At 41.6% G+C, this 71,779-nt stretch overlaps 4 protein-coding genes across 6 annotated transcripts; 2 read left to right on the top strand and 2 right to left on the bottom strand.

Annotated features, from left to right (window-relative positions):
* Positions 1 to 1,665: 1,665 nt before the first annotated feature.
* Positions 1,666 to 4,700, bottom strand: LOC111228103 (fibroblast growth factor 4A-like). Its single transcript, XM_022753916.1, has 4 exons — positions 4,532 to 4,700; positions 3,083 to 3,211; positions 2,863 to 2,966; positions 1,666 to 1,848 (listed from the first exon to the last, which is right to left on the bottom strand). Exons 1-4 carry the CDS (start codon positions 4,698 to 4,700, stop codon positions 1,666 to 1,668), a joined length of 585 nt encoding a protein of 194 aa, XP_022609637.1.
* A 10,757-nt stretch (positions 4,701 to 15,457) lies between these two features.
* Positions 15,458 to 36,104, bottom strand: ccdc93 (coiled-coil domain containing 93). 3 transcript variants are annotated; one of them, XM_022753909.1, is made up of 24 exons: positions 36,005 to 36,104; positions 35,530 to 35,643; positions 34,686 to 34,780; positions 33,649 to 33,760; positions 33,159 to 33,257; positions 32,180 to 32,236; positions 31,556 to 31,656; positions 26,507 to 26,543; positions 26,153 to 26,251; positions 25,881 to 25,931; positions 24,404 to 24,490; positions 23,512 to 23,628; positions 22,952 to 23,014; positions 22,658 to 22,731; positions 21,425 to 21,506; positions 21,110 to 21,184; positions 19,878 to 19,949; positions 18,543 to 18,651; positions 18,084 to 18,166; positions 17,830 to 17,867; positions 17,615 to 17,699; positions 17,232 to 17,345; positions 16,188 to 16,261; positions 15,458 to 16,065 (listed from the first exon to the last, which is right to left on the bottom strand). In XM_022753909.1, the coding sequence occupies exons 1-23, from the start codon at positions 36,089 to 36,091 to the stop codon at positions 16,205 to 16,207; spliced, it is 1,908 nt and encodes a 635-aa protein (XP_022609630.1). In that variant the 5' UTR covers positions 36,092 to 36,104; the 3' UTR covers positions 15,458 to 16,065; positions 16,188 to 16,204. The 3 variants fall into 3 exon arrangements, with proteins under 3 accessions (XP_022609630.1, XP_022609629.1, XP_022609631.1); XM_022753908.1 differs by having other exon boundaries at positions 15,458 to 16,261; XM_022753910.1 differs by having other exon boundaries at positions 15,458 to 16,261; positions 23,512 to 23,625.
* Positions 36,105 to 37,704: 1,600 nt separating this feature from the next.
* On the top strand, positions 37,705 to 40,781 carry LOC111228080 (U3 small nucleolar RNA-associated protein 14 homolog A-like). Its single transcript, XM_022753874.1, has one exon. The coding sequence runs from the start codon at positions 37,740 to 37,742 to the stop codon at positions 40,098 to 40,100; it is 2,361 nt and encodes a 786-aa protein (XP_022609595.1). The 5' UTR covers positions 37,705 to 37,739; the 3' UTR covers positions 40,101 to 40,781.
* Positions 40,782 to 47,554: 6,773 nt separating this feature from the next.
* insig2 (insulin induced gene 2) lies at positions 47,555 to 56,597 on the top strand. The gene is made up of 7 exons (XM_022753897.1): positions 47,555 to 47,677; positions 48,429 to 48,558; positions 48,899 to 49,071; positions 53,414 to 53,538; positions 53,761 to 53,927; positions 54,792 to 54,891; positions 55,030 to 56,597. The coding sequence occupies exons 2-7, from the start codon at positions 48,458 to 48,460 to the stop codon at positions 55,069 to 55,071; spliced, it is 708 nt and encodes a 235-aa protein (XP_022609618.1). The 5' UTR covers positions 47,555 to 47,677; positions 48,429 to 48,457; the 3' UTR covers positions 55,072 to 56,597.
* The last annotated feature ends 15,182 nt before the right edge of the window (positions 56,598 to 71,779 follow it).

Below are 71,779 nucleotides of genomic sequence, written 5' to 3'. Positions count from 1 at the left end.
GTGGGTTGCCACCTGTAGACACACTCTTGTTGAGTTTTTCAAACATTATTCAGTGCAGTGAGCAGCACAGATGAAATTCCATTCACCTCCATCGTGTTGAGGCTGAGATAGAAATCTCAGATCTCAAAAGCTGCACAAAGAAAAGTAAACCTACTCGTATGGTCTTTAATTGGGTGAAATGATCCTTTAAGTTGGACCTACTTTATGCCCAGGTCAGCATTAATACTGAAAACTGTTTTTTTTTCAGTTTTTCATTCATTTCTAGAAGCCAGAGAAACCTGAGTTAAATATCAGTGGAGGGAGCCAGAGAGCTACTGAGTCAACTAAACAATTACTGTTATGAATGAAGAAACAGCTGGAAACAGATGTTATGCATTCTACACTTAAGTGCCTAGTGGCTCGTTAGTTAGTTAAACTTATCTGTTGAGCTTCAACATGACACAAAAGTTTCTTTATTTCACTCACACAAAGCTCAACATAACACTAATACTAATACTAATTCTAATACTAATAATGATGATGATTATGTCCCACGTCTGAATTTGTCAAATATAAATATGTTTATATCTAATCTAACTTTAAACAAACAACTTCAACACAACATGAGATATTTTATTTAGTAGTAGAAAGTACTCTAAAAAAATAGATAAAACTACACAAACAAAATGAATAATAACAACAAGGTTGCAGATTTAAAAACAACTTTTCTGAAGTTTTTCTGGTTCATCTACTCATAATCATTATTTCTGAAACACAGACAGTTCTGTTAAATAACTCACACCTCAGTGAAAGTCAGTTCATAAACATTAACTGATGACTCACATGTGATTAAACAGCTTCTCTCTGCTAACAAGAGAGCACTGTTCATTAACAGCTGTGTCTCTGACCAGCTGATCAACCTTCACCACACTTCACATTTAACTGGAGGAAATCATACATTTAGTTTGATCAGTAAAGAACAGACTTTGTCAGTGTCTCTGTGACTCATCATCCGTCTAAGTTAAAGAACAACTTCACCTTCATATCATCCTCCTGTGTCAAAACTGACTCAGTCTGGTTGACTGTTTAAAAAGAGTGAAGTACTGTATAACATCATCACCCAATTCTCTGTTATACATTCATCGTCAACTTCATTTTTCAAATTTGGTGGCTCACTTGGCAGAGTGCATACTGCTAAGGCTAAGTCCTTACTGCAGCGGCCTGGTTGGAGTCCAACCCAAGGCCCTTTGCTGCATGTCATCCCCTCTCTCACTGCAAAGGCAAAAATACCTGGAAAAATAGCTTAAAAAAGCAGATATTCTGAATTATTGTGGATCATCACAGACTGGTATCCGTCCAGTATTAATCAGGATGTTTCCAGGTCAAAACTGACTGATGCAATTTTATTCTTAAATTACAGAGAGCTTTACTTCAAAGTTTAGTTTCAGCTTTAACTTTTCACAAAGACTTCAGTTAAGTGTCAGAGTGCTCTCTCTAACAGTCTGGTGGGTCTGTTCTCTGATGCAGTGAGGTCCATTTCATTTCCTCATCATGCAAATGTGTGGCAGTGACAATGAACCTGGACCTGCTGTGTGGAGGCCACGTCCTGTCAGTTCTGTCACAGACTGGAACCATATTCCTAACATGGCTCCAGTACTGAATGAGCTGGCTGGTACTGGACCCTGATCACGGTGTTCTCCGAGGCAGGAAGTGAGTGCAGGACTGGTGGCGGCCCACACTGCTGCCCTTCCTGAGGTCTCCCTTGTGGGACAGAGCCAGGTAGATGCCTGGATGAGACAGAGAGGAATAGGTGGTGTAGTGGTTCTCCTCCAGGTTCTCCTTCAACAGGCAGTTGTCAGAGAACTGCTCCTGAAAACACAGGAATACATTATATCATCACATCATCTTGTTCCATTATGAAGCCCAGCGTTCAGACATGCATTCATCCTTAAAGGTAAAGATACTGGTTTGTTTGTGTTTGTAAGCACACCACTTAAAGCTGGCCCCTCCCCCCCAGCTCAACAAAAGAGAGAGGGAGAGCAGCAGTGGCTGAGCGATATAGAGAGTGAATGAAGAGAGGGAGTGGTGTTACAGAACAAAGCAGTGAATCAGAGAAATAAAACTTTACTTCGTGATTGATCATATGAAATCCTTAAAATAAAATGATTTCTAAGTGAATTACTGCACCATGACAACAGGCAGAGGTCAAAGTCTATACACTGGTTTTTATGGAAATCCTGCACAGTATACCTTTAACATGATGCAGTGCACCGAACATCCGGTCAGTCAGTGTCATTTGCTTCTGCTGCCTCTTAACGCTTAGAAAGAAAAGATTGTGAAAGTAATTTCTAATGTGTAACTTTAGTTTCCACACACGTCTGTACATGTGTATATTGCTGCAATATCATAACTGATCTCAGAACAGTACAAGCTGAGTGAAGGACAGGTTGACCAGCACACTTTGGTTAAAGCTAATCACTTTGAAAGATCCAGGATTATCCTAAATGTGCAAACGTCCTTAAAAGGCTGCTCTGACCTCTGCTTGACAGAAATGACAGGAACTATATATACAGATAATAGCCTAAAGTGACCACTAGATGGCAGTAAATTACATGATTGATGCAAACAGACATCAGACCCTTTATGGGACAGAATGTTGCTCTGAGATCAGATTTAAGGAGAGATATAACTTCACTTCAGTGTTGCTCTAATTGATGTCTATTTAAGCTTTAACTGGTCGAGCACTGCTGTTCTTGCTGGTCCTGACACTGACATAATGCTCTTTGATCCAGGTCTGAGAGCATGTACTTTCTCTCACAGTACACAGACATGACACATGTACACCCTGCTGTGTTACTGTGTGAGCTGTAGTGGGCTACATACCACTCCATGTGCCAGTCCTTGTCCACTCATACAGAGGTACAGGCCGCTCTTCACTCCTTTGATTCCCACCACTCCATGCTTTATAGCAAACATCTTCAGCCAAGCTTGTGGAGATGGAGAAACAGCGTAAAGCAATACATCAAGGCTTGGATGGATACTTCACAGATATCTACAAACTCCTCACATAATGAAACCTCAGACTGCAGACCAGTGAACTCACAGTACTCAGTGGGTTTGTGGACACCTCCGACTGAGCCATTGGGCAGAATCTGGAGATGATAGCCAATCCCAACACGGCAGTAAAGCAGCTGCTGCTTGGGCCCTTCTCTAATTGGATGAGGACTGGAACCTGCATTGTAAAGAAATGATTTGATAATAAGAAAGAAATATCTGAAAACTGATTGACTGTCCATGTTTCCTGTCATGTAATAGAGTAGCTGGAAACATGTTAAAGAAACTATTTCTGATGGAATCAACTGGTCCTGTGCTAAAGAGTTGTTCAAATCCATCTTAATACAGTGCCATGTTATTGTAATCATTCATCTTAATACAGTGCCATGCGGTGTTGGGGAATCTACTTAGAAAAAGTCGTTCAAACTGCTCTTTAAAAAAGATGATCAAATTGATGATGTACATTTGAAACGAAATTATAACAAAATAAAATAGAAATTAGTCACAAGCCAGTTGATTGCAAAAAGTACCTACTTGTTCACAGGTCAGAAGATAAACTAAAAAATAAAAACCACCATCAATTTCAGCTTTGTCAGTATGACCATGGTGATTCTTCCGCAGGCTGAGATTCAGGAGGTTTATCCATGATGGTGTTGTAGCTGTGTGAACACTGAGCTACACCTGTTCTTGGGTTTTGCACTTGAACTACACACAGATGAAGTGTGTGGTGCTGACTGCCTGATGAATGCATTGCATTGGCTGCCTTCACAGCGGTCAGGATGAAAGAAAAAAGGGGGCGGGACTGGTCAAAAGGGGTTTAATTACAGTAGAGAGTAATTTAACTACTTGAATCAGTGAGAACATATGAATTTAGCTGAGCTACCTGTTTAATTACATGAAGGTAACTACTCCACAACACTAGTGCCATGTTACTGTAATCATTCACCTCACTCATACCGGCTATGAAGAGTCCTGTGAACCTGTTCTTTAACAAGTCAGTGTTGGTTGATTTGACAACAGCAATCACATGTGATGGGTGTATTATCTCCAACACTGAGGACAGGGAACATGAGCAGCTACTCTCTAAACAAACTGTGACCCTAAGCCTAAAGAGGACAGTCATGTTGTCCAACACTGTAATACTGACTGACTGATTCATGTGTGAATATTAAAACCTCGACACCCTGTGGCTGAAGGAACCCTGAAGGAAAGGCTACAGGGAGCACACATAGAGATGAGTTTCTCAGACATGGAGTTAATTTCTATCTCCCATAGCCTGACCTACTAACATTTCATCATTATCGTCATGTTTTCATATCACATCAAACTGTCCTGTGATGTAACAGCAGATGATAGAGGTTTTGGTGACTTGAAATAAAGAAGAGAAAAAAAACACGTGGGAGAGAAGAGAAATGATCAGCCATCAGCCTCATTGTTAAAACAGATAACTTTAATAATGAGGCTGCTCAGTGTAAAGTTTAAACAGGTGCTCTCTGACCTTTTCCTTTCAGCAGGGAGTCCCTCATGTGCAGCTTCCAGAGGCCTCGGAGGCGAGTGCTGTCATTCTCAGGTGAAGCCACTGGTTCTTGTCTCTTTGCTCCCACCGGTCGATGACACACACAGAAAAGCAGGAGCAGCAAGAAACCAGGCAGCAGCAGCGAAACCATAGTGAGGCACATCAAGCAGCTGCCAGCAGACCACACAACAACCTGCTACAGACAGTCATATCCACTGACAGAGGGATACAGTCTCAGGTAGAGTGAGAGTCCAGGTCCAGGTTTTGCCTCCTCTTCCTCTTCCTCTGCTGAACTCTACTGCCTCCCCTGCTCATCTCCTCCACACCCACTTCCTTCTTTTATCTCCTGTGTCTACACTGGAGCTCTGACTGACAGGGACACAGTGAGATACTCTGCTGTACACAGTCTCTATCAGTCACATATCAGTGATCCTACCAACAACAGCCTAACATGTGATGTTCTCTGAAGCTGCTGCAGAAAACAGCTGCTTTTATTGTCACTGACACAACTTCTCAAGTGCTGACCTGCTGGAATTGATCCAGTTCATATTTACTTCATCCGCTGGAGGATGAAAGTACAGTCAGACAAACTTACAACATTAACAGTTTAGTGTTCGGGTGCAGCCTGCGTACAAGGATGTGTTGTTGTGTTGCCCAATCAGATCTCTGACGGGAGAGAGACATGCAAACTGTCTGTGCAGTATCACAATCACTGAGATTGGAGAGCAAGCTGAGCTGATAGAGCAGGAAAGTCTGAGGCAGGACAACACACACACGCACACACACACACACACACACACACACACACACACACACACACACACACACACACACACACACACACACAGTTCTGGCAGGTAACCTTAAGTTAGTCATGTTTAGTATTTTCTAGGCTGTAAATACACTACAGAGCCAAAGGTAGAGTATGTGGGCACTTGAACATTAAACCCATGTCACATCAAAACCATCTGCACTGATCAGCTGCTCTATCAGCCTCCACTCTTCTGGAGTCAGGAAACCTGTGGGACCCTGGAGGTCACATGATGATACTATGAAGAGAGATGAAGCAGACTAATGATGTTCAACAAACGAGAGGCTGAGGCTGAGAGTTGAAAACAATTGACATCTGAATCTTTATCTGCTATTGTAGAGATTCTGACTTATCTTTTTATCTCCTCTCATGGATGAGGAGAGAGACCTGATCATCAAACTGATGGAGGTCTGGAACCAGGACTCTTCTGGAGAAACTGAATGACTAAGTTAGAAGGACCTGTTTCAGAAGTCCTCTGCAGAGATGGAGAAGCTGCTGGAAGGACGATCATCTCAGCATCTCTGCATCAATCAGGTTTTTATGGTAGAGAGATGAGACAGAGACACAGAGAGACAGAAAGACAGTCTGCTGGAGTCTGACTGACAGACTTTAAAGACTCTGAGAGGAACCAGACTCTCTGGACTCCAAACACCAGGTCCTGCTCAGCACCTGGATAACACCAGCCCTACAGTGAAGCATGGGGGTGGGGGGGTGTGGCAGCATCATACTGTGGGGAGCTTCTGGTCAGACCTGATGAAGGATGAATGAGACACAGAGAGAAAACCTGATCCAGAGTCCAGGAGACCTGAAACTGGAGCCGCGGTTCCCCTTTCAGCTCAATGAGGGGTCCGAAGACTTTCTGAAGCCACTGAATGTGAAAAAGTTGTGTAGAATGTTAAGTGTCTCCAGAAGGAGCTGTGTGAGTCTGATAAACATCCTCAGGTGATGTCACCTGAATCAGTGATGGACAGGTCTGAAAACACAAGTTAGAAAATGAAAACCATCTAGAGGTGTACAACTGGGAAGATGTGAGCTGACTACAACTCTGTAAGCCCGCTCCTCACCTCTGCTTCAGGCTCCAGGCTACATTAGCTGCTGCTAGTGTTACGCCCATGAAGTTCTGTACTCCAGGGGTGACACACTTTAAAGAAATTAGTGCCTGTGAGGACAAACAACAAATGCATAAAAATCACATTTACAATGTATCTAGCCTATAAGAACATCTCCCTCTTCCTGCAGCACCGCAGCCTGAGCGCTTTCTAGGTGCCTAGCAACGGTACACTGCGCTGTACTGTGAATCAGCTGCGGCTCGCGCTGTAGCTGTTATATACCGTTATATAATGTTTACTAACTGCCTAATTACAAAATAACAAATTAACAAAACTATTGGGACCTAATGACAGAATATACAAAATATAAACCACAAAACACTGTAACATTAACTTTGACACACATACATCTACCAGCGGAGGAGGGCAAACGTCACCTCTCACTCGCTTCCGTTGGAAACACTAAGCTAACATCGACAATTACAAAATTAACATATAAGCAAAATTATCAAAAGCACATAGCAATACACAAAACCGAAAACACACAATATTTACAACATGTACGACCCTTTTTCACCTAATTTACCCACCTGTGAGGACAAACAACAAAGGCACTGTGGGTGAGCTGGTCTTCAGTTGCTTTACTAAAACATTAACTGCCAACTAAATCAATACAATCATCACAATAAACACTATAATCACAATATCAAAATTACTCTATTTAAAAATACAATGAATCTATTCACCAAATATTTACAATGTTAATTCTATCTCGTTCGTTCGTCGTCTCCCGCTTATCCGGATCCGGGTCGCGGGGGCAGCAGCCTCAGCAAAGAGGTCCAGACAGCTCTCTCCCCAGCCACTTCCACCAGCTCCTCTGGGAGAATCCCGAGGTGTTCCAAGGCCAGCTGAGAGATATAATCCCTCCAGCATGTCCTTGGTCGGCCCCGAGGCCTCCTCCCTGTGGGACATGCCCAAAACACCTCCCCGGGGAGGCGTCCAGGAGGCATCCTCACCAGATGCCCGAACCACCTCAACTGGCTCCTCTCGACATGGATGAGCAGCGGCTCTACTCCGAGTCCCTCCCGGATGACCGAGCTCCCACCCTATCTCTAAGGCTGAGCCCGGCCACCCTGCGGAGGAAACTCATTTCGGCCGCTTGTATTCGCGATCTCGTTTCTTTCGGTCATTACCCAAAGCTCATGACCATAGGTGAGGATTGGAACGTAGATCGACCGGAAAATCGAGAGTTTCGCCTTCCGGCTTAGCTCCCTCTTCCCCACAACGGACCAATTCAGCGCCCGCATCACTGCTGACGCCGCCCCAATCCGCCTGTCGATCTCCGGCTCATCCTACCCTTACTCGTGACAAAGATCCCGAGATACTTAAACTCCTCCACCTAAGGCAGAGCCTCCCCCCCCGACCCGGAGTGGGCAATCCACCTGTTTCCGCTGAGAACCATGGCCTCAGACTTGGAGGTGCTGATCTTCATCCCAGCCGCTTCACACTCCGCCCAACCACCAAGCGAGAGCTGAAGGTCGGCGCTCGATGAAGCTAAGAGGACCACATCATCCGCAAAAAGCAGAGACGAGATCCTCCCGCACCAAACCCAAACCTGTCCACCACCCGGCTGCGCCTAGAAATTCTGTCCATAAAAGTTATGACAGAACTGGTGACAAAGGCAGCCCTGGCAGAGTCCAACCCTCACCGGGAACAGGTCCGACTTACTGCCGGCTACCGAACCAGACTCACACTCCTTTGGTACAGGACTTAATGGCCACTAACAAGGGCCATCCACCCCATACTCCCGAGTGCCCCCACAGGGAGCCCCTGGAGTGAGTGAACTCGAGTTAAAAATAAAATAAAAGGTTATTTTTACTGCTTCCCGCACTCTAGCCAACTGACGCTGTCACTCTAACTTTGAGGAAAAAGTGATTACCACTCCTCCTTTGAGTGCTCATAGTTTGAAAAGTTTACATGTTATGTAAAAGCAGTTGCTGTGTTTTGGAGAGAGCAGAAGTTTTCCTCCGTTTTATAGTTTGAATCACATTTCTACGTGCAGGTATGAGAGAGCTGGGTGACTCAGAAAAAAGGTGAAATTTTGTGGGTTTTTAAAGAAAATTCCAATGCATTCCTAATGCATTATTTATTCCCAGTATTTTGGGAATAACTTTGGGAAAAATTGGAATTTTAACACCAAAAGTCATAGCACCTCTTTCGGGATCAAGACGCACGTTTTGATGTATATATTACCGGGGTTTTCTCAAAGCTGCGGGACGAGTTACGCGCCAAAATTTGGCGAGGCACTCCTCTCAGCTATTCTAGCTGTAGAGGAGTGCCTCGGAGCTGAGCACCCGTGGCACTAATTATCCTATGTGCCACACTAGCAGAACACATCAGAACCTCCAACCCAGCTTTCAACAGTTGGGTTGCATTGTAGTTAATGTTGGTTTGGATAAGCAAGCAAGCTGCATCAATTGTGACTTTTTTTTTTTTCTTTAAAACATGTCCATCAACGGTCTGTTGGAGAAAAAAGTCCAGGTCCAGGCAAGAGTCTAAATCTAGACCTCTTCACCAACACTTAACTTTCAACAAAGCTGCTCTTTTACTGGAGTCAAAAAAAGAATAAAAAAGAAGTATCTGGCAAACCAAACCTTGGAAAAACCTCTCTGCACAAGAAGTTGGCCACTGATTTATAGCCTGGTCATGTTGTTGGTGTTGCTTCAATCCATCTACTAAATCTATCAACCACAACCAAAATGTATCTCATTCTTCCTATTTGCTGTACCATGTCCACATAACCTATCATTAGGTGCCTAAATGGACCATCTGGTGGCGGAATATGCACACTTGGAGTCGAAATAGCTTTCCTTGTGTTATAATGTGCATACACTTCACATTCATGCAATGTTCTATCAACCGTGGCTGCCAAAAATGGCAACCACCAAACTGCTTGTAGGCGTTTGATAACCTCCCCTCCTTGCTCAATGGTCAGAGCCATGCATATTTCTTATAGCAAAACGCAACAATGAAACAGGCAACACAAAATGACCATGAGAACTTATCCACAAACCGTTTTGAGGACCACCTTGTGTGATTTTTGATAGCCCCCCCCTTCAACCACACTGACTTCTCAAACGATCAGATCTCTCCTGTGCCTGTATTAGAGAAGATAGGGTTGTTAGAGGTTCACAATCTTCAGCTACCAACAATGGGCCCATAGTTGTGCCAACTGCTGCACATTTTGCAGCTTCATCTGCTAAATTATTGCCTTTGGCAAATAAAGAGTCTGTCCTTTGATGTGCTGGAAACTTAATGACAGCGACAGCTGTAGGGAGGTGCATTGCGTCTGTGGCAGCATAGTCTATGCGTTGCACACAATGCACCTTGAACGCACCTTGATGGCCTGATAGCCTATCAGTGAGCAGGGGCCCGTATTTAATACGGCCTTCTGCCCTGCTCTTTCGCTTTCCACATTGCTTCCGGTAAGAGGCCGGCTCCTTTTTTTTTTACCACAGCGTGTGTGCCGCTGTGTGTGTGTTGCTCTGTCGCTCCTGTGTGCTCCCGTTTGGCTGTGGAAATGCTGATGTCCGGATCTGTCCCTCTCGTCCTCCCTGCTGTATGAGTGTGTGTGTGCGCGCATCCACTTCTGCTGAAGGTGAAACCACAGATCGGACTGCTGCTGCTTTGTCTCGGCTCCATTTCCAGCTTGCTTCCCGCTTTTGCCTGCTTTGCCGCCGCTGCTCTGTCGCTGTACCTGCTGCTTGGGCGGCCTTTCAACTGTTTGCAGCGCTCGACGGATTCTTTTTAAAACTATTGGCTCTCTTTTTAAAATAAGCCTTGTGGCTGCCGTCTATCTGAAGCCGTCAGGTTCCCACCGCACCTTTGCATGGCATCGCTCCGCTCGCTTGGACTGCAGCTTGAGTTCTCTTTTACCGCTTTAATTGTATGAGTGAGAGTTGGGTTGTATAAATTAAATTTGGGTTAAGTACTTAGGTTATTACTTTTTTTTGTTTCTTTTCTTTGGGTTCCTTTTGATTAGTCTCAACTAGATTTCCTTTGTTCTTTTCTTGTGTTAAATGATATTTTGAATTATGTATTTCTTTGAATTAGGTATTTTGCTTTGATTTCTATTGGGCCGTTATCATTTGGATATTTAGTTTTTTTTAGTTTGTTTTGTACATCTGTTTCCTAGGTTTAACCTGCCCATTAATTGTTTATTTCTTTTGTTTTGAGTTGCAACTCCCCTAATTATATTTTATCCCTGTTTCAGTTGTCGGAGGCCGGTGGCGGTGTTGGTGACTGGTGGTGGTGACTGGTGACTTATTTATTTTAACTGATTACAATAAAAGATATATTGTTATACCTTGAACCACGTCTCCCGCCAAGTGAATAGAGCGAACCTGTGTGTGTCCGTAGTTAAATCCAAAATTCCCTGGGTGAAATTCCCAGGGTGGCGTTGTTGGGCAACAGTGAAAATTTCTCGACCTTATTTGGCCTCTGTTAGTGATAGCATCCACCCTACCCTCGCCACACGTCTAACAGAGCAGAGACAGCTTCCCTGTGTGTTACTGGGGGGCCATCAGCTCTAAGAAAACCTCTCTGCTTCCAAATGTTTCCATGTATGTGACACACACCATATGCATAAGCTTAGTCTGTGTATACATTAAGATGCTTTCCTCAAGCTAACTTAAATGCGGATGTTAAAGCTTTGATTTCTGCAAGTTGTGCATCACATGGTTGTGTAACCTTGGATGCTTGAATTTCTGTAAAGATGTTATCTGATTGTACGATGGCGAAACCAGCATGGTTTCCTGTAGCATCCTTGAAACAGGAGCCATCTACAATCAATGTGAGATCTGCTGTGATTGGTTGATTATACAGATCATCACATGCTTGTCTGTTGTTTGGACACAGTCATGCTGCATGCCATCCACAGGCAACACGATCCTGATTGCAGGATTCACTGTGTTGCATCTTTGGATGGTGAGTTCAGGTGCTGGAAGAACTTCAAAACCTGTTTTTATAGCTTGAGGTAGAACGAACCATGGACTTGTGAGCAAGGCATGTAATTGGTGAGATGTGTATAAGACAGCCTTGTGTCCATGGCTGAGGCCTTTTGAAAAGCAAAGGCTGTTGCTGCCAATCCCTGATAACAGGGTAGCAGGCCTGATTCAGTGTTATCCAGTGCTGTAGTAGGCTAATGGCTGTTTACCTGTCTAACTGTGGGGGAGAAATTAACCCCTTATCTCCACACAGAGTTCTGCCCAGATATTCAACTTCTTTTTGAAAAAATTTAAGTTTATCTTTGCTGACTTTATGTCCTCCTTTTGCTAGAGCTGTTAGCACTGCAATTGAGTCTTTTTCACACTGTTGTTTGGTGGGAATACTAATTAACAAACCATCCATGTACTGGATCATAGTACTTGGAACGTCTAAGTGTTGCAGATCTTGAGCAAGCACTCTGTTAAAAATTGATGGGCTTTCTACATAGCCCTGTGCTAGGTGCATGTATTGCTGTCCTTGATAAGTGAATGCAAAAAGGTGTTGTGAATCTAGATGCAGTGGCACACTGAAAAAGGCTGAACATAGGTCAATAACCGTATACCAGCGTGCATCAGATGGAACATTTGAGAGCAGCGTATGGGGGTCTGGAACCACAGGTCTCTCAGCATCAACAATGGAATTGATAGCTCTAAGGTCATGCACTAATCAATAATCATTACAGTGTGGCTTCCTAATTGGAAAAATAGGAGTATTGCAGGGGCTATTTGTTTTTACCAAAACCCCTGCCTCCATTGGGCCCTGAATTGTGGACTTGATTCCTTCTATAGCATGTTGCTTCAGTGGATATTGTTTTCTATATGGCAACCTGACTCCTTGTTTGAGCTTGATGTGTATGATTCGCTTTTTCTTTCTTTGCTTTAGTTAATTCATTCAGCTGTAGCTGTGTCAGCTTGTTGGCCAGGTATGTGTTAGCGTCTTCCTCCTTCTGTTTTTCCTTTCTATAGGTTTCCACATGGTGCACAACATGCTCAGAGACCAGTCCATTTTCATGAGGCCCACAACATTCTCCAAATGCTTTTGCACTTCTTGTGGCATGGCTTTCTTTGCCATTACTTTGAACAAAGCTTCTGTGATGTTAGTGATGTTCCAGGCACTTCCTGTTTCATCTCTCCATTCTTGTTGAAAAGCATGTAGGAACTTTGACGGACATTCACCGTCTTTCAGTGTTTCTCCATCCAATTTAAAAGGGGTCCATCTTTTCCGGATACTACCTTCTCAACTGGGCCCACACTATGGTGCGGTGTCTACCAAAGCCCACACTGTCTGCTTTATTTCTATCCACCACCAATGGCAGGTCTGCTGCATTAAAGATGTCTTCTGTGTTTTCCTGCTTTATGCATAAGCAGAGCCTTAATGCCACCTAGTGCTAGCGTTACTCCCTCTGTGCTTTCTTCCAGTGCAGTTCCAACAATATCCATGAATGACCATGGCACATACTGGGTCTGTCCCTGTGCCTTAGTTATTATGGGGCACTTGAGTTTAGCTTTATCTTGTTCTTGTTTGTCCTCTTGCTCCCCTTCTTCCCTTCTGTATTCTGGACATTGTTTTGCGGGGATTTTCTCCTCCCATTCGTCTTCCACTTCTCAAGTGCATGGGTGATGGTTCTGACATTTCTCTTATATGGTGTATTTGGCGGTCTATTAAATTTGACAGTTTTCCTTGAACACTGTCTAATTGTTGACTTGTTTCAGCGAGGGATTCTTCTGATATCATGACACGTGGTTTCCATCTGTGTCTCTTGTGCTGTCCTTAGAATATCATTTACAGTTTGGCTCCTTTCCAATCTGCTTCCAGGTCTATATTGTCCACGTTCTTGGCGTTTCCCTGTTTCCTGTTGTGCTCTTGTTTGGGTCACTGTCATTACTAGTTGACCTTTGACCTCTTTCAGTTGTTGCATTTTGCTTTCCCTGAATGCATACGTCCTTCTCTGACACCTCAGCTTGTTCCACCACTTGCTGCTATTTTCATCTATCTATCATCTCTGTCTCCCTCTGACCTTTCTTCTTCATCTTGGGATGTATCTCCTTCAGACTCATCATCCTCAGTTTCTGTCATTATTTCTTCTTGTTTGTCTTTAACTCTTCTGCCCTGCTTGTTCATTCCATGTCACTGTGAACTTCCCCTGCAGCTCACCTTTTATTTTCTGTTTCTCATTTTCCTGTTGTGAGAATATGGTGGTGGTCTGCCAGGCCATGGTGGGGCAGTAGGCTGCTGTTCTTGTTTTTTTATTTTTTCCTTCTCACTCTCTCCTCCTGTTTCTCTTCATCTTTTAACAACCTCACCACATTTAACCCGGTACACCACTATTTCAACACACATTCTCTTTAATCTGCGAATAAACCACACTATTGTTTTCTGTGCGTCTGTATAAGGCTGATATTCACCCTACTTCATGGCTTATCTCACTCAGAGGCTTATAGTGATAACCACATCAACCCCTCCAAAAGGTTAGAAGCCAGCAGTCAATACACCCATTTAGCAGCATTTGATCAAACTCATTCACTCTTTCTGCTCCATGATGAGACATAGTACACATATTACACTTTAGACACACATTGAACATACTTGCATTCAACTATGTTCACCAGTGACTTTAATCTATTCAGTTTTAGTAGCATTAGACTTGGTGACTGTATTTAAATTTTAACATTTTTCATGCTTTATGTCTCATTCATTTTACAATAATTTTGACTAGGTTCTTTGGGGAAGAGACATTCTGATTTACCTTGCCTGGGCGGAGACCTGTACTCAGACACAATCAGAATTTGCAGAAATTAAAAAGGCTCTGCCTACCTCTGAGTTTTTTGTGGCCACTGGCGGTCTGAGATGCAGGCTGATCCTCCCAGGCAGGGGTCCTCGGGCTTCTGTCTCTCCGGGCTGGCTCGCCAATTTATGTTGGAGAAAAAAGTCCAGGTCCAGGCCAGAGTGTAATTCTAGACCTCGTCACCAACACTTAACAAAACTAAACTTCTACTTAGTCAAAAAAAAGACTCAAAAAGAAGTCACTGGAGATGGTCAGAGTCCAATGCAATAGAAGGTATTCTTTCACAAGAACTAAAGTGAAATCATAGTGCAGAGTCCAGTGCAATCATATATAGTTAAGTCATTCCTCCTTAGGTGGGTTCTCCACATATTGTATAAAGCAAACCTATTAACGCCAGGGGAACAATGGTGTCCAGCCCCGCGTGCAATTTCCCCAAACCAGGCATACCAGGGCATAGTGCTGGTGCCAGGTGTCCATAAGTCTCCTCTCTATCCCCAACCTGGGCCTTGCTACGGCTGCTTCTCCAACACCATTGCTCCCAGGGCCTTTCAGACCATTTAAAAAAAATGATTCCCTCCAGGTTCCATTCTACAACAAACTTACCTTCAATGCATAGTATATTTTTGTGAAAATTTACTACAAGTCTGACAGTAGCAGTGTCACAATTCAGGAGTCTCATCCTTCAGTCACAACGGCAAGACCAGACCTACCCATTTCAAAGGCTCCTTCAAATGTGTCCTTCTTTTCCCGGACCAAGAAGGCTCCAACAGATGGATCCTTCATGGTCTAGCCTGTCCCAAGATTTACTGCACACCAGTAATGAAAATAATATGGCACTGACACTGACAGAGAGCCTGAGGGATACACTGTTAAATGTAGGTACTGTTTCAGCTAAGCTCACAGCTCACAGTACAACTGTTAAAACCTCAGGTGTTTGTGAAAAAAAGTTATGTGTTGTCAAGGTTATGACAGTAGTTATTTGTCTGTGTGGAACACACCTTCCAGGACTTTCCAGGACTGATGGGACTTATGGTACTATGTTGGAGCAGATGTATATGATAGCTTGTTCATGCAGCAGGAGATCTGGATGCTGTGGTGACACAGGATGTTTCCTTCAGTCATCATGTGACTTCTGACAACAACTTGTGATAGGGCGCTGTCTTCAATCAGCACACAGAGTGTGACAGGACACATCCTCACTGATAACACCAGACATGTGAACTGTTCACAGGCTCATTTATTCACCGTGTGTTGGACGTACATGGTAATTGGATGGAGACAAATATAAGACATGAAGTGAGCTCAACCTTCAGAGGCACATAAGAAAATAACTTTACATACAAAGAGACATTTAGAGCTGCACCTTCATACATCAGCCAGGAATTCAGTTAAGAAGACCATCATGTAACATGAGTAAACACACCACATGTTAAGGCACTGGTACTGGGTATGAGACCTTCCTCTCTGCAGCCTATTTTATCATCAACATAAAAGACAATGTGTGTTTCCTACAGCGAGAGCAGGTGACTACAGCTTTAAGGTGGAAATGTTAGTTATGATTGAATCTGATGTTCAACAGTCCCAAGTTGTTAGATTATTAAACAACTTGTCATGATTTAGAGGATTGTTACGAGGCTCCTACACACTCTTCATTTTCTAATTCAACACTGTTTTGAGAAGGATTAAAGGACTCGATGTGACTGATCATAAAGGCGTTTGTGTTTTTCAGTTAGCTGGATTTGGCACAAGGTCATGTTCATGTTCATGTTATAATGTAAATAAAATGTCCAGGACTCTTCTCACAGGGTTTTAGATGAAATCTTGACTGCTGGTTTAAAACCAGATCAGTCATAAGGAAGAACAATGAAATAGAGTGAGTAAAATTGAAAATATAGTGATCAGTTAATTCATATAGACGACATGTTGTTTCCAGAGTAAACTGTTTACCAGCAGCAGTGTCAGGGCTAAGAGGCTCCTTTAGCTCTCAGCTTGGACAGCAGCATTTCATTCTTCCGACACTCCTGGAGAAAAGAAAAACATTACGTCATCATCATCATCATCAGTCACCAAGGCCAACAGATTCATGTTATGATACACCTTTACTCTCATCAGTTAACCAATAATTTATAGTAGATTTCTGACGACACTGTAATTTGATTTTTTTATGTCTTAATATCTGCCACTCGTGTTTCCATACATCGGCCTGTCTGATATCCAACCACTTTGATCACACACATGTATCAGTGTTGGCGTGTACGGCAGCTGATTAGTGACAAGAAGCTGCAGGACAGAAATGACACAGATGTGTTTTTGTCTCCATTTCAGTGTGTCCTGCAGAGAGCACTAACAGCTGTAACTGTCCCACTCAGGACATAATCCTGGTCCCAGATTTGCAGGGATCCCAGTGTTTGTTCATGTTACAAGTTTCTGATAAAGCAATATCTAACCATGTGTGGTGATCTGTGTTTTGGTCTTTAAACTACAATCAGAACAAATGGCATCAGTAACCGAAATGTGTGTATTCTTAAAAATACTTTAGTTTTTTAAAACCTTTTTCAACCTTTGCAAACTTTTGGAACTTTCTGGTCATTTTTGCAGACTTCTTTTATGCTGATCCTACAAATTAGGAATAATTGTCTAGATTATTAAGTACACCTACAGTAGCTAAAACCACTGGAGTCTGATTCAGCAGTCTGAAATTAAATTCTCATGTTGAAAGTTATAATAGTAGTATAATAGTTTTTTTGTTCATTGGCTTTTATGGTCATTTTAGAGGCTGTAGTTTGTGTTATTGTGTTACAATGAGGTGTTTTTAATATTTTGTAACAATTAGGGAACCTGGTACAATCAGTTAATCAGTCTATACTCAATGGTTGTATACTTCTTCTATTCTAACTGTGTTCTCTAAAAGTCTGACTTTAAACTGCTTCCTATCAACACCTCTCAGCTGTCAGGTAACTTCATCCATAACTAATGAAGGTGTTAGGTCACCTCTTTAAAGTCCTTGACGGTTTTGAAGTAGAGCCTCCTCTTGTCGAGCAGCTCCAGGTATTCATCGTTCAGCTGATCTCTCCTCATCTTGTTCTCCTGCTTCTTCTTCTCCATCTGGAAAAGTAAAGAGTTATCAAAGGTGTTGTAGCAGCTTCTGTTGTATAGCTGGAATGACTGTTGAATGGACTCAGCCTCTGGATAATTCTGCTTGATGAGGCTGTGAAACTTGACTCATCGTTTGATCTCTCTCAGTTTGACTTGTGCTCAGCAGTGTCACCATGTGCCCAGATCTCAGCAGGTAACACAGTGAGGACAGTTTGATCATAACCACAAAAGAAATGGTCAAACGTATGAAAATAAACTGCAACAGAGTAGAGTTTTACCTTGATGCGGCTCTGTTTGATTCCTTCCACTATTTGCTCCATCTGCCTGAGGAACTGCTCCTTGGCTGCTACAGATGACATGGCCCTGGACAACAGCACAGGAAATCACTGACAGACCAGGTGAAAACACACCTGTAGTCTCTACTGTACTATCACATCATACACCTCAGTGGGTCACATCACAAACATAAACAGGTCAGCATATGTACACTTACTGCTGGAAGTTGTCATGAATGGAGTTCAGCAGATTCACCTACAGAGTTAAAAGCACATGTTCTGATCATTAACATTAACAATGTACTGATGTAACTGTTTGTAACCTTAACTGTCTGCTGTGATTTTCACCTTCAATTTGTTTATTAACTGTATCAATATTTAAACTGTTTTGCTAAAACTAGAGAAGTTTAAATTGAAAGCCACATTTTAACTTTGCATAATTCCTACCTGTCTGTCTGCTGTGGTCACTCACCTCCTTCTCCAGATAAACTTTCTTGTCGTCCAAAGTGTTGTACAGAGTGAAGAACTGCTTGGTCTCTTTGTGTGTGGCAGAAACTGAATGAGAAGACACAGAATGAACAGAGATTGTCTTTGTACCTGGTTTGTTGGCGTTATTTGTTGTCAGTCATTTCTGATTGGACAATGCCACAGTGAGAGTGCTTACATGTTCACTAGTATCCTGGTTATGTTTTCTGAATGTACAAAGCTTATCTTGGTTTCAGAAATATGGATATCTACCTGGATTACTCCTACAGAATCATCTTAGAGAATCTCAGATGGTGAGATATCCATGTTCCATGTGAAGACCACATGCTGAATATAATCAAAAACAGGATAAGGCTCAAAGACAGGACCCAAGTGCTCATGTAAACACACTCAGTGTTCTTCAAGCACAAACTCTGATTGGAACAGATACAGAGCAGGAACCCACCTTGGCTGTAGAGTTCAATGAATCTCTTCTGGTACTGGGTCAACTCGGCCCGGCTCGGGACCTCATCGATCTTCCTGTGCAGGATGGCGATCTCACGGTTCCGGCGAGCCTGAACAGAGAGAGGAGGAGTCCTGAGTGATCCAGCTGGAGGAGCAGAGTGTCACTGAGATTCCTCACCCAACATCTGGATCATAAAGAGGAGCTCTGAGGGTATTCATGACTCTTATCTTTCATTACATGACTAATGGAATAACACATGTGCTGCTAGTTTTCCTGGAGTCCAGTATCTGAACTGACCCAGGTAACTGGTTTCTGGAAATACTGGAAACTTTCTCTTAAATCAATTATGTCCATTGTAATGGAGGTTTCTCCCAGAGGTCGACGACTGAACCAGTGTAAGTAGTAAATGCAGTAGGTTTAAGTCTAATCAGCGGTGGAGGAGGTCATCAGCCTAACTGTTTGAATTCTGAATAATTTAGGATTTAGCTTCTTTTCTAATGTAAAATGATTTTCTTCTGGTTTTGGACTGTTGGTCAGAATAAATACAAGACATCTGAAGACGTCACCTTTGGCTCTCAGAATGTGTGATGGGCAGTAGTGAAAGTCCTTCTTTAAAAATATTACTTAAACCTGTATTATTTTATTATTATTATGTATATCTGTGGGCTGGACAATAAGATGTAAACAGACCTTTGACATGTTGAGTTTATGGTGTTGATATTACTGTTAAAATCCAGCTACAGCAGAGAAGCCCTGACTGACAGCCCGAGAGGATCTAATCTTTCTCAGGTACTGTGATATTTTTTAAATTGGCCTGGTTTTACTGGAGGGAGAACCCTATGAGAACCCCAGTGGGGGTTGTGGCAGACAAAGCGCTGGTTTTGGTCTGAGAGGCCGGTGGTCTAGTGTGGCATCCAGTGGCAGTGACGGTGGTGTACAGAACCTTTAAGTATCAAAAGTAAAGTTACTCATTATGCTGAATGCTCACAGTGCTGTGCTATACATTTTATTTCAGACTGTTATTACTGAGGAATTATCATGTGAGGAGCATTAGAAGTTGAAATAATTGAACTATTTTACAAACAGCTCTGTAGATTCATCTTCAATAATGCATCATATTTTATGTGTTGTGTATAAAATCTTAACCCCAGTAACAACTGCTGTCAGATGCAAGAAGTGAAATAAATTTAAATATTTCCCTTTGAAATGTGGTGGGGTAGAGGTTTAAATATATATCAATTTATATAATATATGGTAGTGTGTTATCTGCTGCTGTGATCTCACTGCCTCTCAGAGATCATTTCCATATAATCTTGTGTTGTAAGAAGTCATTACCATGAGCAGACGGATCTTCTGTAGTTTCTCTCTGTCTGTGTCGTACTGTTTCTCGATCAGCTGGTTCCTCTCCTGAGAAAAGAGACAGAGGAGGAGGAAGAGGTGGAGGAGGATGAGTGCATTTAAAACAAAGTGATGTGACTGTTGGGTCATTCTCAGGGAGGGAAGACGACTCACAATCTTAAGTGTATTTTATACTGTATTAGATGGATGCTAAGACATAAAATGTGTTAGACAGTGAATATAGACTATAATTCCAAATAGATTAAGTGCTGAATCTTCAGACCCCTTTACTTTTTCTAATGTTCTTATGTTTCAGCCTCATGACGAAATCATTTAAATTAATTTTTACCCTCAATGATTTACACTCAATTCCGAATAATGACAAAATGAAAACAGAAGACTGTCAAGCGGAGGCAGACCATACGCATGTGTTTTGGAAATGTCAAAAGATGGAGGGATATTGGGAGGGAGTCTGGAATGTGCTGAGGGAGATACTGGGATATGAGATACCAAAGACTTGTTTGGTATTATATCTGGGGAACATTCCACAAGAGGAGGTACAAGGAGGAGATAAATACCTGGTGAAAGTATTATTGGGGGATAGCAGGAAGGCAATTACAAGGGCCTGGTATAAGGTAGACCCACCTACTAGGGAACAGTGGCTGAGTATTGTGGAGGAGATTTATGATATGGAGAGGTTCACACATACCTTGAGAATGTGGGAGGAACAGTTTAGAGGGAAATGGGAGAAATGGAATTATTACAGAAGGGGCGAGGGTGATACCACTAGTAATTATAGTAATGGCCACTGAACAGGACAGAATTGTTGCATTGTGACTGAATGGAAGGACCTATAAGCTACTAATGGAAGTGTTTTTCTTTTGTTGTTTGTTTTTTTGTGTATTATTGTAATTAAATGAGAAAATCCAAATAAAAATTAAAGTTTAAAAAAGAAAACAGAAGACTGGCTGAAGAGGCTGTAATCAATGCCAAAGCTGTTTCAACTAAGTGAAACTGTCTGAATTCTTATGTCAATTTGATATGTCAGTTTATCCTTTTAAATACATTTGCAAAACATTTCTAAAATTCTGTTTTCACCATGTGATTATGTTGCGTTGAGTGTAGACTGATTAGGGGGAATTAATTTAATGATTTCAGAATAAGGCTGCAACATAACAACATGAGAAACAGTGAAGAGTCTGAAGACTTCCTGAATGAACTGTATGTACCGTCTCCTCCTCTGTATCCTGTCCTGATGCCATCTTCAGCTCCTCAATGCTCTGCTGCAGGCGGCTCATCTCCTCCTGGACACAACATCACACAGTAAAGAGAACATTAACAACAACTCACTGTCACACAGGATTTACAATCTCACTCTCTACTCATACACTGTACCCACACACTGTACCCACACACTGTACCCACACACACACACACACACACACACACACACACACACACACACACACACACACACACACACACACACACTTTGGAGAAGGATTAACAGGATCTATAATCACTGTGTGTGTTGATGTACTCACTCTGCAGTGTGTGCGGAACTCCTGCTCCTGCTGCTTCAGGTTGTCATTCATTGTCACCAGAGCTCTCAGCTTCTCCAACAAGCTGTTCAACAGAACAAAACTCTCACATCAGTCAAAGGTCACATGTTTCCAGTGCCCAGGAGCAACAATGAGGGCAGAACTCTCTGTTTTCTCAAATTTGGATGATTTGACTTCATTCAGTAAAATGGCAGCAGGCAAACGTATTATTCATTCATCTTGCCAGACTGTGAGCTATAGAGTGCTACAGGGATGATGTATTTTCGTAGACCAACTCGAAAGTTAGCATGACCCTGGTTCACAAAAAGTCAATGGGATATTTCCACTGATTTTGTTATAACAGATATTTTTGCCCATCAATGTATACTCAATAATCCATTTTCTCAATCTAAGAATTAAACCTAAAACACAGTAAAGAGTTTAAACACTGATGGGGTCTGAAGACTTTCTGAAGCCACTCTGGGTGATGTTATTCTCTTCAGTGTCATTAAGAAGAAAACATCCTTCATATTAAGTGAGAACCATCTGTGGTGTTCACACTGTACCTGTGATATGTTTAGAAATGAATAATTATATTTATGGCAGAATGAAACCAATACATCACAAACCTCTGCATGTGTGTTGATTATTGTCAGACACTAAACCAGCTTCTTCATGTGTTAATGTCAGCAGCTGGGCAGGTGTTAAAGGTTTACTACACTGTACTGGGACAGAGCCTATGGTTCCTGTCAGGTGCCACTAGAGGCCAGTAAAGGTCTCACTGCTAAACTGACAAACACAAAGAGGCAGCAGAGCTACAGATTTCTCTCAGGTTTTTGATTGTAACTGAAGAAGTTATTAGTATTAAACGCCTTTATTTATCCGGCTTATTTATGCGGTCTTTATTGCAGCTGTCACACAGACCTGGGGGCTTAAATGTGAGTTCTTCTCTACTCAATAAAATTAAATAGTATAATGACTTTAATAGATTCATACATATTTCTTCCTGATACCAGGTTGTTCTCCTCTCATACAAATGCCCGAAGCATAATTGCTGTTTTTTTAATCACTGGTTTGTTTGTTGATCTTATGACCTACAGTATATCCAACAGATGTATATGAAGTCACTTATATCTACAGCTACATCATTGTTTTTTAATTCCTGTGATTTTTTTTTTGTAGATCTAAAGTCAGGATGCAGGTTTCATGGGGTGAAGGAGAAATCAGTAGACTCACCCAGTGTCAGCCTGCTTCTCCATCTCCCCTAAAGACTTCAGCTGGTTCTCCAGTTTCTCTGAGAGCTCTGTAGCCTGAAGAGAAACACAAACCCCTGTTTTAGACTTTTTCACAGAAACTTAGTTCCCTCTTAGGAAACATTCCCAGTGATTTATTCATTATATAATCTCTTATTGTCACTGTTTTCACATAATTCCTGATCATCATTTCATCAATGTTGTTTTGTCACAGCTATGAGTCAGACTGAAGACTTCTGTCAGGAAAAAGGTTGTAAATATCTTAGCCCTGTCTTACCTCCATCAGTTTAGCTTTGGCCTCCTCACAGCCGGTCTTCACCTCTGCATGTTTGGCTTGTAGCTGCCAAAACACATATAAAAACGTATTACTGACAGTTATGACATCACCGCTGTAGATCATACGAAACTTCATTTTTTTGATTAAATAAAGACAAGGAGATTATATCATGATGGTCCACATTATATCCTGATGGGGGTGGAGCAGTAATTGTATACCACTGGATTACTTTAATTAGATCAATAACTGACCAACTCTATAGAGTTCAGACCAGTAGAAGGCTCAGTGTGGTAGGGCTGCATGAAATGCTTATTTTTATTGTTGAAATCAGTTAATCAGTTTGTCCCCTTTAATGTGTCCATATCGAGTCCTTTCAGGTAAATGAATGCTCACTGTGTGCAGTGTGTCTGCTCTGTGGGAATCAATGTGTGTGAGTGTATCTGATGACAGTTGGTTTCTGCCATCAACATGTTTCTTGTGTGTCTTTTCACAGTAACTGTGGTTGTAACACTGTGTTGACACAGTGGAGAGACAATATGGTGTGAGTGACTGCAGCAGACCTCCTCCAGCTGTTTAGTCTTCTGCTGGATCTGTTTGCTGAGCGAGGCGACGGCCCTGCGGTGCTGCTGCAGCGGGCCGTAGCGCTCTGATCGCTCCTCTGAGGTCAGCTCTGACTGCTGTAGACACATGGGATATATGTTACAACACAGATATAATAGATATAAAGATATGACAGTTATAGAAAAGAAGGTTTTTATCCAGTATAGGCTTCTAGAACAGGCTTGGTTTTGTTTTGAAACACCTCTGCAAATGTCAGAAGCAGGAACCAATATACTTTGAATTTATAACCCTCCCTTATGTTTCACCCCAATAACCTGTTGAAACATAAATGGATTCTCTACTGGTGCTCTAGCTGCTTCCCTCTGATCTTGGACAGTAGGAAACTGTTTCTACTGCTACTTTAAACAAAATTAAGTCACACGTTTTCACTTGTAATTCCATTTTTCCCTTTTTCAGTAATTGTTATGAAAGTATGGGAAAGTGGAACCAGTTGCATCAGTAATCACAGAGAAGGTGTGTTGTTGACTGGAAGAAGAACACAGTTAGTACATGTGGATCACCATTTACACTGTGGATGGGCCAGATTGTGCAAAAATAAACACACTTGAGTATGACTGTACTAGGGATGATGTATGACAATGACATCACTGATAGCTGATGTTGCTAATCTTAAGAGGATATTTGGCTTGTTTAAACATTACCATATTAACTTATTGATGCAATTTCACAAGGTGATGATAGGACAATCTGACTATGGATAAGATCGCTCAACCCTATGCTATACATACATTTGAAGACTGAATTGCGATGCTACACAGAGGCGACGTGTCAATTAGCCAGGTACCGGTGCAGAAGCCCCTCAGTCGCTTGTAGGTTTTCTGTATCACTCACCTTCTCAGCGTACTCAGAGGCGATCTGTTTGATCTCCTTAGACTGCAGCCCCACAATCTGACCCACTGCACTTGCCGTCAGCTTCCCCTGCAGGAGGACACATCAGTGATGCAAAAACCTTCAATTACCAGGGCCAAACTTTAAGGTCACAGGTTAAATTCAATAGAGGGTGTAATAACTAACAAATGATTTTTAAAAATGATTTATAAATAAACACTAGTACCATAGTATAGAGATACATGTTTATATTGTTGCATTGACCAAGACTTAGGTAACACAAGAGAGGAACTGAGGAGATGAACAGGCTCCAGACGTGGAGTGAAAGTAAAGTAAAAAAGTAAAATACTACTTTCATTTACATATAGACTATGTTTGTTTTTTAAGCCACACTGAGTGGTTAGTCAATGTTTCCTTAGAGTATTTGTATTTATAAATATTAATACATTCAAATTAATTGTGTCATAATATTTCTGCATATATATATATACATACGTATCTAGTCTCAGACCTTTGGATCCTACTGTACCTTCTTCACAAAATAAAGTGGTGCTGTCTTTTTTCAAGCTCCAGAATTAAAGTGACTAGTTTTTCCTCAAAAACTGGAGCAGCCTGGGAGGCAGCAGACGGCACAGATATGGAATTAACTGTTTGTGTCTGTAGCAGAACTGGTCTGAGAAGACCTGCATGGACTTGGCTCTGTGGGACATCGGACATGTGCCTGAACTGAAGTGTTCTACCATCGAGGACATTGCTGCCCTTTCTGAGAGGGAACAATGCTAACGCAATGTTAGCTAAGCACACACCAAACACACAGGCAGCCTGGTGACTTTTCTGTGATTGTTTTTATGCACATTACTCAATGCACACTACGATTAAGACGTTAGACTTCACTAGAGCCTACAGTATGATCATGTCCAGTTCATTCATTTTCAATCCAACTGCAATATCCAGACAAATACAGAATTATCCTACGTTTCTTCAGTTACTGTAACTTATTGATTTCTCATTAAAAAAAAGTAAAATTCAGTCATTTTCATAGTATTGATAAAAAGGAACAAAGAATCTGCACCTTAAAGAAATACATCAAAATACACCTCAGCTCTACTATGTGACCCTACATACTCACTATACTCTGCAATATTCATGTTAGCATTACTTCTGATTATTGTTTCATAAGATACTGTTTTGCTGTATTTCTTTCATGATGCACAGTTTATGATCCACTGTGTTTTGAGGGAGTGGACCTCAGGAGGAGCATCCGCTGTGGCAGAAGATCATAAATAAACCAATCTCTAAAAACTGAGTTAAAAGTTCATAGCTCTGACAACTGACTGAACAAAACAATCCTGAGACTAGAGAAAACACTGAAGACAGAGGGGCTGTGGGATATTAATATTAGTCTAAGATTAGTCTGTAAAGTTAATGTGTTGATACAACTCTAATGAGTTGGCAACAGACAGAGAACAGGTTTGTTTACCTCTTCATTCACCATAGCAGCCATGCTAGTCATCAGGGTTTTGATCCGCATCTAGAGAAAGAAACAGCTGCGTTAGTTTCTATACTGTATCATGCTCATGTTTATGTTTTGCATGATTTGAGATCAGACACAGAATTACCTGCAATAAATAATTTGATTTTTCAATAAATCTTTACTCTTTCACTGTTTATATTTTTCTTGCATTTCCGTACTTGGATGCATTTCTGTATATATTTGCCGTCCATGTATAACTCAGTACAAACAGTGCTCACCTCCTCTGCTGCCTGCAGATCCTCTTCCTCTGACACCTCTGCCATCCCAGGAGGAGCCAGCTGAGAGCCATTGGCCTGCAAAGCCTTCCCATCATCCACCTGGACAACAGAATACAGGATGTGGAAGCTAAAGAAACTGAACAGTACAGAAAGACTTAAATCTAACTTCTTCTCTGCAGATCTTTGTGCTGACAATGCCAGTGTGTTGGTCTAAATGAGGTACAGAAATTCAGCAGTGTATCTCACTGTACTGTGCTGTACAGGCCGGCTTGCATAATAACTGATGACAGGAAATTAACTTCTCTCTGCAGAGTCACTCTGAGTAACAGAAAACTGTTCTTTATTAACACCTACCTTGTCTTGTTTGGACTGTTTGCTGAATCCATATCGCCTGCAGAAAAAACAAAACAAAAAACTGCTGTGACATCATAAAGATGAGAAAGTAAAGTAGGCCTAAGCTTCATCCGTCTTCAAATACACCATGCCACATTACACCATCAGCACATCAAATGGCAGAGATCTCAGGGGAGGAATGTCTGATTAAATAAAAAAATACAAAGTGCATCAGAGCAGCACCACATCCATCATGCTGAAAGCACAGTGGAACCTCTTACAGTGATCACAACTGTCTGGGTCAAACTGATTCATATAAGCAGATGATTATGACAGTTTTTTTTCCTCTCCTTTAGTTCTCATGCAGATTAGAGTCTAATTGACATTTGTATATTTATTACATGAATATGAAGTAATGAAATAAACTGCTTTTCTATTTACTGATTTAAAGATAAATAACACAAACAGCTATGTGGTCCTCTGCTGCTCTGAGACCAGTCTGAACAGTCAGAGTGAAACATCACACTCCACTCAGGTAACATACCTGCTGCTGTGAGAGAGGGGACGATAATTACACTGTAAAATTCTGAAAACACAAACAGAGCCACCCACCCCCACCGCCCTTCCCCACACACACACACACACACACACACACACACACACAATCAGGTGTTTGGTCACAGTAACCATGATCACTATAAGAGGTTTCCACTGAATGTGAGAACTAACATTCTCTGAGCAACTGTTCAACCACAAAACAAAGTGCTGTGAGAAGAAACTTGCAGAAGAAGAAGGCTTCACATGTACAGTACTTACAGAAGGAAATCTGACACTCTAGTACAGAGGTGGAGATGGATGGATGGACGGATGAGAAAACAATGTCAGACAGATAAGAAACCATACATGATGTGTGGTTCAGGACTACGACAGCACATGACTGGGCTTCAGATAAAAGGACAAGGCAGGGACAAAGAGAATGATCATGAACACTTCGGAAAAAGAAATGTTTCTCATCAACTGTTGCTACAAATTAAAAATATAAAGCAACATGTTAACATTATTACCAGCTACGAAAGCGGATCACATACAGTGCAAAAGTATTCACCCCCTTGGCATTTTTCCTGTTTTCTTGCCTTATAACCTGGAATTAAAATTGATTTTTGGGGGGTTTGTGCCATTTGATTTACACAACATGCCCACCAAGTTGAAGACGCAGAATTTTTTTATTGTGAAACAAACAAAAAAATAAGACAAAAAAATCTGAAAACTTGAGTGTGCATGACTATTCAAACTCCCAAAGTCAATACTTTGTAGAGCCACCTTTTGCAGCAATTACAGCTGCAAGTCTCTGGCTTGGGGTGTGTCTATATAAGCTTAGCACATCTAGCCACTGGGATTTTTGCCCTTTCTTTGTGGTGGCATATTCTCTCCATTTAAAAAAAAAAAAGGATTTAATGGTGCTCCATGGGATGTTCAAAGTTTGGGATATTTTTTTTTTTATAACCCAGACCTGATCAGTCCTTCTCCACAACTTTGTCCCTGACCTGTTTAGAGAGCTCCTTGGTCTTCATGGTGCCGCTTGCTTACAGTAGTGGTGTTGCAGACTCTGGGGCCTGGAGGAACTTGCGTATATATAGTGAGATCATGTGACTGATCATGTGACAGTTGATTGCATACAGGTGGACTTTATTTAACTAATTAAGTGCTAAGGTAGTTACTAGGGTAATTGTTAGGGGTTTCATAGCAAATGGGGTGAATACATATGCAAACACCACTTTTCAGTTTGTTTGTTTTTTTTCATTTCACTTCACCAATTTGGACTATTTTCTGTAGGTCCATTACATAAAATCTAAATCTTTTTAAATTGCAGGTTTTAAGGCAAAAACACCAAGGAGGTGAATACTTTTGCAAGGCATTGTATTGTCATGCTGTGACTCACTGTGATTCTTATGTTGTATTTATTGTCTGATGCTTGTGTGGTTACTGCTGACTGTACAACAACTTTCCCCTATCCTTGATCTTTGATCACTAACCCCTGATGTTGACAGGGGTGACAGCTGGTGTAATCCCATTGCAAGATGGTCTCTAGTTATATGTGAAATTGGTTTGAATGTCCTGCCGCAATCACTTCAAGCTGTTTGTAATGCTCAGTTTTTATTTTACTGATCATTATTATTATTTCATGAGCTGTGTTAAATACAGAAACTGGACAGTGGAGTGTCTGGGTGTGGCTGTAAATTTATAATGTGTAACTTTTCCTCATTAAAATATCTAAAATCAACTAGACCTATGTTCAATATGTTGAGTTGTTTTCAGGTTAACTACTAAACGGGAGGTGACCTTTAACTCTTTTGAGGCTCTTATACTGAAATCTTCTTCATCAGATAAGATTAGCCCTCTCCAGGATGACAGACTGTGACCATTTCATCTTGTGGTGCTTTATAGACCACCCGGCCCTTATCCACAGTTTTTAGAAGAATTTGGTGAAATTATCTCAGGTCTTGTCACTGACACTGACAACATTCTAATTATTGGTAACTTTAATATTCACTTGAATAAGGCCTGGGATCCTCTAAGTAAAGCCTTTCAAGCAATTATTGACACTTGTGGTTTCACCCAGTTTGTGGCTAAACCAACTCACTGCAATGGCAACACTCTAGACTTGATCCTATCCCGTGGAATTGAGGTATCTAGTCTGACTGTCTCTCTCGTCACTTCTGCAATCTCTGATCACTTTTTATCAAGTTTGCAGAACACTAACCTGTCCTCACATTAGTAGCTCAAATGTATTTACCACACGACACATTGGTCCAGCAACTGTAGTTGCTCTTGCTGAGAAACTACCGGAGGCCCTTGCTACTTATCTGACAGAACCGGTGCGTCTCCTATACTAACACTATATCGACATACTCTCCTGGGAAATATGGAGTACCCCAGGGCTCTGTTCTTGGCCCTCTGCTTTTCTCTCTCTATATTTCACCTCTTGGTAAAATTATTTGCAGTCATGGAATTCATTTCCATTGTTATGCTGATGATACTCAGCTGTATGTGCCTATAAAGGCTGATGATTCCTCTCAGATTACAAATTTAGAGGTCTATTTGTCTGCTGTGAAAAGCTGGATGTCTCATAATTTTTTGCTCCTAAATTCAGAAAAAACTGAGATGCTGGTTGTTTGCCCGACCCGACATAGACACCAGTCAAAAATCTGGGTGTCACTTTCGATTTTTCCCTCTCTTTCTTCACACATTAAAGATATCACCAAGACTTTCTTTTCTCGCTAAGACTGATACTGAAATCTTAATTCATGCTTTTGTTTCATCTACACTTGATTATTGTAACGTTTTGCTTTCTGGCCTGCCACATGCTCATATTAAGTCTTTAAATGGTTCAGAATGCCGCAGCTAGAATTGTTACTAAATCCAGAAATATGACCACATTAGACCAATTTTAGCCTCCCTTCATTGGCTTCCTGCCCATATCAGATCAGACTTTAAGGTGCTTTGGATTGCATATAAGGTTCTAAATGGACTTGCTCCTTCATACCTGTCTGATCTGCTTAAACCTTGTACTCCATTTCAGGCTCTCTGTTACCAGAATTTAGGGCTCCTGTCAGTTCCCAGAGTTAAAAAGACGTCTGCTGGCTGCAGAACCTTTTCCTATCGGGCCCTGACTCCGTTCAGACTTTCAAATCGAAACTTAAAACGTATTTTTATGTCTTACCTTTCAGCTCGCTTCTTATTCTTTTACAAACTCAGGCTCTGTACCTGTTGCCATTCTACCACTGGCAGGTGGGCCTCAGTCTCAATAAATCAGTAAACTCAGTACAGTATAGTCCAGGTTGTCCTGCTGACGAGATCACTGTTAACTTTCTGAAAATCACTGCATCATTCTAACCGGTTGTTTTTTCCCTCAAGCACATGAAGCGCCCAGGCTGTGTGCCTCTCTCTCTTCCTTCTCCTTCTCTATCTCCTTCCTGTTACTCTCCTGAGCAGCTGTCCAAAATCAAACCCTTACAGTTAAGAAGCTGGAACCAAGATGATTTGAAAAATAAACTCATTCAAAAATCATTAGTAGTATGTTTATCACTGTCCCTGGTACTCTAGATAATCCTCAGTGAAGACTCCTAAGTCATCTTCAATGGAACTACTTCATAAAGAAGAAACACTTTTAATACATGTTGTTTGTGTATTATCCAGAGGACTGGAGATAGTGACTCTGCAGAGACATGCTACTGTTTTTTGAAAATGTTTTGTTGTTGTTGTCTGCATTAGCTTACAGTACATCTTTGCCAATAGCTTTGTAACAACAATAATTATTGCAGTGCATGTAAAACAGGTTTGAACATGTCTGAACTGATGGACTGCTGTAGCTGTTCAAGTTGGCATCACGCTAAAGCTTAATGTAATGAGGATGAGACTGAGAATTTGTGGTGTATGGTCAAAGACTACTCACAAAGTTTAAACTCTTGATAAAGATGGAGGAGATGCAAATAAATGTCAGTAATAAGTCAAATAAAGTGCAAGGAGTGCTTCTTGGGTGTGGAAAAAAGTGTCCCTCTGGGGACCTAAATGGGGGGGGGTCTAAATCATTCTGGATTCTTGGCAAAATCTGAGGCACTCAAGAGGGTGGTGATTTACTAAGCCTTTATTTTCTCATGGCTTCATTACAACAATAAAAACATGTCGACGCGTTTCAGCCATTAGGCCTTCATCAGGTCAAGGATAAAATGGCAACCTTTGGGCTCTTCCATTTATAAGGAAGCATTAGTCACATGATCAGAATGGACAGAGAAGTTGTGACATGATAGGTCCAGGCGGTCATATGGCAGACTATCTTCAATCTGCAGGTTGTGGTCACATGGTCAGCATGAACAGGAATAGTCCACCTAATTTCTCATATTATTTGCCAGAAACACAAGTCTATCAACATGATCCAGATGAAATTCGGCCCTCTTTTTATTAACAATATTACCTGCCGATGGTCTGATGCGCTTATAGAGACTGTAGCCTACACTTCCAACAGGTCATTACAGCTCGAAACCACACACAAACCCACACACGAAATCTTACCTGCCATATTCCAGCAGGGTGGCGTGAACCCTGGACTCCTCGTCCAGCAGCTGTCCTGCATCCCTCTGTCTCCGGTATTTCCTCTGTGGTTTGTACACTTTCTGGAAAACACCACAGTGTCTCCAAACATAAATAATTCAAGCCATAATTTAATCATTTAATATAATATAATTAAAGAAACACATCAGAAACTACTTGTCATTATTGCTGTTGAACATATAAACTGTGATCTTAATATTTATGTATGTTTGTGCTTTCTTACTTTGTTATTTGGGGAGTTACATAATTCATTTAATGTATGTACAGTTGTGTCAGGAAATATTCAGGCCCCTTCACATCTTGCACAAATATTAATATGATGTCGATTTAACTTCAACTGGATAAAACTGAACAGGAATGTCTCTGCATTCCTCAGGAGGAGCTGGAGGTCTGTACCACCCTTCTCCGCCTGCTGCCACTGAGGCCTTAGGTGTTCCCAGACCAGGCCCAAGTGTATCCCAGGGTCTCCTACCAGTTGGACGTGCACAGAATACCTCTAATGGAAGGCAACCAGAACGCATCCTGATCAGATATCAGCAAAGGGGTCTGAATACTTCACGCCACAGTAATGCCTGATTAACTCACCAGTACGTCCAGAACTGCCTTCACAGCCTGGTCTTTCCTCTGGAGAAACTCTTCGTCCTAGAACAAAAGGTTTCATCTTATGTAGAGGACAGGTCATGCAGTATAGACTAATGACACTTTGGTTTATATGTTAAACTACAGCTGAAGATTACTACCACACACCTGCAACATACTGCTACATGAATGTGTTGATATAGTACATTTCTGATTTCTGACTCTTTTAGTTCAGATGCTTTTCTGCTGATGTGGAGGCATTTCCACAAAAACTTAAAGGCACTGATGAAAAAATACACATGGTAAGTTCAAATATGAAGCAGTCACTATTTTCTCTTTCTTACTGTCTCATAATGTTGTCATTTTGAATTGTTTTAGTAGTATCGCATCATGTTTCTCAGACACTCAAACATCTGAATTAGTCATAATTTTGACATAGAATTCCATTTCTAACCTAATATCTAATAATGTGGAATGAATATTTTATCGTTTCGATTTTTGTTTTGACGTTAGACTTCCTTATCATAACTCACTATGACTCTCATATTTTACCTTGTCTGTTTTTATTGTTTGTCATTCATAGAAATTCATTGTTTTTCTTTTCCTGGCCCAAACATATGACATACTGTATATGATAATATGGATTTCGAAGCATGTGTTGGTATTAGAGGAGAACATATCCATCTTTGTGTTTTTGGTCATTTCCTGAGGGTAATTTATGCGTTATTCCTAACAACTCACATTTTCAGGCGACTTAGAACCAATATTTGGTACTACCTACATTTTCAGATCAACCAATCTATAAAAACTATCATTGTTCCAGGATTCAAATAACTCTGTAATCATACCAGAGAACAGTAAAGAGCTGCATTGATTAGGTCAAACAGCGATTTATCTCATTGTCTCAGAGTCATCCATCATCTGGATGTAACTCCAGCAGCCACCACAGCCACCCTCTGGCTCTGTGACTGACAGGTGCTCTTACCTCTGGGAGGCTGTGGGTCTTCTGGAACTGTGAAATGGAGTACGCCCTCACATAGTCGCCCATCTCTTCCCTTGTTTCTATGGCTCGCTTCACCAGCCACTGGCAGGAGAAACCACACAGCTGATCAGACACAAGGGTAAATAACACCACACAGGACAGAAGCACCCCAGCTAACCCTGTTATTCATGTGCAAAACAGCACATGAAAGCAGCTTGTTTATGAGCCAACACTGAGGTCTCTCTGTAAGCAAACGTGGAAATCACAGATCACAACCAAAAACTTATCAGCTGATACTATTTTCATCCAAATTTGACAAACAGAAAAAGAGCTTTTCTCTAACTGAAGGGAAAACACATTGAAGTCAAACCACCACCAAACACACACCAGCACATTACTTTGACTTCATCATTATAACTGTTTTAAATGCACCATGTAAAAGATTCTACATATTAATATGGACAGAGTCTCAGTTTGTGATGAATGCCCTTACTTGTATCACGGGAAAAATGTGGATGAAATCCAGCCCTTGAATTTGATGAGGTTCCAGACGATGAGGACACTTCATCTTCGGTAGAACAGAAACTATTTTCTCTGTCAGGGCTCTGCACGGAGACAGAAAACACTTATCACTGTTAGAATATTATCTGCAATAAATCAAGTTATTAAACTGTTTGCAAAACCAACTGAAACTAAATTAAATTACTATGGAGTCACAATAGATGGAGCTTTCAGGTGATTTATGTTCAATTTGCAAACATTTTGCTTTTTGTTATTTCATAACTGGCGTACCTGTGTGTGGAAAGTAATTCTAATATGTTATAAAGAGTAAAAATAAGAAAGGTAAGAACATCCCCTGCTTGTCACATTACTTTAATAACTCATTAACAATAGATTTTACAGAGTAAACTGGGGATGTGGACAAAATTGTCTATTTGTGAGTTTTTTTCTGCTGCTGAATGTGATTTTTTGTCAGGAGCAGGTGGGTCACTTGACAAGAGCTTCAGCCATCATTGTGTTTTCAAGACAAGAGGTTATAATACGTCCTCTAAGCAGCTACGTCTTCAGGACAGACTGGAGGCTACAGCCTATCTGAAAGTGAGGAGACGAGCCAGGGCTAGCTGGTTAGTATGCTAACTTCAGTAGAAGAAAAGACGTGATAGAGACAAGAGTTAACATTGGTTTGTTTCCACTCCTGGAAACAGATATTGGTGAGTAAATGAATTTTGATGTAAATTAAATGCTGAACTCCTGTTTCTTCTAGATGGGTAAGTAAACAGCTACTAATGCTAATGATGTAGCAATAGCAAAACTTAGAGATAGCTCCTTGAAACAAATTGATAAATACAGAATATCCTAGTAAATGATCCCTTTCACCTCTGACATCTAAATCATGAATCTGAATCATAGCAGTATGATGTTAGTAGGAAAAGAAATGGAAGCAGATACTAATCATCAGCTGGAGTCATCCAACTGAGGTGGTGTTACTCCATCACAGTACTTCATGTGGGACAAAACAAAACCACTCACATCTTCTGACCAATGGTCGAGTTCTCTTGGAAGAGAAGATCCACATCAATGTCAAAGTTACATGTGGTGATACACCAGGTCATACCCCCCACCACCTGAGGAAGAGAGGAAGAGGAGATACTGAGAGAGGATGGAGAAGATGAGCTGAGTGAGGGTGGAGGACATGAGCTGAGTGAGGAGGAAACGAGTTGAATGAGGGTGGAGGAGACGAGCTGAATGAGGGTGGAGGAAACGAGCTGGGTGAGGGTGGAGGAGACGAGCTGAGTGAGGAGGAAACAAGCTGAATGAGGGTGGAGGAAACGAGCTGGGTAAGGGTGGAGGAGACGAGCTGGTTGAGGGTATAGAGGAGACGAGCTGGGTGAAGGTGGAGGAAACGAGCTAAGTGAGGGTGGAGGAAACGAGCTGAAAGAGGGTGGAGGAAACGAGGTGAGTGAGGGTGGAGGAGACGAGCTGGGTGAGGGTGGAGGAGACGAGCTGAGTGAGGGTGGAGGAGATGAGCTGGGTGAGGGTGGAGGAGACGAGCTGAGTGAGGGTCGAAACGAGCTCAGTGAGGAGGAAACGAGCTGAGTGAGGGTGAAGGAGACGAGCTGAGTGAGGGTGAAGGAGACGAGCTGAGTGAGGGTATGGAGGAAACGAGCTGAGTGAGGGTGGAGGAGACGAGCTGGGTGAGGGTATAGAGGAGACGAGCTGGGTGAGGGTGGATGTGTTCTGTCACTTGGACTGTTTTACGTGGACTGAAGTTCCAGTCTACCAGGTGGTATCAGAGTCAACTGAGCAGTAGGAACGGATCAGGGGGTTTTCCTGGAGCCTGGTGGGACCAGCACAAAGCTCAGATCCAGACTACCTTATCAAACGGAGACAGTCCTTTGATCCTGGCTCTGAAGTAGCCAGCTGCCAGCAGCAGCTCCAGGATCTCTGCCAGCTTGACGCTCTGCTCTTCATCCTCTCTCGTTTCCACCTGAGAGCCAAACACACAATATCATCATCTGTAGAAAACAAAATCTCCCCCCGGCTGCTGAAGTGCTCTGGAGCAAAGCCATGACTGCCCTTCAGCTGCATGAACATGTTTTTAAATCAGTTAGCTTTAATCTCTATCTAGGTCAGGAGGCGAGAATATTTCTGTCTCCTGTCAGACGGTCACTGACACTCCAGATGGTTCTCTTGAACCCGCTGCTGAGACGTTCAAAACATTTAATTTCGGCCGTTAGCGGCTAGCGTCCACCGTTAGCTAACATCGTCCATGTTGTCTGTTGACAAACATTTACTGTTTAACAGCGAAATCCTCCTGCTCTGTTAAAACGGATCTAAACGACCTGTACCTGGATCAGGTTTCCTTCCTGGTCGTACTGGGCGCCGATTTTCGACCCAGTTCTCACCCTGTGGAAAACAGACGTAGCCGTCGCCATGTTGATATCAACAGTTGTTGATGACAGGTCACATGACTGCGTCATATGACCCTGCAGGTCCTCAGTGCTGCATAGTTTAGAGGAATTTACAGAGTATATTAACTTGTAAATGAACTTGTAAATACTAAAATGAGAATAATAATAAATCTGTCAAAGTGTGTGGTGAACTGTTTACAGAGGAATGATTTGATAACTTATGACATGGGTTTCTCTATAGTTTTACAGTAGTTAATTACCTCATTATGTTTTTGTTGCTTTTTAAATTGTATTGTAATTATTTTTCTTTTTAATATTTTCTCATTGCTTTTATTTTTATTGTAATTCTTACTTTTGACTCCACAACAATGTTGAGCACATGTCATGTGCTCATGTGTCATGTGTAACCTATTGATTGTATATTTGAATGGTTTTCAGTAAAGATTGAGTCAGTGCTGCAGAGTGCTGCAGGTTTCAGAACTCACAGCTGCAGCTCTCTGTTCACTCCTGAAGAATAAATCTTTATCTTAGCTGCTGTTTAAAAAAATTGTAACAAGGACACCAGAAATCAACCATTTCCCTGAAATAAAAAATAAATAAAGCCAAGTAAAAATATAAATAACTATTACAAAATAAAGCTTCTTGACTACATTAATGCAATATATAATTTGGGGTTTAAATTGCAATGCATTATTGTGTAATTAGAAATACTTTATATAGGCTACTGCTGGGTACCATCATTCTTTATCTGATTTTATGTTTCATTAATAACGTGAATCAGAACTGAAACAAGTGACTAAAGCTGTGAAATAAATACAGTAGATGGAACATAGAATATTTCCCACTGGAATGTGGTGGAACATAAAGTAATGTACAAGTACCCCAAAACTGTAGATAGTACAGTACTTGTGTAAATGTTACATTCCAGTGGTGGGTATAGGCAAGAAGCTTTATTTTGTAATTGTTATTTGTATTTTTAGCTTTACCCATAAACTTAACTTAAGTTTTGTACTTTTACTTAAGTAAAGTTTTTGAATACAGGACCTTTAGTTGTGGATTAATTGTTTTCTTGCTACCCTCCACCTCTGAAGACATATTTCTTTCTTTCTCTTCTTTTTTATAATGCTGGACACTCTTCTGTGCCTTCTTGGATTCTTTGTCTACAAATCTACACCAAACCAAAGAGGATATTGTTATAGTAAACTTTTTTTTAATTTCTGGAAGAATGTGCATTGTACTAGAAAAGCGCCAAAAACAAACCTGATTTAGGAAAAAATATGTTTTTTATGAAAAGCAGCACATAGAAATGAATTAGCTGATGAATGTGGAATAGAAGAAGTGAACTATTAGTCAGAATTAAGATGCTGACAGACGATAAGTGTCATCTGTTTTTACCTCAGTATGTTGGCAGCGGTATACATTAAACAAACGTATACGTTTCTTTACTTTTTCTTTTCTTTTCTTTTCTTTTATTAGTAGAATTAGCAAAAGTCCTGTTAGAGTCTGGTTAGTTCCAGTTGGCGGCGGTAGTGCACTGTCTGTCATCTGACCGAAAAAGAAGAAGAAGTTTTACGACATTGCCGCTCACATTGCGGCGACTATTTTGCGACAGCGGCTCTGTTGACGGCACACGTGTGTCCTATTCAGTCGGCTCGATAGTGTTTACTTCAGCATGGTGAAAGTGTCGAAGAAAAGCAGAAAGACCATGAGCAGAAAAGAGAGTGTTAAAAAACGCTCCCTGGTGACCGGGGAGGACGCAGCGGTGAAGTCGGACGTAGTCTACGACGACGCGGGAGAGGAGGAGGATTTAAACGAGGCAGATGAAAACATCACAAGTGAGGAGGAGGAGGACGGCAGGGATGAACGAAAACGCCAAAAGCTGCTGGAGGCCATCAGCTCTCTCGGGGGTAAGAGGAAAAAGAAGTTGGGGGAGAGGTCCGAGGCGGCCGTCCAGATGTCCGAGTTCACGGTCAACGCGGAGGGCGAGGGCGACAAAGTCGACCTGTCAGACCTCATCCGGACCATGGACAAAAACCCCACTGTTCCTGCCAAGACCAAGAAGCAGCTGAAGACCCTGCAGCAGAGCAGTAAGACCGTTGAATGTCCTCTCAGCAAACAGGAGACCGAGAGGATCCAGAGGGATGTTGCCTTTCAGAAGGCAGCCTCAGAGGTGTCCTGGTGGAAAGGTGTCATCAAACAGAATCAGAGGGCCGAGCAGCTGGTCTTCCCCCTGAACCAGGAGCCCTCTGGTCCCAAACCCATGGAGAGGGTGGTCAACGGCTGGAAGGCGCAAACCCCGCTCGAGCAGGAGATTTTTGCCCTTCTGTCCGTCAACAAGCAACCCATCAACGACCCCATACTGACCCCTGCTGAGGAAGCTTCGCTGAGGGCAATGAGTCTGGAGGACGCCAAGATCCGCCGTGCAGAGCTGCAGAAAGCCCGGGCCCTGCAGTCCTACTACGAGGCCAAGGCCCGGAGAGAGAGGAAGATCAAGAGCAAGAAATACCACAAAGTGCAGAATAAGGCCAAGCGTAAAGAGTTCCTGAAGCAGTTTGATGAGATGGTGAAAACCGACCCGGCTGCTGCCTTAGAGGAGCTGAACAAGATGGAGCTGGCCAGGATGCAGGAGAGGATGTCGCTGAAGCACCAGAACAGCGGCAAGTGGGCCAAGTCCAAGGCCATCATGGCCAAATATGATGAGGGGGCTCGCAAAGCCATGCAGCAGCAGCTGGAGGTGAACAAAGACCTGACCCAGAAGCTTGTGACATCACAGAATAATGAGGAAGAGGAGGAGGATAAGGCAGCTGGTGCAGAGCTGATGCCTGATTTTGTGAATGATGCAGTGCAAGGGCTGGATTCTTCAAACCCCTGGATGAGATGCAAGCTCTCTGTAGATCCCACAGAGATGAGTGGCACTGTGGATCTGACAGCAGAGGGGGCTAGAGTGGAGGGAAATACAGCTGAGGAAGAAGAAGAAGAGGAGGAGGAGGCGGTGAAGGAAACAGAGGAGGAAGCACTACTCAGAGAGTTCAACAGCAAGAGGAAACATCGTCAGGTTCAGGAGGCTGACATAGAACCTGTGATATGTTTGGACGATGATGATGATGAGGAGGAGGAGAGTAAAGCTACAGCAGAGGACAAAGAGGAGCAGGAGCTGTCAGAGTTCACGAGCCTCCTCCGAGGACTTGCAGACGCCCGGCGGGATGCTGAGGCGGAGCACGCAGAGGCAACAGCAGACACTTCAGCTCAGCTGGAAGAAGGGCTGACGAGGATCAGGACTCTGGAGGATGTGGAGCTCCTCAGTCAGGAGGATTCAGCCGCTGATAAAGAACCTGTTCAGCCCTCACTGCCCCCTGCCACAAAAAACCTGCCGCCTGCAGCTCCAGTCAGGGAGAAAAACAGGAAGAGGAAGAGAGGGATTGAGCTGAAACAAGTTCTCACCAAAGAGACAAAAGTCATCCATGTCCCACTCACTCCAGCGGTCGAAGATGCAGAGGACTCAGATGAAAAGCTGGACCAGAGGGGGCTCATCAAAGAGGCGTTTGCCGGAGATGACGTCATCTCAGACTTCTTGAAGGACAAGAGGAAGCAGGAAGACATGGGGAAACCGAAGGTGGTGGACCTGACACTGCCTGGGTGGGGGGAGTGGGGAGGGACAGGCCTCAAGCCATCCCGCAACAAACGCAGGAGGTTCAGGATTAAGACTGCCCCACCTCTGCCCAGGAAAGATAACCACCTGCCCAGTGTCATCATCTCAGAGAAAAGAAACAGCTCCATCAGCCTCCACCAGGTGAACACGCTGCCCTTCCCCTTCGAGAACCACGCCCAGTTTGAGAGCACCATCCGCTCTCCCATGGGCCGCACCTGGAACACAGAGCGGACCGTCAGAAAGATCACCAAGCCCAAGGTGGTCACCCAGCTGGGTGCCATCATCGAGCCCATGGCCCGGGAGCAGCTGATGAAGAACAAGAAGCTGGTGCCTCCTGGGAGTAAACAGAGTGTGGACTTAAAGAAGAAAACCAAACCAAAATGATCAGGACAAGCAGCTGCTGTGTGGACATTAAACTGTGTGTGTGAGGGATGATGATCAGTTCATGTGTTTCAGTGTTTATGGAGCTCAGATAATCTGTTTCACAAATTCTATAACTCATCTTTTTTCTATAATTCTTTCATATTGTGTATTTGATATTAAAATGTGTTAAATCAAATATATAAAAGTAGTTAAGATTTCAAATAAATTCCATCTGCGGAGTTAAAGATATGGTTGTAAACTCATGAGTTGGGTTATGTGTGTGTTATTTGGATCCATTCAGCCCTTTGCAGCTGCGTCAGCTGTGAGATGCACTGTAACAGCTATATTTGTAATGAACAGGACACCATACCATGTTGATCCTGCCTGCTGCTGTCATACAGGTCGTGTTTTAAGATACTGCGGAACATTTCCAGTCTTTGTGTCCTGCACAGCTGAATCTGCAGAGCCAGAAAAATCTGAAATGAAGAGAGGAAGTTCTCCTGCAGTCCTCATGTTCAGAACAGCTGACCCTGTAAAATGACTTCAGGGTGTCAAAGCATCTAAGTATTAACAGCAAAATGTCCCCAAAGTATCAGAAGTAAAACTACTCATTATGCAGACTGGCTGACTATATTATTATAGGCCTGTTTTTTATTATATTATTATTATTATGATTGATGAATTTAATAAAACAGTATTTTAAATGTGGCTGCTGGTAGAGAGTCTGATGTTGGTAGAGTGTCTGAACAGTGTTGATGAACACTGTTCTTGCAGACATGATCCCACAGTGTGACACAGCTGAGAGTGAAGTGCTGCCACAAGCTGGTAACTGACACACGTGAGTTTCAAGGCTCCACAGTCCAAAGGAAAACTTTTGAAACCTTCATTAACTGGATCATCATAATAATAACTCACAATACCACTGCAGTGCTTATTCAAAAATTACCAAAAAATAGAGGGTTTCATCTGATTTGAATTTATTGATCTGATTAGATTGACTGATTTAAAGCATAGCTTAGGCAAAGTTGTTGCTCAGCTGCTGCTTTTTAGACATTGAACATTTGGGAATGTATAATTAAAAAAAGAACCATGTTTATGTTTACATTCATCAAACTAATCTATGACATAATATTGCAGTACTATTGTTCTGGTGCTGATATAAAAACATTTCAAATTGTTAACAGTAACATACAGAGCTGAAACTGCTGGTCCATCAGTCACTTAATAAAATTAAAAAGCAAATTATTTGATAATTGATTTATTGAATGAGGTCATTTTTCAAACAGTGCCCCCTGGTTTCAGTTCTGTTTTTGTCATTATGTGACATTGAAATATAAACCGTGATCACTATTTTTATAGACAAACAAGTAATCAATTAGTTCAGAGAATAACCATTAGATCAATTGATTAGTTGAAACCCTAATCTGTGCATTGTGAGGAAACATCAGCATCACTTTGCTTTTTACACCCAGGGTTATGTGTATTAACAGATGATGTGGTCTGTGGTCCGCTGGTCTGTTGGTCTGCTTGTCTGCTGGTCTGCTGTGGTCTGCTGGTCTGCAGTGGTCTGCTGTGGTCTGCTGGTCTGCAGTGGTCTGCTGTGGTCTGCGGTGGTCTGCTGTGGTCTGTGGTGGTCTGCTGTGGTCTGCTGTGGTCTGCTGGTCTGTGGTGGTCTGGTCACACTTCAGTCAGCAGCGGTCAGTATGTGTCTGCCTGATGGAGGGAGGGAGGGTTAGACGGCAGCTAACAGCAGCATTTTCCTAGTTTGTGCTTGACTTGCTTCCACTCTCTTTCGTGTTGATTTTCAATACATTTGTAAGGCCATGCAGCAGAGTCTAAAAGAAAAGCCATTACAGTTGGGTTAAACCTTCACACATGGGTGAAAGTGCATGCTTTGGCACCTGACATCTCTGTATTTCACATGATAGACACTCTATTACAGAGGGGGATGCTGTAATGGACTATGCATCAGTTCAGGTAATGGTTGTCAGCTTTAGTGCCCGAGAGGCAGTGGAGAATTCCATTAGAAACCTTATAGTTACTAAATCAGTCATTCTCCACCTTCCTCTCTATTGAAACTCCTCTTTGGGGCAATTACTACAGCTTCATACAGCTCTCAGCAGTCAACAGAGACCTAGTCCTTGAACTTCCTCCTGCCTGCTAGACTGCATCAAGTTCAGACAGTGATTCTCACACAAATATATGGAGGCTGCTGTGGCTGTTAATCAGAGAGCCAGGGTATGAGTGCTCTACAGCTCCTATGATGGAACATGTTTTTCTCCACAAGGCCCATTTAGAGAGCCACTTAAACATTTGTTCTAGGATGAAGGAGCATTTATGCCTATAGCTTATTGGTTGGCTGATGTACTGGAGATACACTGGTGTGTTTTCTGCTCCTGATCAGGTCTTGCTGTGTTATGGCTGTGAGATGTGACATGAGGACTTATCTTGAATAACTCTGTATTCATCATCATGCTGAGCAGAAGTTAAATACCCCCATCCACACAGCAGTGGACGTTCAAATCTGCAGCTTTATTTCCCTCTGATGCTTCACTACAGTCCAACTGCCTTGCAGGTCTGTGCATGAAACAATCCAGCAGAGGACTCTTTCCCATTTCCTGCTGTAATCTGAGGCCCAGCACCATTCCAACCCTGACAGGTGTAAGATTAACTTAGTTAGGTGTAAAGCTGCTCATGCGCACCAAATTAAATTAATGGAACAAATTTCCCTCCTAATTAAGATGAAAATACGTGTCAGTTGTAACCTTGCTGAGCACTAATTATGTACAAATGATTTATCATCTGTTTCGTCCTGAATAGCAATGTGCTCACCTCTCCGATAGCCCTGGCTGGCTGTTAAGAGATGGGCCCTGATTAACAGTGACAGGTTGTGCTGCGGAGAAGCTGTACATTGCCGAATATCCAATCAGAGGCGGCCTGAGCTCAGACTCTCCTCCCTTCCATTAACCTACATGGAGTGTGCAGCTGAGCATCACTGTGCCTCAGCTCTCCTTCTTGTTTCTCTCCTCAGAATGAAAATAAGGAACATTCAAAGAGGAGACACCGGGGGGAGGGAGGGGTGGGGGATTGTAAAACCTGAACCCAGGATGAATCCCCCCGGATGTTCTATGTGTATTGAGGCTGGATTAGCTTGTGCCTGTATGATCCAGCGTCTTTAACAGACTCTGCACCTCACAAAACAAATTGAATAATGCAGAATACAGTTGAGCTCATACATCAACATTTTACGCGTGGCGGCTGGTAATTACTTCAAAGTGTCCTACAACAAAAACAAGCCTGAATAAGCCTGGTACCAGCTGAGGCCAGCAGGTGGTGCAAGAGGTTAAGACTGCCAGAAGCCTCTGTGTGAATTCCTGTGGACTAAAATATCAAAATAAACAGAGCTTCATCATACAATTACAGCCTGACTGGGATATTCCATCTTATTTCCTCCTGCCTTGCAAGTACAGATATATTTCAATGGGCAGCAGCTTTGATTAGCATTAGAATCAGAGTCCCTTGTGTTGCTAAGGACACACTGGCCAATCTGTAATCATTGTTCCACAGGCTTGCTCACAGGGGATATAGCCCACTTTGTCATTATCATTCAATATGCCACACACATGCTGGCATGGCTTCCATGGTGCTGCGAGCAACAGGGCATTTGCATTTTCTCCTCATAGTATGAAGAATCTGCAAAGACAATGATGCACCACAAATAAGTCCTCTCTCCCTGCACTGCCTGGAGGTGGGAGATGCCTCTCCTCCCTCGGAGCTGCTGGAGACGCAGAGACACTCCCCCATTGCATGTCTCATTTTCTCTGTGCTTGTTTACTCTGCAATTGTCTACCTGTGCATCTTCAAAATGTCATTATGTACAAGTGTCAGCTCCAGCCATTAGGGATCATTTGACTTTCTATTGTGTTTGGTCGTTATTTAGTTGACAACCAGCGCTGCCATGATTTGCTCTGTGAATGTTTCATTGTTGTGGTAAATGTCGGTTTGCCTGCTCTGGGAGGGTACCTGTGTTTTCCAGCTCATTTCTCTTTTTTGTTTTCAGACGAGCTTGACTGTCCAAACCCAGCTATTCCCCTGCTGCTGGAGAAAAGGCAGAGCTGCTGTTCATGCAGATTCAGAGCATGTCAACATGCACACAGACAGAGAGGGGATGTCAGATGATCTTTGTGAGAGGGATCTCCACATTTCTGCCTTGTGCCCTATGGCTGGAGGTTGTTGTAATGTGCACAATTGAAATCAAAATCTCAGTTCAGACAAAATTGTAATTTATTTTAACACACACTATAAAAAGTCCTTGAATGGCTCAATCTATATAACTTTATTTTAAAAAGAATATTTTTCCCAATAAATTAATTTCCTATTCTTTTTGTGGTAGTTACACATGAATAAAAAGTGAGAATATTTGAGTAACATATTATTTTGCATGAAAAATGGATTTCACTGAACTTAACAATAAATAGATTTTTACAAAACTCAAAAAAGGGGCTTATGTCAAAAGTAAATGTCATGACCCGCCAACATTCAAGAAACGGAACATATCCTGGATTTCCTCAGCCAAAAAAAAAGTATTTCAGATTTTTAGGCCTCTTTATGACCCTAACTCTACTGGATATGTCATGAATAAATTCACACTTTTATGTATAAAGTTGAATTTCAAAAAAAAAATTTCATCACGATGCAGAGTGCTGAGGTCATCCCAAACATGTGACACATTCATTGGAACACAGGAGCAGCCGCCATTTTCTTTTGTTGCTCCCACAACCTTTTGCCATTTTCTGTCTTTGCCTGCAGTGAGAGAGTTGGGGGCTGAGGTTGGAGGTGCTTAACAAACAGCTTCTCCCACATCATGGCGGTTTGGGGATTGGTGGATGAGACAGGGAGGGAGGGGGTTAGAGGTTAATTATAGACAACAGAGAGGTCACAGGGCCTATTATTTTGGAGCCGGGATCTGTAACGGTCCAATGGGGATGACATTTACAATGAGGGTCCAGCCCCACCCCTTCATCACCATCCACACCCACAGCCCAACCTGTGCACGCCATCACTCACATTAATACTGAAGGAGCCGACAGCGGGACTCAGTGGTCTGATAATGAAAAGGCCCTTAGCGTTTGGCACAGGCAGGATGATGAACTGTATCCCTGGCTGTTCTCTGCCTGCATCAGGGGGCCCCCAAGTAGCCCTTGACAGCTAATTGAAAGCCCCCATACTCTCTTCTTACCTACCAGACTTCCTTTATTACTCTAATTATTGGGGTTAAGTGAATATCCCATGGGGCTGTAAGTAGTCCGGTGTGCAAAACCTGCTGACTCATCTTTTTAGATAAGAAATAAATGGCAGTAGCAGAAGTGAATCACTGCAGCTGTCCTGAATCTGAGGACAGTTTGTCGGAGCCTCATTCAGATTCTTCTTTCTGGTCCTGAAGGTTCACCATTTCTGGACCAAATGAAAACAGATTTTTAAGTTAACAGGCAGGCCGTGCGAATGATTATTAAAGCATATTGGTACGCTGCATATTTATTATATTGAATACTTTCCATGAAAAAACCCCAAAATCAACAATGAGTGGATCCTACTGTGTTGTCAAAGTCATTATATCTTATTCCTCTTGTTGTAAGCCATAAAGCACTACTTTTCTAAACACTATTAGAAGACATGAGTGAGCCACACCGTTGCACTGGGTGAACCATGAACACACACACACACACACACACACACACACACACACACACACACACACACCACACACACACTACTTTATTGTGACTTAGTCCCACAAAGGCCTACACCATCCTGCTGCAGAAATACTTCATACAGCAATACAGCCATAGCAGCAATACAGCAACAAATGACTCCACCACTGAAAATATTCCCCAACAAATGCTTTTTCTTTCAGTTTGAATTGCTGATAGCTAGTGGCCAGCTGTCAACTCACTGAGCCTTTTATCTTTTCTTTTTTTTTTTTTGATAAATGAAGCTTTACTCCTGTGACCTGACCTTATAAATACACCCACCCAAATTTCTGAGCATTGAAAAATAAACAATTCAATTTTTCATTTAATTGTTTGATTATATTTTAATAATAATGATTTAATAACTTCCCAGTAGATGTCAGACATCTAACACTGTAATCTAAGTTTCTGTCCTTTAAACGACCACATTTACTCTAAAACATTGTAAAATGTGTGTGTGTGTTTGTAGAGTGTTAACTCTACAACTATCTAGAAATATTACAGAGGATGTAACCTTGGTGTCTTCTGCAATGAAGATCTAAACATTATGATATTATTATATTCCTGGGAAATGGACAAAAATTTAAAAAATGTCTTAAAGAACATGATAAAATATTCCTGAATCGGTCCCTTTAACCAGATCAGCACCAAAATGCATTCTTCCCTGGACCAGGACCCATCCCTTCACCAAGTTTGGTGTGAATCAGTTCAGTACTTCTACTGTCCTGTGTCTGTCCCTGTGTTTTTTTTTTTACCTTGAATAAATACATAAATCACCAATTTTTATTCTACTTTGTCGTGATCTTTAAGAACTAGTGCTTTCAAAACTTTTTTTTCTCTCTTTCCCTCTGTCTGTTTTTCTCTCAGTTTGTTTGGCATCATTACGGACAATAACAGCAGCTCTGAGCTTTTTCTACTGGGATCCTTAAAATCTGTATGAACCATAGTTAGCTGTGTTAAGTTAACTCTGAGCTGTGGAAGAATGAGAGAGCAGGGAGAGTCTGTTGATGTTCAGACCATTGTGTAGCCAGATATAATCCCTGAAACCCCATCATGAGCGGCAGGCCTCAGTATGTTGAATACAAACTAGTGTAAATGGGACTGAGGATTAAGAGTGATCCACTCCGCACTGTGACTTTCTCACCTCTGCATCTCTGTAAGCCTATTAGACCACAAGAGCACATCAAATATACTGCACACACAAATATGTCTGTGCGTGTGTGTTTGTGCATGTGTGTTTGTGTGATGAATGACTACAGCATACAGATGTTTATTTTCTCTGTTTGAAAGCTGAAATGCTGCACTACCTGACAAGCAGTTTAATCTATTTTACAATTTTTAATAAAAATTCTCAAATATAATATATATAATATATATTATATGGTAATTTTAACTCCTAAAAAACACATTAAGTGCTCTCCAAAAAATATGTTAAACCTAATATTCCACAATTAGTTGAATTAATAACGCTGCTATGTAACATGTAAAAATGAATATTTAAACATATCAACCTTATGAATAACGCAGTTGTTAATAAAAACAACAACAAAAAAAAAAAATAATAATAATAACGCGTCCTCTAGTGACTTGGCTGATTTATGGTAATACTTTTTTGGGATAATCCATGGAAAGTAAAATCCAATCACGTAATACGTCCGCTTTGTGTAACGCGGTGACGTAATGTCTTTAGACGCTGATTGGGTGTTCATTCAACTCAGACAGCCGGAAGTGGAGTTAGTAGGCAGAGAGGGCTACTTAATATTTTTGTGTATTGCATCGTAGTATTAGTGAGTGAGAGGTTTTAAATGTCATATGAAATGTATGACTGAAGGTCTCCGTCATCATAAGGTAAGAGGACCGTTAACCTCTGACAGTCGCTCCGGCGGTTAGCTGTTATTGACACATGCACTTTAGCTAGCTGTCTAGCTATTGCATCTAATCAGGCTAGCCAACTAACGTTAGGCTAACTTAGCATGTCCCCTGCCATCACAGCTAGTTGCTCATTATTACTGATTAACTGAGGTGTTTCGTTGCTTCTTTGAGTAAATCAGAAACAGTGAAAGACAGACAAATGCTGTTTGCGCCGCTTGATGATTAGCGGCCATGCTAAGTTCATCAGGTAGCCAGTTAATTGCTGTCAAACAAGAAAAGTTATAAAGTACAACGTGTTAACGTCACGCTCCAGGTGACCACAGACTGAGGCTAAGAGTGAGCGCAATCCAACAGTGGCAACTGAGTGTCATGTTATCATTGAGCGATAATACTGGAGCCGTCTCTTCGTCTTTGTGGTGCAGCTGTTGATTGATATTTTCAGTGTTCAATGTGGAAAGTGAGCATTAATTCCAGTGTATAGGTAAAGAGTCAGGCAAGAGTGTGCAACGTGATGTTGTACTGATTCCAAGTTACACCTGTATGTGCATGTTTGTAGATCCTTACTATTAATAAATAAGTGAAATATCACAATTTCAGTTTTGTGTTTCAGGGTGGATTTTCCTGTTGTCCTGGTTGTTCAGCTTGGTTTAGGATGTCAGGAGAGTACATTGAACTCACTGTTGGATAAAGATGTGCCCCACTGTTCCTTCCATATCTCCTGACCTAGACCTCTGACTGCCCTTGACACTGACAGCCATGAGTGACAGCACAGTGACCAGGAGCCAGCAGGAGTGGTCGGGGCCCCGGCCAACACAGCAGCAACCCCAGGGCCCCTACATCTCAGTCATCACCAACAGGTTAGCTCTGTGTCTGCCCTACATTGACCTTTATGTGTTATCCTTGACAGCATGCAGATATGGGGAACATGTGGTCAACTCTCTCATTGTGTCAAATAAATTAAACTAAAAATACCATGACGATGATGAAGGTGAAAGTGAATTTTTTAACCCACAACTCCCATAATGCCATTTTCTCTGATGGTTGTTCCAAGAATAACAGAGCTTTGGAAGGATATCTATAGTAGTCTGCTTGACATACTGTAGGCAGACTGCTTTCCTTTCACCAGGTTGTGTCAATTTGCACTATGAAATTTAACACTGTAGACATTTTCCTGACTCCTTTGGTTTTGTGTTGTAGAACCACCAACTTGGTAATCAGAGGGGCCATGCTGTTCTCTGTGGGCGTCTTCCTGGCCCTGGTGCTAAACTTACTTCAAGTGCAGAGAAACGTCACCCTCTTTCCCCCAGATGTCATCAGCAGTATCTTCTCCTCAGCCTGGTGGGTGCCGCCCTGCTGTGGTACGGCCTCAGGTATGTGAACACATCTCCCATAAAAAGTGAAAAAACACATCGGGTTCATTTTTGTCTTTACTTTTGTTACTTAAAAGAGAAGAGAGAAGAGTGTTGGTGGTGTTGACCCTGAGATGAAATGTCCTGAAAGGTGCTTTAGTGTTCTGGCATAAGTCTTTTCATACAGCATGAGAACTTAACAGCTTTGAGTTCAATGCAAATATTCTGTGCTCTTCTCTGTTGTGAGTCAGTCTTAAGCCAGGAGACCACTTCAAAATCTAATAACTTTCATATCTACATTAACTGCCAGATCTGCCTGCTCCCACACTGACATTGTAAGACAACAGGAGGCATCAGACTGCAAACTATAGTGGTTAAGATCACAGTAAGAAGCAGCTCAGCCACAGTGAACATGATGTAAAAAGAGGTACATAAGTAGTTTAAAGCTGAGTTCATACCAACATGTCACACAGGATGGCAGAGTGGAAAGTGGGTGGGAGATACAGTATTTTATAAATGTAGGTATAATGGGGTCCAATTATTAGACAGTCTCTCCTGGATGATGTTTGTAGTGTTGCAGTCATTTAAATGTTAAGTGGTAGTGGTGTTAAGAACAATACACATACAGTATATCAGTCATGGTGTGAAGTTGAATCTGAATGTTGAATTGGCAGGTACTGATATCTACAGTGGGGCAAAAAAGTTTAGTCAGCCACCAATTGTGCAAGTTCTCCCACTTAAAAAGATGAGGCCTCTAATTTTCATCATAGGTATACCTCAACTATGAGAGACAAAATGAGAAAAAAAAAAAAAAAAAAATCAGAAAATCACTGTCTGATTTTTAAAGAATTTATTTGCAAATTATGGTGGAAATAAGTATTTGGTCAATAACAAAGTTCATCTCAATACTTTGTTATTGTACCCTTTGTTGGTAATGACAGAGGTCAAATGTTTTCTGTAAGTCTTCACAAGGTTTTCACACACACTGTTGTTGGTATTTTGGCCCGTTCTCCATGCAGAGCTCCTCTAGAGCAGTGATGTTTGGGGGTGTCGCTGGGCAACACGGACTTTCACTCCCTCCAAAGATTTTCTATGGGGTTGAGATCTGGAGACTGGCTAGGCTAATGCTTCTTACGAAGCCTCTTTCATTGCCCGGGCGGTGTATTTGGGATCATGGTCATGCTGAAAGACCCAGCCACGTTTCATCTTCAAATGCCTTGCTGATGGAAGGAGGTTTTCACTCAAAATCTCATGATACATGCCCCATCTATTCTTTCCTTTACACGGATCAGTCGTCCTGGTCCCTTTGCAGAAAAACAGCCCAAAGCATGATGTTTCCACCCCATGCTTCACAGTAGGTATGGTGTTCTTTGGATGCAACTCAGCATTCTTTCTCCTCCAAACACGACAAGTTGAGTTTTTACCAAAAGTTCTATGTTTGGTTTCATATGACATTCTCAATCCTCTTCTGGATCATCCAAATGCTTCTAGCAAACTTCAGACGGCCTGGACATGTGCTGGCTTAAGCAGGGGGACACGTCTGGCACTGCAGGATTTGAGTCCCTGGCGGCGTAGTGTGTTACTGATGGTAGCCTTTGTTACTTTGGTCCCAGCTCTCTGCAGGTCATTACTAGGTCCCCCGTGTGGTTCTGGGATTTTTGCTCACCGTTCTTGTGATCATTTTGACCCCAGGGGTGAGATCTTGCGTGGAGCCCCAGATCGAGGGAGATTATCAGTGGTCTTGTATGTCTTCCATTTTCCAATTGCTCCCACAGTTGATTTCTTCACACCAAGCTGCTTACCTATTGCAGATTCAGTCTTCCCAGCCTGGTGCAGGTCTACAATTTTGTTTCTGGTGTCCTTTGACAGCTCTTTGGTCTCGGCCATAGTGGAGTTTGGAGTGTGACTGTTTGAGGTTGTGGACAGGTGTCTTTTATACTGATAACCAGTTCAAACAGGTGCCATTAATACAGGTAACGAGTGGAGGACAGAGGAACCTCTTAAAGAAGAAGTTACAGGTCTGTGAGAGCCAAAAATCTTACTTGTTTGTAGGTGACCAAATACTTATTTTACTGAGGAATTTACCAATTAATTCATTAAAAATCCTACAATGTGATTTCCTGGATTAGTTCCCCCCATTCTGTCTCTCATAGTTGAAGTGTACCTATGATGAAAATTACAGGCTTCTCTCATCTTTTTAAGTGGGAGAACTTGCAAAATTGGTGGCTGACTAAATACTTTTTTGCCCCACTGTATATGTAAAATACTGTTAAAGTATCGCATTTACTTTCTGCTTTTGCAAAGTTTTTTAAGTGGAGATGCCATAGATTTACATCTATTTATCTCAATCCACTTTTAATTCTTAACTCTAATTAATTCACATACTGATAAAATTGTGATTCTTATTGATCCACAGATTTCAAAAATAGATAAATTGTTAATAATGTTTTGTTGGCAAAACAAGAACGGTTCAACTGTGTTCACAGTTCACAGTCAAAACATACAACAGAGTTCACCTTCAAAGATTACAAGTGCTTCTGGATTTAATGGTTTAAAAATTAGCTTTGTAAGACAAAGGTGGAGTAAGGGGTGATTGTACACCATCACCTGGAGACTAATGTTGGTGAAGTGGAAACTCCAGCACTAGCAAACAGGCCGGCCAATCAACACACACCACAGCCAGATGAAGCCTGAAGACTTCAAGCGGCTTAATTTCTGTTTATTAAATCAAGAATACATTCTAAACTGAGTTAATTCTGAATCAAACAACAAGAAGCAAAACCATATTGTGAGATTCCCAGCCTGTCATAAATCTGAGTGAAACCAAAATTTATAGAGGGAATCTTCAATAACAGCAAAGATTTTAATCTTTACAATGTAACGAGACCCTGAGACAGCAGAGCGGTATTAATTAACTTTATCTGTATTATATACACACTGTGGTTAATTTAATCAAAGGGAGATATTTCCACTCTGTTGAGCTGAACAAATATAACATTTTTTATGCACTTAAGTAAGACTATCCATAATAGTGCAACCACTGCTCATAACATTTAAAAAAAAAAAAAAAGACACACACACACACACACACACACACACACACACACACAGTTTTACATATGAATGCTCAGCATGCCCACTAGGCCCGACTAGCCAGCGTTATTGAAATGTTGTCCCCTGAGTGTGAAGCTGAGGATGGAGATGAAGCGCAGTGCTGCCTGCTCCCAAGTGGTCCAGCACAAAGCACAACAGCCTGAGGCTCTCTTCATCCCCAGACACACTGCTCCTCCTGCAGGAGCCTGTCACTTCCACTTGTTGCTACTACACAATATGCTTCATACCCCAGGGGAGGGCTACTGCATTTTGTTGATGGTGTAAGAATTAATTTGTTTTGAAGCCACATTAGTGAGGTCAGAGGTTATCAGGGTGTGAGCTGCAGATCACTGCACTTTATTCTCATTTTTATAGAATACAAGTTGGCAGCGTCCATGGCCTGCTGTAGGAAATAAAATAATTTTCTATTAAAGGATATTGGAATCGGGTGCTGTGTGAAGCATTTATTTAATCTGTTATCATTTTAGTAGTAGTCTTTGTAGTAATTTTGTGTTTCATTGTAGTTATGTGTCTCTTTGTAGTTATTTTGTGTCAATTTGTAGTTGTTTTATGTTACTTTGTTGTTGTATGTTGTTGTTTGTTCTCTTTGTGGTTGATTCATGTTTTATTGTAGTTTTTTGTGTTTGTAATTGTTTTGTGTCTCTGTAGTTGTTTTGTGTTTCTTTGTAGTGTTGTGTCTCTTTGTAGTTGTTTTGTGTCTCTGTAGATGTTTTGTGTCACTTTGCAGTTGTGTTATGCTTCAGTGTAGTTTTTTAGTCTCTTTGTAGTTGTTTCATGTTTTATTGTAGTTGATTTGTGTCTGTAGTTGTTTTGTGTTTCATTGTAGTTGTTTTGTGTCTCTTTGTAGTTGTTTTGTCTCTTTGTAGTTTTGTGTTTCTTTGAAGTTCTTTTGTTTCTTTGCAGTTGTTTTGTGTCTTTTTGTAGTTATTTTGTGTCTCTGCAGTTATGTGTCTCTTTGTAGTTGTTCAATTGACTTTTCTACAAGAACTATAAACAGTCACTTCAAATAGAGTCTGTGGTCCAGGGGCCCCTGACCCTGTGGGCCCCTGGACCTGTGTATGGCCATTCAGTAATCCTTCTGTGTGAGTGTGCTATCAGAGTAGCATGGATGCTGTATAATCCTCAGCACAACACCACGGCAGACATGTTGACTCTGGCAGTAGTGAGAGCTGTTGTGTGACCTCTTGTTTTCCTGCTCTGTGCTCATTTTGTCCCCCCCCTCCCTCCCCACACACACACACACACACAGCATTGATCGGCCTGTTGTACCCCTGCATCGACAGACAGCTGGGAGAGCCACACAAGTTCAAGAGGGAGTGGTCCAGTGTGATGCGCTGCGTGGCTGTGTTTGTGGGCATCAACCATGCCAGTGCTGTATCCTTCTCTCATATGTTGTTGCTGTTTCTGATAGTCTGTCTCAGACCATGATAAGTTCTAATATTTCTCCACTGTATTTACAGTGTGGGAAAAGTTTTATCTACATTTGTTGATTTTAAGACTAACTAGGTCAAAGGTTGAGACAACAGTAAAGCTAAATAAATACTGTTTGGAGCTGTCAGCTCCTGACAACCTGGTCCTTGACCCCACCTCTGTCAGAAAGTGGACTTTGCCAACAACATCCAGCTGTCTCTGACACTGGCAGCGCTCTCCATCGGTCTGTGGTGGACGTTCGACCGCTCCCGAAGTGGCTTCGGCCTCGGAGTTGGCATCGCCCTGCTGGCAACATTGGCCACACAGCTCCTGGTCTACAATGGAGTCTTTCAGTAAGTTAATACAAGTGCACATCTAAAAACAACAAATGTTCACCAAAGTGCTTTACAGAGATGAAATTAAGAGATTGACCACAATAAGATAAATAAGAGGATATAAGTAAAATTATCAAAAGCATATCTGGATAAATCATAGAAACACAAACCCTATTGAGAGAATAAACAAACACAGAGTGTTGTCAGTCATGGTGACTGGTAGTAGGCTAAAGAAAAGAGATGGGTCCTGAGACAGGTTTTAAAGATTTTAGTGGAGGAGAACATCTAAACTATTGCACAGTTTAGGACCAACAATGGGAAACAATCCATCACCTTTGGATTTTAACTGGCTGCTTGTATGGAGCGCAGTGATTGGTCAGCAGATCTCAGAGGTCTGGAGGTGGAACAGGAGACCATCACTTCAGAGATGTAACCTGGTGCAGGTTCATGCAAGAACCAAAGAATCTAAGATCAGTTGTGTAGTTGACTGGTGACTAGTGAAGAGAGATCAGTACAGGTCAGATAAATTAAATTCAAAATTACACCTGAGGCAAAAATGAATGTACGAACAGAAGCTGAAGAACAACAGGAAATGTTGTGCCACCAGTGTTACCTGTTCATTATACAGCTACAACCTCCACCAGCAGTACAGCACTGGATTTGTACAGATGAAACTGGCCTATAACAAGATTAACACAAAATCATTTGTTCTGCATTTCTTTTGTAATTTGTATTTGTCTGTCTGAGAAATTTTAGAATATTTGACCGTTTATTAGACAGTCATTCAAACCTGACTGTCAGCGCAAACACAGCTGAGTGAAGTGGTGGTACATGTTATTTAAAGAATGACCTCCTGCTGTAACATGCTTCTTTTCTGCACAGGTATACGTCTCCAGACTTCCTGTACATCCGCTCCTGGTTACCTTGTATCTTCTTTGCGGGGGTGATAACGATGGGAAACATAGGACGGCAGCTAGCTTTGGTAAGAGACTGGAACCATGTCTGTTGGGTTAGTGTTAGATTCATGTTTTTGGTGGATTGTAATGCAAAAAACACAACAAAGAGTTCATGATGTATCTGTCCTGTGTATAACACTTCTTCTTTTCTTCTTGTTTTTCAGTATGAATATAAATTCATTCAAGAGAAGACCCATCAGGACTGAGGAGTCTCTTTTCTCCATCAGGCCTCTGTCTTTGCAGCAGCCTGAAGCCAGGGACAGGTCATCAGAGAACATCTGCATGCAGCACAGACCAGGACTGTTGGCCCTGGATGAGCCAGTCAGATATGTCCAATGAGCCCCGAGCTCCTGATTGGCTCCCCGGTGCTTTTCGCTGGACTAGACAGTATTTTTGGTTGGCTCTGGTCAGGCCGTTCCGTTTGGAGCGGTCACTGGCTTCGTTCTAACCTGAGCTGAGGTGAACAATGAGAGTGGAGTTTGTTGTGTGTTTCCTTTGGTGTGGTTTATCTCTACTTACCTGGGAGGGGATTAGCAGCGAAGCATCTATCGTTCTTCAGATCAGCTCGGATGTTTGAAACCTTTGGCTCCATTGTGCCAAACACAGTCACACAGGGATCAGTTTTAAACTCTGCTCTTATCGCCTCGTTCTGTCACATCCTTCACGTGTCAGTGGAGAACATGCAGCCCAGTTCATTTATATCTAGAGAGAAATGCATCTACACCGACCTGTTATTGTATGTAATGAGCCGACTCTGTATCTACATGTAACTTGATAAAGGAGAGATAATTTGTACTGTATGTGCAGTGGAGCCATACTGACATGTACAGGATACATGAACAGAGATTTCTTTCTTACTGACTGTGTGAAGCTCTTTGTTGGAAGTGAATGGTTCATTTTGATTTTACACCAGCAGAGGAAATGAGCTTCATCCGTACATAAGCACTGGCCTGAGCTGTGAGCATGTTAAGCACATTTCTTCTCAACATCCATTTATGTTTTTAAATCTTCATTTCAGGGAGAAATGTTTGTCCTATAGCTTCCTCAGTTAAAAAGCAGCATTCAGTAGAAAGGCCAAATCTCCCAGTTCATTGTCTTCATTCAGCACTGGACGGAAATATGATGGTTCTCCTTCATGAACCATGACACTGAGTATGAATTATGACAGTAGATAATAGAAACAGGAAGAATCAAATCAACTATGTCTAGTGTCAGGATTTTCTCTCTTATTTTCATGCACGTTGAATTTCTTTGTTCAAAGGTCAGTTACATGATTCACTACAGGAGGGACATTGCACTTAACTTGAAGAATACAAATCTAGTGTTCAGCAGTGTTACAGTCTGAAGTTCTATTGATGGAATCCTCCTGGCAGAAACCATTAAAGAAGAAAATGTGCATCATATAAACAAGGAGCACTTGCATCTGTAGGAGGTGGGACTAGGTCATTTAAGGGACATTTCTAACAACTTTGTGATGAAATATGAAATATAATAAGAATTCCAGCATTTAAAAGAGATAACAACAGTGTTTTGTAATATCTGATTACATAGGTTAGATGATGTGGAGCCTTTTTAATGCATTTTTCTAGGGTAGCGTTTTGTATCAGTAACATCTGTTAAAATATGAGAGATTGCTACGAACCTTTATGGATGAAGTGTACAGTGGTTAAACAGGGATTAACAGCTCCACTCATTTACACAAACCTCTGAATCTGAACATGTAATAAAACCACAAGCTTTTGGTAACTGCCTCTGATTTCTCTGTTCATAAGTCACACACTTTCTTCTCTGTTTTTTACATTTAATATTTTAAGGAAATCCTCAGGAACAGCGAAAGTCTCGGAAACAATTTCCAGTGCAGTTTAATTGTATAAATCACATACCAATAAAATACTGACTGGTTCCTAGTGGTACTTCAATATAAAGTGGAAGAAAACAAATCTGGGAGGAACCAGGGGTGTTCTGAGATATTGACGATAACGTCATATCTAAACAATAAAATGTTAGCATCATGTTAATAATACAGATATGATAATATTGTGATGGTAGTTTGTTAGGCCTCGAGGGTCTTCATCAGTTCATCTTGTTGTCTTTTCACTATCCATTCGGTATAATTGTTCTTTTAGTACAGTTATAGTTACAGACTATCCACCTCCCTACACTCTTGTCTGAGTCTGAATCATTTGAAAAAAAAGAAAAAACAAGCAAAGTTAAGGCTGAATTTGATAAAATTATTATTACTTCATCTTCAGACATTAAACGTTAGCCACACACATCTATTTGTATGTCATGACTTTATGGCGCTGTCATGTAATACTTTTTTCATCCTCAGAAGACAACAGAAAACTTTCATAGAGAAGTGCGTTTGTTTTAACTGTCAGGACCTGCTGCAGTGGTGGACCACTGTGACTTCTAGGAGAAAATATTTATATTTGGTACAGACCCATTTCCTCATTTCAAGTAACACACTGCAGTAAACAACATATATATGACATCAATAAATCCCTGTGGATGTGGTAATAATATATAATACAGTAATATTGTATATTGTGATATTTGGGCTGCATTGTATGGAGATATTAAATGTTGGATATCATCCAAACCTATTAATCACACAATAAGAAACAGTGACCCAGTACTATACCCTGTAGGTATCCTGTATTTACTAAAATACTTTCACTTATCTCTCTGTAAACCAGTACGTTTGTCACTGGTTCCTAATTCATAAAACAATATTTTGAAGTGTCTCTCTCTTCTTCTATAGAGTCCTGACCGGGACAGCAACAACAATATACGACAGATGACCCATAAAAATGACATAACAAAATCAGCATGAAACAAATGGAATTATGAAATCATGAATGGAATTTAAAATGAAATCAGATAAAAGACTTAATAACAACAAAAACAACCTAAAAACTGTTTAAAACCAGAGAGACAGAGCACAATGATTCAACTAAATCTAATGATCAGAATCTTTGTTATGTTAGATTTGATGAAGATGTTCTCAAAAAATCCATTCAGCCTGGATGTTTGTTAAGACCAGTGTCTTTATTTCAAATAACTTGTCACTGAAAACATCAGATTAATTAAACTTAATAAAATACTGTGTTTATTTGAATCATGTTATTGTGATTATGAATGTATGAATTTTATTTTTAACTTCAGGGTTTTTGAACTTTAGGATGTTAATGTGGAGAATTTTATACAAACACAACAGCAAACTCAGACATCTGACATCATGTGATATTTAACTGGAAAAATGTCTGTTGTGTGAAAACTAAAAGTACAGGCAGGCTGTAGTAGTCGGCTGATGTATGCTAAGATACATTTAATCAGTATCTGTAAAATCATATGCGACAATATATGTGAAAATTTCATCACAACTCAAAAATACATGAAATCAAACACATGTATGAATTTACATGTTTCTATTATAAACTTTGATCAGACTGTGTTTTGGGAATGGAAGTAAACTGGAGATGTAGGTAAACTGGCTCACAGCTCTGTGTGGGATATTTTTAAAGTTAAACTTGGTTGTGCTGCATTAAAAGTCTAAAACCTATTTAAAGCTCCACATAATTAAGTGGAGATGCTACATATCTGGCACAAATGCTGCACACACACTGCACTGCCACGGCAAAATTGCACACATCAACTGGTACAGTGTTCATTGCTAATGTGGATTAATGTGTCCTGTCTTATTCCAGCTCCCACAGACACGGGCTCGTATAGACAAAAGTAATTAAGATGAATAATCAGGATTTAAAGAGCCTTTGTTTGTATTATTGCTAAATTCCGGGATAAGGACACAGTTTCTCTGAGCTTTACATGAGTTTATGAGGCAATTTGCTGTGTGAATGTTATTGTTCAAGGCTAACTAGCTAGTAAAACAATAGGCGTGATGTGTCATAGCAGTAAGTGCTGCTCCAAAGAGCTAAACTTCCCACCACTAATGAATTCATTAATCTCTCTATTTATTCCTGACAAGCAATTATCTCCTCTCACAGAGTGAGGGTCAGGAGGCAAGGTTGAGAGCTCTCTCACATATTTGCTGAAGAGGAGACATGAAACAGGACCTCATACAATGTACTACTTACTGTTTTGGTTAGTCCAGTACTTCTTTAATAATCCCTCACCTGCTGTTTTTAATGTTAATCTTCATCCAAATATAGATCTGAGTTATTGACATTAGTTTCCACATGTTGTCTTGGACACGCCTGTAAACACCCACACTGGATAACCCATGACAGTTCTCACCTCACCATGCCTCTGTCTAAAACTATAAGACAGTTCAGTTTCATTCAGGCACCATTTCCCTTTTCTGTCTACCTGTTCAGAAGGAGCACAAAGTTAGTCTTACAGATGAATTCACAAACTGTTAAGATAAGCCTGCACAAGTTCAAAATGTTTGAACTTGAACAAAAAAATTACACTTATCACAGAGCTTTACAACTTTATTACTACATTATTACATCAGTACTCAGTGGCCATTACTACATTATTACATCAGTACTCAGTGGTCGTTACTACATCATTACATCAGCACTCAGTAGTCATTACAACATTATAACATCAGTACTCAGTAGTCATTACTACATTATTACATCAGTACTCAGTAGTCATTACTACATTATTACAACAGCACTGACATAAACTGCAATGTAATTGGTGACATCACAGAATGTTGCTTTGAATACAGACAAATACCATGTATAATGATGTCACATAAACTGTGATGTCATCAGAGCCCACTGACAGGTACATTTTTGAATGGGCACTGCACTACTTTTTATAAAACCACCACTATCACCAGCCTGTGTCACCCCGTCAAAACCTCATCCGCCTCACCACATGTAAATCTTGCTAGGTATGCCACTGGTGCAGGGACTCATAAAGTTTGACCTTGCACTCACTTGTGTGTTTTGCACACATAGTGGGACACAAAACCTATAAAAGGCATGCAGTAATCGCTGAGGACAGGCCAAATACAAAGAAATAGGTCTTAGCGGGGAACCACAGTGCTCCATCTCCAGCTCATCTCTGAGGGATGACCGTCTAAACTGGAATAAAACCCTGTTAAACTGTGTCACAACATGAATCACTGCCCCAGGAGACATCCATCACTGCTTAAAAGGTGACCACAAATGATCTGTGAACCACTAGATATTGATTACTCATGTGCTGCAGGTGTCAGGTTTAATGTTGCAGTGGCTTGATAGTGTCGCCTCTGACAGCCGCTGCCCTAACTCTCCTCTGATAGATTTTAATGGTGAAATATTGATTTCTTTTCTGGCCAAGGTCTGCAAGCAAGGGCCAGATCATTTGTTGGGGTAATGCAGGACACTCTGTGCCCTGGTCCCAATCAATCATTTTGACAGGGCTCACCAAAGAGAAAAGGAAGAAGGAGGAGGAAAGAAAATCAAACCTGGTGAAGCTACCGTGGATACATCCACATTCAGATTTTAAAGGCCTGCAAAGCCGAGAGATAGAAAGAGAGCGGACAGAGAGAGAGAGAGAGAGAGAGAGAGAGAGAGAGAGAGAGGAGAGCAGATATCTCCGACACTGGTTCCAGTTAATATGAATACTAATGATGTGTTTATTGAGTGGGAATGCTCAGCAAATCACAGCTGACGGGATAACAGTCGGAGTGCCTTGAGCAGGGAATGAGGATCTTGGAGAGAGGGTCTATATTTTATTTAAGCAGCTCTCGGCTTGGGCTGGGAGAGAGACTCAGGTAATGTGTTGTGTTACAACTCAGTGGTTGTTCCCCCCAGCCGGAGCGATAACAGACTTGCTAATGGGAAGCCATCAATCACAATCAGCCTCCTATTCCACCAGTGTCTCCACTCTCCTCAGCTCTGTAAGAGGGAGCTGGAATAGAGGTAATAATGGAGTTTTGTGGCTTAGCAGCTGTAGCTGCAGCAGCAGCACATCCCAGACTCATATTTCCAGCCAGAACAATGGATGCTTTGCCATGTCAGCATGTCTTTTAATAAGAGAGCCACAAAACGGCCATGAGAAGCAGTTAAGGCCTGGATGAGGCCTTGGGTGGCTGGGGGAGAGTAGAATGAATGCAAAGCCGGTCTCAGGTGGGACAAGTGTGTTGGGTGTTTGGTGCCAAAAGCCGTTAATTGGTTTTTCATTACACTCTGCTCAGTCTACTGTTACATCCACAGAGCAAAGACTGCAGACAAAGGACAAGTGAAGGAACGGATAAATGAACGAGAAGGGGTGAAGACAAGGACACATGTGTAAATACATACTGGATAGTTCTGACCTTTTATAGTCAATTTTATCAGTGGAGGATTCAAGTTGAAATATAAAACAACCAGGACAGAAGAAAGAGGTGTTACTGTGTGACAACTGATTGTCTCTTTGGCTGACTCTCAAACATGGTTTGAACTTCACAAAACAACACTAAAAGTTTGCCAATTTGCCAGGAGCCATATTTAACAGTTTGTAAGAATTACATTTATTTTTTACAATGTCTAACTCATATTTCTCTGTACTGAGTTTATCAACATGCAGCTCATCTGTCTAGTGAATCGCACATCTAAGATGCACTAATCATCAAAACACATCTCAGGATGAACTCTTGTACCAGAACACACTGAGAAAACACTGACCTAAATAACACTAACAACAGGCAGCATGGATCACTATTGTCTTTGAAGCAGCTTTTATTCATTTATTTATTTAACGTAAACCAAGATTCCATTACTACAAAAAACTGTCATGTCTTTATTGCATAGTACAGGTATAGGGTAGGTACACCTATAAAAATACAACAGTGCTAGCTCCATCCCCTGATCCACTCCCGGTGATGCACCCACTTGTGAAGTTTTTAGAAGAGTGGTTGTTGAGATCCTAACCCTCACTAAACCGTGATGTCATCAGTGACATCACAGAAGGTTATTTTGTGAGTTGTAAATTAAACCCATGACTGGATAACTAAACTAAACTATTGACAGGCACATTATAGAGGTCATCAAGAATGAAAACAGACACTCAGTGTTCATGGCCTAAATAGGAGTTGATGCAATTCTATTTTTTATTTCCTTTTAGATGTAGATGGAGCAGAATGTAACAACTATCAGTTTAATTTGCAGTACATGTTATGTTTTATAACATACAGGATAGAGTTCTGTGATACATATGATGTATGGATGCTCACACAGTGCAGGACACATTCACTGTTTGGGTCTTTTCATGGGATATGTTGATAGATAGAAAAACATCCTCAGTATATGAATGATGTTGAACCAGCATAGCTAACAGGCTAGCTTCACACTGCATACACATTGTTTCTCTTACAGTTACATAGAAATCTGTTTGAAATTGTATGCTGAGAAATGCAGTTATTAAATCTCTTATACTATACTATACTCCAGTAGTTGAAGATTTCCAATGTGGCCACTTAAATGACCTGCCAGGCTTCACTGTACACTCTCCGACAATTAAGTGGTTGTCATAACTACTGTGACATCACACACCCTGATCTGCAGTAACAGATCATTGATTTATTGATCTGTTGAGGTTTCACTGCAGTTTCATGTGTTCACTACAGTTTGTGTTGACCTGCTCTGTTCCATGTGCTGCTGACATGCATGGAAAAGAGTGAGGATGACCAGTAGGGGGCACAACACTACATGTCTCCTCAGGCAGCCTCACTAATGTGACAACTCCCCCAACATACTGTCAGCAACTGACTCTGGATGAAGTGGTTTTGACAACGGTGAATAAATACAAGAGTAGTCATATTATGGACAACACCACTGATCACTGTTTTTATTCCAGAGAGTTACATAAACTATCTGATTGTAAAGACACATTACTTTGTAAGTGAAGGGAAAAAGGGAAATCATGTCAGATGTTTGAACACATACTGTTACTGTTTGGGATAAGAGTTGAAAATTAGCAATAGCTAGAAACTCTCTCATTCAAATCATTTTCATGATTTGTATCTTAAATTGCATGGTCCCTATTAGAAATATAAATAAATAAATAAACTAAATTAACTAAACCCATCCACAAAAACACACACACACACACACACACACACACACACACACACACACACACACACACACACACACACACACACACACACACACTAATGGATGACTTCCACCTTGTGTTGTTTTGTTGTCTTCGGGTTGTGTCTGCATTGAACATGTATGTCAATCAAAGAGGTGTCTACAAGTGGCACCATGTTCCCATAGCAACCTGGTAGCTTCAGAGCAAATGTGGCTGGACAGGGGCTCTGACCCACAGACCCCTGAAACCCAAATACACCAGACATGAAAGATGACTTCTTGATTTAAACATCTACTGATTGTGTGTAGCATCAAAACACCCGTTTATCTGACGATGTTTATTATTTTGAAGACATTATTCATTTTAAGGAAAATATCAAAAACGTTTTGACTTGCTGATGGAGTCTTAATTAAAAAGGTTTGTTTTGGTAAATGTCACATCAGGACGATCTCTTCAGGATGCATCAGAAGTCACACAAATCAAACTAAAGACTTTGTGTTCAGGGGAACAATGGTGTGGTCACACATGATAGACTGTGTTTTCAGTCTCCACAGATGTCCATAGAGTGGGGATCCAACAGGGGGGCACCGCTGCAGAGACAGGTCAAGACCAATGTCAACAGAGTGACATAGTCTTGACAATAGCAGGGTGGAAATGCTGCTCATTTAGAGTTTTTTTAATACCCATAAAACTGTTACATACAGTCAACACAACACGACCACCTGCAGAGCTAAATCATTTCTTAACAATTTCCCAATCGTGTCAGGGGAGCATTGAAGGTCTTTCATGAATCTGCTCATCACCACAGCCATGAACATCCTCCTTGGTGTGGGCTTCCTGAGCACAAAGGCAGACTGTGCTGCTGCTCAGACAGAAAGTGTGTTTGTGTCTAATCACATATGGCATTGTCATCATACAGTGATTTCCTGCCCTGACACAAACTCCACAGCCACTCGGTCATGGAGGTCAAACCGAATTTTCTCAGAGAGGGTCTGAAGATTCAAAGGCACTGTCACGGTCCCCTCTGTGATTTCAACTTGTCCCCTCCCTCCCTCTGACGGGAAGGTACAGGGCTAAATTTCAAGAGAAGATGAAGTTTGTCACTGTTGGGATGTGCAGCAGCAGTCTGAGAAGTGGTTTGCAGGACAAAAGGTCAACATTTTTGGGGACTGCACAGGCAGGATGCGGCTCACACACCATGATGTGTGGTTTTGTTGGGATCACTGCATGAGATTTGGAGGTATTTTTAAAACATACATTTCCCTAAGCCACTTCCTGACAAAGATTCTGTGTTGCTGATGTTGCAGCTGTTGTATGTAGGCTGTTACATTTCATGCTTTTAAAAAGTGAAGAGTTTTAATCCCAGTAACAACAACTTCTGACCTGATTATAATAACACATGTAAATGTTCATCTTGAAATTACAGATGTTCTCATACCTGAACTTGTGAATCAGCTAATACAGAAGAACAGACCCGATACCATTGCTATTGCTTGCTAAAACAAAGTTTTTTAACAGCTGTAAAGAACTGACCATGTATGGATGTGATATGGTAGCTGTCATTGTTGTATGACTCAGGTGAAACCCTAAAAACATGAACTGATGAATGTCACACACACAGACTCTTTCTGTTATTGTCTAATTTAACTATCAGTCATAAAAAAATAAATTTCGGATTAAATAACACTTCCTACACTAGTGCCACTCTCCAAATTAAAGCCTTACATACTGTACATGTTGACTTTTTACTGGTGGGACTTTCCACTTCAACATGTTGCCAAATTGCTGACATGTTACATTACACTATTAACCTAAATCAATTCTTCTTCACTGCTCCAAAACAGTAGTTCCCAGTGGCTGTACTGTACAGTGAGAAGCTGTTAAGGCCTATTGCAGGCTACTGTTTTAGAGCATAGAAGAAGAATAGATTTTTAATTGCTGTTTTATCCAAGTGCGAAACTATAAAGTTTATTAAGAAATTACGTGTTATCAGATCAGTGCATAGACTCACCAATACCTGAAAGGCAGAATCAGAGGGCTTTTCTGACCCTGACCCTGATTCTGTCCCTGGTATCTGTATCCGTATCGGAACAATTCTAAAATGTTGTTAAAAAGTGTATTTTATGCCTTATGTTTTTATTTATTTATTTAGCTATTTCTATTGTTTCTATAGAAAATAAATGAGTGTTTTATAATGTGAAACACATCACAACTACCACTGAAACACTGACATTGAAATGTCAATATGTCACCTTTTGTATTTTCCAGCTGAATCTAATTCTGTTTTCAGGTCCTCACCTGTAGTGTCACTGATACTTTTTACAGGGATTTGAGACACCTACATTCTACATGAAAAACTAACATATTTTATTGGAAGAATTTCTTAGTTTTCAACATAATATATTTAAATTTAAAGTAAAAAATAAATAAATGATTCTGATTTTTTTCTAGCATTGTGGCTTTGAACCATGTTGGGAGATAAACAGAAAATATAATTGAAGACTTAACTGAATCAATAAAATAAGACAAATCTTAATAAATAGCACTTTTATACTTTACGTTTGATGTCGTGTCAAACTTTATGGGGGGTGGGGGGTGGTGCTCTGGGTGGGGTCATTTCCTCAGGATATATAAAGTCTGTGCTATAGCACTGGAACCTTTAACACGGAAGTCTGGAAATCATTTGAACTGAAACTCAACAGAACTTTATGAGACACTGTGGCTCGACTGGAATCAGTATTTTTGATTTGCTAGTATTTTAAATTGTTTTGGAAAGTAGTAGTAGACGTATTCATTTTTCCTTCCTCTGAAACAGCATTTAGAAATAAGAAAATCACTGTCATTGTTCTGTTTCAGGGCAGCTGTGCCACTGAGCTCGCTCAATGACAACAGTAGACAGTGTCGTAAGTGACAGTAAGAAACGGCCTGATCATGGTATTTCTCTGCATCTGATCAGTGTGGACTGGAGACCTGAACTCTCCCCTCCTGTTTACCCAGCATGCTCAGGGTCTCCATCCTTTCCTGTTAGCTTGTATGCTGACAGACACATATGACATGCTAAATCACTGATGCCATTAGACATGCTCGCTGACCAAACGGATGACATGCTAGGGTCCTAATCCTTGGTTTGAATTGCTGTGCGCTCCGTGACTAAATGCTGTTGGTCAAACACAAATCATCAGTGTGTAATCCACTTAGCTGTGTGTGTGTGTGTGTGTGTGTGTGTGTGTGTGTGTGTGTGTGTGAGTGAGTGAGTGAGTGAGTGAGTGTGTGTGTGTGTGTGTGTGTGTGAGAGAGAGAGACAGAGAGAAAGAGAGAAGCAGGCAGAGAGACAAAGATGGTGTGTGTGTGTGTGTGTGTGTGTGTGTGTGGTCTGAAATAACATAACAATATGTAGCGTAGCAGCTTTTGGCTGTATGGTGGCCTACAGGTCACGACAGAACCGCAGGAGATAACATAGCAGCTAGCGGACACCAGATAGGCTAATGCTAAAGCTACTGTTTCTCCTACTGATCACATTACAACTGCAATCAAAGACTAAATTTGAAAATTTGAAACCTTTAGAAATCATGGACTGGAAACATTTTCCAGTTGATCTGCCTTATTTCAATAACAGGGATGATAAACTGAATGGTCCATGTGCTCTCTGTGTGGTGCTTTCATTGGTTTTCAGAAAACGTAGAAATAATTAATTCGCATTTAATATACAAGAAACCCTAGTTCACACGCACTTGATCATGGAGCTGCCGTCTTCCTCTTTTGTTCAGTCTCACAGCGTCTTCGTCCCTCCTTCACATCGCACCATCTTTTAACACATGACCAGATTTCCATACAGGTCACATGATGACATTTGCTGAAGAAACCAGTGAGATTTTGTCAAAAGCTTCAGAAGCAGCAAAAAATTTGAATGATCCCCAGATTATTCTAAAGGGTAGGAAATAAATGAAAAAGCCAGACATAATTATATTTTTTTATATTTTTATATTTTTCGCTTACTTTTGTGTTAAATGTTTGTTAATGTATTTCAGAAAATCTACCTGTTCACAAGTCTTAAATAACCACTGATTAGAGTAAACAGTGCCTTGTATTAAAAGGTCACAAGCTAAAAACAACTAAATCACAATATTAGATCACTTATTAAAATGCTGCTATCCTCATCTACACATGAAATGAACTGCACAGAATACTGTTGCACAATATACTGTTTATGTTCCTTTTCATGAATATCAAGGTATTCAGGGTTGAACACTGTGTGTAAGCTGTGTAGCTGCTGCTACAAGTCCCCAGAAAAACCAATTTAGCTGCCATGAAAGGGGCCGCCTCTCCCTCGCCTTTCCCAGCTCTCCTGCCTCTTCCTCTATCCCAATGATGGAGATTAGGCTTATTAAGAGGGCTTATTGTCTGTGGTGTCATGGATACCCAGTGATTACACACTCTGTGGCTGCTCCTCCTCCGTTCCCCCTCAAACCTCACAGGGATTTGCTAACGCCAAAGTCAAATCAATTATCCCCCCCCCCCTTTTCACCCCTGATATCATGCCAGACAGGCTGCGCACTTCATTGTCAACAAGCATGGATGGCAAAGGCAGGGGAATATTTGAAAAGAGGCCGTGATTGTGATTGTGAAGTGTGAATTTCACAAGGCGGCTCATCTCATCTTTCAAGATAGAAAAGAAATGTTCCTGCTTGGTTTGCTGCTGCTGGAGCACCAGCAGCAGCAAACCAGAGGAGCACCTACACATTCAGAGCTGCTTCATGAAAATATACGGATACACAAATTAAAATCCTAAATTTTAAGATGTAAAAACGTAAAATAAAATGAGTGAATATCTACTTTTAACAACCTAAAACTCATTGTGATATTGTTGCTATTCTTGCTTTCCATTTCCCTCATGCACAGACTGCACATGAATAAAAAATACACTTCCTGAATTGGAAGTGATTTCACCTCTGACCTTGTAGTTACCACTGTGGTTATGAGTCAATGATATATGTTATCCAGGAACCCCCTGCTGCTGTGGTGTGCTCACAGACTGGATGTTAAATTGTGGCAGAGCCTGTGAGCTTACATGCAGCCCCGGAGGGCCTGGTCTAAAGAGGGGTGAGAGGGGTGATGGCTTAAAATGCTCCCCTGCTGCCATGGCACTTGACCCCAGCCACCCCTCTGAAACCTGTGTTCATGGCCAACGTCATCCACTTCTTCACCGGTGTGTGTTTGAAGGAGGATGTTTAACATGACTCCACCTGAACACCTCCAGTCCTCACAAATCATAAGAAAATGACAGGAATGTTTGTGACAGTACCTGTTTGCTAGGTCTCAACAAGTGTGGCTGAGGAGTTAAGAGGCGAACTGAAGTCTGACACTGATTGTATCCGAGTCAGACTTCTAATCCCTCCCAGAGCCGAGTCTAGATCCCCAGTGCTCCAGGAAGGCACCAGCACATTGGCTGTAAAAGTGTTGAAATCTCTCATGAGAGCTGGTTGACCTTGAACTGTGAACTGCCCCCCCCCAAGAAACCTCTCCCAGGCAAGGAAATGAGACCAAGAGGGTGAAGGACTGGGACAAACAACGGAGGAGGCAGGTGAGGAGGACAATACTGGGGGTAAGAGAAACAGGATGTATCATTGAGCTTGTGTATGAACAGGTTATCTCTTGTCAATAGACCATGAACACAAGCATTGTACGTGAGGACACAGACGGAGGCTTGGCCCATGTGGGACTGAGACGAGTGTGTATGTATATGTGTGTATGTGTATGTGTATGTATGACCAGACAGCAGAAAGGTCTGGAACACAGGAGACCCCAGCCACTGATAGGCACTCATGGAGCCTCTTCGACAGGTTAGCAGCAACATAATTAAAAAGATAAACCTTATGAGCAGGGCACAGAGATAAGGGCTGTAATGAGAGCGAAGAGGGAGATCAGCCAATGAGAGGAGGGCAGGGGGGTTAGTAGGAGGACTCAAGGGAAATAAACCCCGACCTGTCAATCATCTGCCAAAGATAAGTGCGGATATGGAGCCCTGGAGCAGATCTAGGAGAGCATGATCTGTAGCTTAATGTAGTCAGGACTCAGGGTTTAAAGTGAGGTGGATCAGCCTGAAGACTGCCATCTGATGACAACACATACACACGCACACACACGCACGCGCACAGGCACACAGGCACACGCGCGCGCGCGCACACACACACACACACACACACACACACACACACACACACTCACACACACATGCACAGGCACACACACACACAAACACACACGCGCACAGGCACACAGGCACACGCGCACACACACACACACACACGCATGCACAGGCGCAAAGGCACACAGGAACGCGCGCGCACACACACACACACACACACACACACACACACACACGCACAGGCGCACAGGCACACAGGCACGCGTGCGCGCACACATACACACACACACACACACAATCATCATTTCACTGTGTGCAAGTATAATTCATCTTTGGGACCTCATGTGGAAATGGAGCATCTTTAGCACAAGCCCCATGTCATCTAAACTACCTAGAATCCCTCTATCTTTTTACAACATATGTACAGTCATGGTTGATGTTAGAAAAAGGTCACAGTTTTGGCAAAATAAAATATATTTAAGACATTGTTAGAGATTGTTTAGGTAACTAGTGGCAATGGAAACCGGTGGAAACACAACACTGACATATTATCACACGCAACAGCAAATACACTTTGATTTGAAATATGATTTGTTTTCCACCAAAATATTCTTTATTCTTTATTCTTTATTCTTTATTTGGATACCCACTAGCTTCCACTACAGTGGTTGCTAATCTTCCTGGGGTCCACATACATATCTGATCTCACAGTACAACATCCTTTTGTAGTGACTCAAGCATCATTAAACTATTTATGGTTCTGACTCTCTCAGATCATGGTTCAGGTTAAAGATCCTGGTTTGGTTTAATACAGAAACCACCTGCATATTTATATGTCTTTATACACCTCCTCCGGGTGATTGTGCTGCAGAGCTTCATTCATTTGTTGTCTATGAAAATGATCCAGCAGGAGATCACATTTCCTATAGAACATATCTATTGTTGTAGTTCAGTTGTATAGAACTGTAATTTCTAGAAGCAGGTCTGTCAATAGACACACAGCAAAGTTATCATAACTGACTCAGGGTGAAAGGTCAGTGTGAGGCCCTAGGTCTCTGTGCCACAGCTACTGTATTAAATCTTACAGTCCTTGAAACGCTGAGGCGGCTCCTCCAGACGCTGCTGTGGTTTGCTTCTGATACTGCTGGTGCCACAATTGATGACAGAAGACCTTGGATGTTCAGTAACAAGTGGCTGGGTGTTCTAAGAATCAGTACTTGGGCGAACCTAGTCATGTTCCTTGTTCATGGTTAATGAACCAATTGTGAATTCACACATCCCTTTTCTTCCTCTTATTTTAGATATTTGACCAATTATGGAGTGTAAGCTTTCTATAGTAATCTCTCTAAGTGTATAAAAACTATCCTCAGGGGTTCCTGCTTCAGATTTCAGGTGACATCATGCACAGGAGACTGTATTGATGATTCATCTTTTCTCCTTGATCAAGCTTCAATAAATAACCTCAGCATAAGACATCCTGGACTCCAGCGCTCTTTCTTCACCACCGATGATAAGAATTTTCCCTAACATCCCTTAGCAGCTGAATGCTCCACTATGTTCACTATATTCACTATGGCTGCCTGTCTGCTGTATGGTGCTGAGCAGGAAGTGTAAACAGCTGTCTGCTGCTGTGAGAGAAAGTTGAGGGTCAGAGAATCACAAAGAAGCTGTTAAAGATACATGTCTGATTCTAGGTGCTTTGAGGTCAGCGAAATACTGTGGCTACAGTTAATATGAAAGCAAAAACAGGACTGATCTGTCTTTGGTCGCTTGCTTGAACTGCCCCACCCTAATCCTGCAGAAACATCCATTGTGGACGCGATTCTAAGATCTAGACTCTTAAAAAGATTTTTAACAGCTTTGTAATGATTTATTCTTTATCCTGAACCTATTGGCTTGCTCCATTATTAAAAACTTTTATTTAGAAAAAAAAGCAAGTGTCCTTAATCTTTTGCACATTAAGCCCTGATGTAAAATACTGTCCATAGCTTTAATGAACCTCACATTTCTATGTGCCTGGCTATAAAGGGTCACTATCATCCAGGTACATCTGCAGTGATCCAGCTCTCCTTGTGTGTCATGGCACAGAAAGACCCGTAACCTGAAGCAGTGAAGCTCTGCTGGTCCACAGCAGCAGCAGCAGCAGCACAGCTCTCACAACTCACAGCTGAGTAAATAACAGATACGTATTCGTATAGTGAATAATTCCCACCTTTCAAAACACACATATAACAATCTGTTCCGGTTGCAGATGTACGACTCTCTCCCACTCGGGTGTGTAAATGATCTGGAAGCACATTGTCTTTCCCTGCACCAGCCTACCATGTGAGCCCTGCACAGACGGGTGCCTTGTGATTGACAGTTAGCTTGTCTCTGCGACACTCGGCTTCTCGTATGTAGAGTTTAGAGCCGTGAATGCAGGCGTCTCCTGTGAAATGCTCCTGCTCTCTCCCTCCTCCTCTCTGTCTCTCTCCCTCCTCTGTCTTTGACACCCCCGATTAGGAGGGAAACCTGCGTGGAGAGAATGCATCTCTAACAGGAACAACGTGTGGTGCTGTGAGGTGGAAAGTGAGCTCTCTTGTTACAGGGCCTGCAGTGGAGGTTGTTTACATGAGCACCTTAGGAGGAACAGGGTGTGCAGCCTGACAGCCGACGCTGCTTCATCTCCAAGCCCCTCTGTGAAAAAATGCCAGAGGAGGCGGCCATGATGCCTCCATGCAACCCAGTGC

This window comes from Seriola dumerili, unplaced genomic scaffold (genome assembly GCF_002260705.1).
Source record: "Seriola dumerili isolate Sdu_G_001 unplaced genomic scaffold, Sdu_1.0 BDQW01000200.1, whole genome shotgun sequence".
Lineage (NCBI taxonomy): Eukaryota > Metazoa > Chordata > Actinopteri > Carangiformes > Carangidae > Seriola > Seriola dumerili.
This window is presented reverse-complemented; position numbering and strand designations above follow the sequence as displayed.

Excerpts from the sequence above, each read along its gene's own strand:
- LOC111228103 (XM_022753916.1), bottom strand. The coding sequence starts at position 4,700 with ATGGTTTCGCTGCTGCTGCCTGGTTTCTTGCTGCTCCTGCTTTTCTGT. Across the intron at positions 3,212-4,531 it reads CTCCCTGCTGAAAGGAAAAG|GTTCCAGTCCTCATCCAATT; the intron begins GTCAGAGAGCAC and ends TTTACAATGCAG. Across the intron at positions 2,967-3,082 it reads CCACAAACCCACTGAGTACT|CTTGGCTGAAGATGTTTGCT; the intron begins GTGAGTTCACTG and ends CATCTCCACAAG.
- ccdc93 (XM_022753908.1), bottom strand. The coding sequence starts at position 36,091 with ATGGCGACGGCTACGTCTGTTTTCCACAGGGTGAGAACTGGGTCGAAA. Across the intron at positions 26,252-26,506 it reads AACAGTCCAAACAAGACAAG|GTGGATGATGGGAAGGCTTT; the intron begins GTAGGTGTTAAT and ends TCTGTTGTCCAG. Across the intron at positions 16,262-17,231 it reads CCGTCAAGGACTTTAAAGAG|GAGTGTCGGAAGAATGAAAT; the intron begins GTGACCTAACAC and ends TCTTTTCTCCAG.
- LOC111228080 (XM_022753874.1), top strand. The coding sequence starts at position 37,740 with ATGGTGAAAGTGTCGAAGAAAAGCAGAAAGACCATGAGCAGAAAAGAG.
- insig2 (XM_022753897.1), top strand. The coding sequence starts at position 48,458 with ATGAGTGACAGCACAGTGACCAGGAGCCAGCAGGAGTGGTCGGGGCCC. Across the intron at positions 53,539-53,760 it reads GCATCAACCATGCCAGTGCT|AAAGTGGACTTTGCCAACAA; the intron begins GTATCCTTCTCT and ends CACCTCTGTCAG. Across the intron at positions 53,928-54,791 it reads GTCTACAATGGAGTCTTTCA|GTATACGTCTCCAGACTTCC; the intron begins GTAAGTTAATAC and ends TTTTCTGCACAG.